General features: G+C 32.0%; 1 protein-coding gene across 1 annotated transcript; it reads left to right on the forward strand.

Annotated features, from left to right (window-relative positions):
* The first annotated feature begins 41,451 nt into the window (after positions 1–41,451).
* Positions 41,452–45,100, forward strand: LOC111617923. Its single transcript, XM_023359287.1, has 2 exons — positions 41,452–43,063; positions 44,412–45,100. The coding sequence occupies exons 1-2, from the start codon at positions 41,831–41,833 to the stop codon at positions 44,439–44,441; spliced, it is 1,263 nt and encodes a 420-aa protein (XP_023215055.1). The 5' UTR covers positions 41,452–41,830; the 3' UTR covers positions 44,442–45,100.
* The last annotated feature ends 18,390 nt before the right edge of the window (positions 45,101–63,490 follow it).

The following is a 63,490-nucleotide window of genomic DNA, read 5'->3' on the forward strand; positions in this document are numbered from 1 at the left end:
ATTTAAAAAAAAAAATTTATTTACGAAAAAAATTTTTTTATATTAAATTTATATACTAATTAATTTTTGTAATCCAAAATGTATCATTTCTATACTACTTACGTCTCACATTTTACTTTTTTACCTTTATAAAAAATAGTAATTATCTACGCAAAGAGATATAATAGATTTCAGATGTTATTTAGTTTTCTGCACATTACAATGTAATATAATTAAAAATAACCCAATAAATTTTTTTGAACCAATTACGAAAGAATTTTTTAAAACAAATCATCATGTAACTATAAAACTAACCAACGGTTTTGGTATCTGTTTTCTGGAACGTGTAAACTGTGCTTATTTGATTAACGTGCAACAAAGACACAGAAATCGCAGAAGTAACAGCAACCTTCACTAGAGATACGCTGGTGTTGACCTGCACAACGATTGATTATCGAAAAATTCTTATAATAATTAATTTGTTAAAATTATTTCGTAAAAGATGTTTTTATTTATAAAGAAACTTTAAATATTAAGTATAGTAGATAACTTTAAACGAAACGACTTGAAATGTAATTTTAGACATTTTTCGTATCACTCGAAAACTACATATAGAAGTCTACTGAATTTTCCCACTGATAAAAGTATTAAAATTTATAGCGAGTTTCATTTCTTTTAACAAACAATTGACGTCTTAATCACTACATAGTTATACAACAAATTAAAGTGAAGAAACGTTCACACACCCTTCAGATTTCCTTTGATGTAACATTAGAAACATTTGTTGCTTAACGATAAATTGCATATATCAAATACATTGGTTTTTTCAAAACAATTTGAGTGAATGCAAAGTTTAATAATTTCACGAAATTATTCATAATATCTAAAACTTAAATCAAAATCTAAATTTTAACTTTTATAAATTTACCATCGATCTACTGAGTGAGTAAATATGAATATGAGTGATATATTTCCACCATTCGCTTTCTAAGTGTTTTCCCTGTCTAATAATATAATCCCAATGAGGACCTTCTCCAAGAAGAGGCAGAAGAATAGCGAAGCCCAAAGCGAAGAATATTGGAAGTGTATATCTGCAAGACGAACAAAATATAATACACGAAGCAGTGACAGTAAGAGTTAAATATTTTACCTGATAACTCGCTTTAGTAAAAACATGACATAGTATTTCGCAGAGTTTCGTCCAGTTTTTTGTCTCAGATACATTACCATAAACCCGCTAGCCAAAAATGATATTCATTATTAATTTTAAACACAGAAGTATTTTTGCCAAAAATCTATAAATGTTAGTATTATTATTATAATAGCAAATGAAAATGTTTTTCGAAAATTGTATTTATATGTAACATTTAAATTAAAATGATCTTACCTGTAAAAAAAAAATGATTCCNTGCCAAAAATCTATAAATGTTAGTATTATTATTATAATAGCAAATGAAAATGTTTTTCGAAAATTGTATTTATATGTAACATTTAAATTAAAATGATCTTACCTGTAAAAAAAGAATGATTCCATCATAGTGAGGCCTTGGAGAATAATTTCGAATAAAAGAAGATCCACATTCTTGTATATATTAGTATATTTATCTTTAAAATATAAGTATTGTTATTTTTATAAAAAATTAATAATTATCTACGCAAAGAGATATAATAGATTTCAGATGTTATTTAGTTTTCTGCACATTACAATGTAATATAATTAAAAATAACCCAATAAATTTTTTTGAACCAATTACGAAAGAATTTTTTAAAACAAATCATCATGTAACTATAAAACCTACCAACGGTTTTGGTATCTGTTTTCTGGAACGTGTAAACTGTGCTTATTTGATTAACGTGCAACAAAGACACAGAAATCGCAGAAGTAACAGCAACCTTCACTAGAGATACGCTGGTGTTGACCTGCACTACGATTGATTATCGAAAAATTCTTATAATAATTAATTTGTTAAAATTATTTCGTAAAAGATGTTTTTATTTATAAAGAAACTTTAAATATTAAGTATAGTAGATAACTTTAAACGAAACGACTTGAAATGTAATTTTAGACATTTTTCGTATCACTCGAAAACTACATATAGAAGTCTACTGAATTTTCCCACTGATAAAAGTATTAAAATTTATAGCGAGTTTCATTTCTTTTAACAAACAATTGACGTCTTAATCACTACATAGTTATACAACAAATTAAAGTGAAGAAACGTTCACACACCCTTCAGATTTCCTTTGATGTAACATTAGAAACATTTGTTGCTTAACGATAAATTGCATATATCAAATACATTGGTTTTTTCAAAACAATTTGAGTGAATGCAAAGTTTAATAATTTCACGAAATTATTCATAATATCTAAAACTTAAATCAAAATCTAAATTTTAACTTTTATAAATTTACCATCGATCTACTGAGTGAGTAAATATGAATATGAGTGATATATTTCCACCATTCGCTTTCTAAGTGTTTTCCCTGTCTAATAATATAATCCCAATGAGGACCTTCTCCAAGAAGAGGCAGAAGAATAGCGAAGCCCAAAGCGAAGAATATTGGAAGTGTATATCTGCAAGACGAACAAAATATAATACACGAAGCAGTGACAGTAAGAGTTAAATATTTTACCTGATAACTCGCTTTAGTAAAAACATGACATAGTATTTCGCAGAGTTTCGTCCAGTTTTTTGTCTCAGATACATTACCATAAACCCGCTAGCCAAAAATGATATTCATTATTAATTTTAAACACAGAAGTATTTTTGCCAAAAATCTATAAATGTTAGTATTATTATTATAATAGCAAATGAAAATGTTTTTCGAAAATTGTATTTATATGTAACATTTAAATTAAAATGATCTTACCTGTAAAAAAAGAATGATTCCATCATAGTGAGGCCTTGGAGAATAATTTCGAATAAAAGAAGATCCACATTCTTGAAGATATTGGTATATTTATCTTTAAAATATAAGTATTGTTATTCTTATAAAAAAAAATATATATAAATAAATATTTTGTATGAAATATGTGTTTTATAAATCGAAGAAATAAACTGCGCGGCCTCGCCCGCGCAGTTTTCGCAATTTGATAGAAATTTTATACAAAAACTAACGGAATTGCACCGGATTAGGTAAACACGAGTGGATTTTTAGTCGATTGTTTCGAGTTTCTCAAAATCGAATTAAAACAGCATAACTGAATAAAGGCATTGTTTGATACTCGAATATATTCAGTTTTCCTTCGTAATCCTGAATGAATAATAACTTAAAACTAAGTTTAATTAATCAATTGCTCTACATATTTTCAAATAACGCAATTTCAATTCTCCTACCGAATAATTCTCCTGTCAGGAATCCGAAATGTTTAGTTTACAAATTTATGGAGTGTCACTCATGATTTCGTTTTGCAAATTCTTTTAGTATAAGACAGAATATGTATAAAAAACGAATAATTTGTTTCATTTTAAGAGTACATTCTTCTTTCTTATTTTTCTTTTTTCTTATAGATTTTTTTCATATAAATTTTGAACATTTGTCTCACTTTTCAACGTTTCGAGTCCATCCTGTTGTACTTCTGATCAAAGTTTTACCGGAAACTTCCTTAAATTACATATATTTTTGTATTGTGCAAATAGTGATTCCTATCAATATGATACTCAAAAAAAGTCTCTCAATAATAATTTGCTATTCGTAATTCATTGCTCTTATTTTTCCAAATTTTATCTGTTGCTTTTACATTCATTAATAATCTGCTTTTGCCAAGCAAATTATTAATTTTCTGAATCAACGATACAATTGATTTTCTGCCAGAAATGAGCAAAGTAAATTTTTATCAATTATCATAAATTAAGTGGAGAACTTTCTCAGTAAGGAAATTACGTCCTTGTATTCAGCTAAAAAAAGTGTTTTGGAAAAAGCAGAGAAGACCAAAAAAAAATAACTTAGATTATGTATCTTCAAAAGATTAATTTAGATATCTACTGTAATTCGTTATTAAATTTAATATAAAAGATTAACATGCTGTTAACAGTATTCGGTACTGTAGTTTTTCATGTGCTTCAGCTGAACACACATGTGTTTTTTTCAATATTAAATTTTAGTCCGTATCTTAGTTTCAGCAGTATACAAATTAAAACGTCGATCATATGGTCGACAGTGTCTACGTTTTCTGTAGAGCAAAAGCGAAAAGCAGTTTCTGCCCGGTTAAACATTGCCACGTAGCTTTTAAAATTATGCTCAGTAAGTAGTTGAGCAGTAGCAAATGTTAAATATCTAAGTGGTAACGAGAACCCGCATTCAACACTAGGAAAATAAAGTTATGTTATTTTACCAGTTTTACTGCACAACTACTTTTACCGATTTTACTTTTGTATAGCGTTGTCTTGGATATAATTCTTAAAGTTGCTACGTGAGAGAGGGATGCGAGTGTAGTCCAAATCAGTGTCCTTTGCAGCTGACTAAGTTTGAAAGTAGGCTTTTTCATTTCCTAGTATGCCAGTATAGCCAGGAACAAATATAAAAGTTATCTTATTTACAAGATTTTAATATTGTGCTGGATATATGCGATTTTATGGCTATTGCTATTGGGATTTAAGAAAGCTTTTAGGACAGACTAAGAATCGCTGTAAATGTTGGTAGACAGAGTTTTGTTTGGGAGTGAAGTGGCGCACTGAACAACTTGGTAGTCAGCATCTTCTTCAGCTCGATAGATGGATGTATGTGGGAAGTATTTGTAACTTCTAACATATTTTAGGCAAAATACGCCAGTTTAGAGCCGACACGAAGGTAGTTTTTAGACTCATGTGTGTAGATATTAATGTCTGCATGACTATCCATGGAAGAAGCGTATGATACCAAATAACCTTGTTTACAGGGTGATGATCACAAATAGTAGGGTAATTGCAATGCGGTAGCGTATGAACAGCCGTAGATAGGAGGAGAAACGGTTATTGATCCTTAATGTTTGTAGTTGTGATGTAGTTGTTTAAAACTGTCTCTACAATACATAGTGGCGAAGGAAGGAGCTCCGCTAGTATCAGAGGCATTAGTAGACACAATTATGAAGCACTTTAAAATTTTGACAGCAAACTGTCTTTGAAGAGATTAATTTACTTGCTACTAAATTTTTCTAGTTACACGACCACAGCCAGAGGCCGAGTAAAGTAGCATCAGTTGTATTGTTCCATTATAGAGTTTTACAGGCTTTATGATTTAGTCTCCTGGTACACCTAGCACATTTTAGCAGCATGTAGTTTATTTTTATGGCCATAGCCGAGATGTAATTAATATGGCAACGAAATTTGGTTTCTATTCGCTCTAGTTTTATTTTGTATGTCGTTTCTGTTTACACGTGCACTAGCTAGTCGATCTGGCAAAGTTTTTTTGTGTNTTCTTCCGTTTGTCTTGTTCTATAAGGGTGCTTCTGTGTAGCTAACCAAATTCTACTGTAGACAACTCCAGTAGAATTTGGTTAGATATTCTCGGCCTCCGACTTTGTCAACTTCATTGAAGTTGACAAAGGATATGAAATGCTGCAACACACACAGTTTCGGTCAAACGAAACAGGTCTGTAGTTTCTGGAACGTGTTTGGTCCTGGATCAAAGAGATGGTCGTCTTTATCACTATCGAGACAAATCGTTTCCTCAATCATTTTTCCTATTCCGATATTTTTTTATATCATTACAAGATTGCGATTTTCCGTTTGTCGGTGACTTTTTACAATTTGCCTTTTGTTGCTTTTTGTGTATAAATTCTGGTATTTTCAGAATTCACCAAGATTTTTGTCTTGTTTAGGTTTGGTGTTTTCCATCTTTAGTGCAGTGGGAATAACATCTCGATTAACGTAACGAAAGGTCGTGAGAATAGTTTTTGGAGATTAATGGCTTTTGAGATGGACTGATAGAGGGAAGGTTCGCGATTCGAGGAATTCGAAGTAGAGAGAGGGTCTTTAACAATGTTAGGATTAAGAGGAGAAAGTTGTATAGGTTTTAAACTATATCTAAGAGTTGTAGTCTATGTACTGTACAGGTGTGCTAAAAGGCAGAGAACAGAGATGGAACTTTTCTTATAATACTCTTGAACCAAACGATCATCGAAACATAAAATAAAAGGTCGTATTGTACGTAACCTTCGAAAATGCTAAAGACAATGATAAAGGCATCTTCTGTGATTACTTTCATACTGTTATTGAAACCTGTCATTACACGAACAGAAGGATAGTAAAAAATGTAAAATTTCCCGTTGCTTTAGTGAATTTCACCGTCGTTACGTTTTCACGCGCTTAACTAAGGTCATCATAAAGCCCGATACTGAGGTTGATGATGTCATAGTTGGTTTTAAAAACTGTTTATAATATATTCGAAAATAAGAGCATTCAAGATAATTTTCTTTAACTTTAGAATAATAATAGATACATTCTCATCTCTGATTAAGTTAAATGTATGTTTTTATAATCTTAAAGACTTACCTTTACTCGCCTTCAAAGGAATAATATGAAGTCTCATTAATATTTCTATTAACGTTGCCAATCCTACCCATGCAATAAATATGCCGAGAACAATTCTAAATGAAGGCAATTAATATTTTATTTTTACATCAATTTACTGAAATATAAATTCATATCATTTTATTAACAATAGCATAAGTAACTTTTTCATTTATGTGTACATAATAACTTAAGAGCTATATTAAACTTGCATTGTTTAGAAATGTCCTAAATACTTGCTTAATGAAGACTTTTCACTTGTGAAGCTTTAACTTTAGTTTAGTTTTGTTTATAGGTAGAAAGCTGTTGTGAGACGTATAGGAAAATATAAGAATATAATATATAGGACCATATAGGAAAATAAAAAAAAAAGAAAAAAGGAAGTAAAAAATGAAACTTTAAAGCTTGGAAGGGTGAGGAAAGGTAAGTTAATTGACCCGCATCACAATGATAAAAAATAATCTAGCTACAAATATACAGTACAGAGTGGCATTTTGGCTGATGGACAGTTATATACAGTATATAGAGATCGCATTTTGATGTATATACAACAATATATCACAGTAAAATTTAATAGTAGGGTGGCTTGCTGCTTGGTGGCTAGTGACTACGTTGTTGACCTAGAAGTTCGTCGTTGGCGGGTTGTTGCTTAGAGAGAGTAGGCCTCGGAAAATGTGAAGAGTGGTTTCAAGCTCCGACTCACTATCAAAATTTGTCTCACAGAAGTCCTAGATCTAAATGACCAAAAACCATTAAACAATTCCTATTTAAAGATACACAATGATGGAAATAGAAAAACATTTAAGTCTTATCGGTATACCGATAAGACTTAAATGTTAAATACGACCATATTAATATGTTGCTCTGGCAAAAATTACTCTAATTTTTTCAATTTTGTTATGTGTAAAGTCTAATGTGGCAGTTGTTTTGTGACTTTTTCTAAGTATATTTTACGGTATCATACCAGACAGTTCCGAGTCAAGTAAAAAAAGATTCAATTGAAAGAACAGAAAGTAAATTATCACTTATTTTATTCAGCAATTATATACAAAATGTAAAGGAATACTGGAAACCAACAGTAATAAAATAAAACTCAACGGTAAAATATTAAAAACAATACGTTTGCATAGATCTGGATGCAAAGAAGAGCTACAAGACGTTTTGAGAAACCTAATGATGCTCTAAAAACCAAATTTAACCTGAAAATAATGATTCGTTTAAGAGAAAATCGAAATAAATGCTAAAATAACACTAAAGAATAAACAATTAGACAGTGCGGACGATCAAGTGACAGAAGGTTTGAAAGATGTGTGAAGTCGGGAATTGCACAGTGAAAGAAGCCGTTATAAAAAGTGAAAAAGATGCTAATATCATAAACATGAATGTGAATGTAACAAAAAATCTCATACAATGACCTTGTTTGAATTCGAAAATTCATAATTTCGAACCAATTAAGGTAACATTTAAAGATTTTATAAAATTTTTTTTTATAACAGAAGAAAAAATTATACCAAACTACACGTATTTACAATGTGCTGGAAAAGAATGCGAAAGACTTTTTGGGCTAAAAGAATGGAAAGAAAAAAGAGTTTAGAACTCGAACTATAACTGAATATTGTGTTATAATAAAAAGCAAAACATATTACATTTTTCTGTTTACCAATTCTATGAATAAAGAAGAAAGAAGTACAAGCACAAACAGTTGATGATTTAAAGTACTTAAATCACAGAAATCAGGATAAACGATGCGCATTCAAATAGAAAATAAATTTCTCTTTAATATCATGTAACGTGCTTTAAAATAAAATAGATTCGATTTGCTATTTTCGTTGTTATATTTATTTTTGTCGTAAGATTATTGACTAAAATGGACTCTGATCAATTTATTCTTGCGCTTTTCACCAAAATTTTATTATTTATTTATATTTTCTATTGCATCGTTAATTTGCCTTAAGTAATTTCAAGTTATTTTCATACTTTTGATGTTCTATTTAATATAATTAGTTTAATAAATATGTACTTAATCGGCCCGGCAAGCAAGAGTTGCGAGTTCGAGTCCCGCTTCGAGCCAATTCATTTCTTTCAGTAATTCTAAAATTATTATTTAAATTATAATTATTAAATGTATAAAGAGATAGCGCTTAACGCCTAACACTAATGCCAAATTGTCTATTTATTATTTACGTTCAGACCCGAGTTAACTCGGGCAGCATACATAGCGTTACAAAAAACTCGGTCCTTTCGGCCCCGAAAATATTTTTTTATCTTTGGAATGTTTTTTGTTTCCAAATTTTTTCAAAAATTTTTTCCCGCGCGAAAAAATTTTACCGCGATTTTAGTCAACTTTTAATGACGCGCGATTAACGCTTAATTGTGTTTTGATGGGATTTTGATATTAAATTTCATTCATTGTTCTAAAGTTCACGGATTTTAATTTGGTAAAGTTATTTAAAGCTACTTTCTAATATCAAAAACAACTTCCATAATTTTTTAATTTTTTAATTAATAAATTTTATTATATACTAACTGCTAGGACCCGCTTCGCTGGCCAAAAAGTAAAGATTGTTACAATTAAGATAATTACATTATAGCCAATCTTAACCGTTTTCACAGAATGCAAGAATTAGGTTCCCCGTTTCCAGGCTAATTAGAAAATTTTTACGTAAGTCTAAAAATATGTTCGATTTCCCGCAAAAACGCACAAAAACCGCCTGTAAATTTTGCATGCCGCTTCATATTAACGCTTTCTTTGTTACTCAAAACTTCCATTGTTAACACTTCCACTGTTAACACTTCTATAGTTCACACTTCCATTGTTACACATCTTCGATGTCAACCAATTTCAACCTCATATTTCCCGCACCCTTATAGCTATCGACACGCAACCACCATAGTGCACGAATGGAGACTTGGGGCTACTACCACATACAAACACCATTCATGTGCGATGTGTAGTTTTGGCTAAAAAGTGAAATATAGGGACATACATGTCCATTTATATATATATATATAGATAGATAGATAGATAAATTTAATTAAGTCGGGGAAGTCGAAAATCGCAATGAAAATTCTAATTTTTTAAAAATATTCAAAAATATACGCCAAGCTAGTATTTACCCTACTTTAAACCCTTCTCCTTTCGAGATGTCTATGAAAACGTCCCAGAAATTCGACATCAGCTGTTCTCAAGGTCATCCAGCTGTGTGATCAATGACTCATTGGGTTAAATTTTGCAGAAAGGCCAGACAATAAAAAATAAAGTTTGAAGCTTATTCTTCAAAATTAACGCATTTCTTTCGTTTTTTCTGTTTTAAATATTTTTCATGTTTAATTAAAAATTCATTTAAAAAATTGTACGGCAAGTGGTTAAATTATTAGTATTATAGCCGTTTTTAGCCCGATAATTCGGCTTTGGTTGATGTAAACCTTTAAATGTATCGGGTGTAGTAAGGATGTTTTATTACTTCAATGAAAATATACTTACAACGATATCAATTGTCCGTTACTAAATTCAATGCGTTCATCTTTGATTTTGCAATATTCGACATTAAAGTCTACCGCTGTCCCGAATACTGAAAAATAGAATAATGAACGTAATTAAACACTTCTATAAATCAACTTTTCGGAATAAGAGTTTAATTTATGGTCTATCACATTTTCAATTTATCAGGTAAAATGACGTTCAAATGCATTTCTTTCCTGTCTTGGCTGTCTGAAGGACGGAGTTAGAAATATTGTGAAATGAAATTTAACTAACAAAAAGACAAGTATTTCAAGAAAAGAAAGCCGATCTTCCAATGCGGTGCTTTTTTACACCGAGAAGAATTTCAATAAAAAGTTTTTTCCTCTATTTACATCTGAAACATCTGACGAGAATCGTCAGTTTATTCTTTACAAATTATTAACAGAACCTGACATTTGTGGGCACTCCATCTATTACAGTAACTACTTTCTAATAAAAATAGTTATTTTTTTTTATTATACAATTGTTTCCTGTTAATTCGAATTCGTTGTAGTAAACATTTTATGATAACTTTTTTCTTTACCATAAGGTAAACAAAAAAGTTTTTTAAATTATCACATAGTAATCTTACTAAGTAGTAATTTTAACAATTTTTTTTTCTGAGTTAATTATTATGTCGACGTTAAACTACATAATATATAGGCATTAATTTTCCAAAGTTATTATGCTTTGTTAAAGTGATTTTGTTCTGTTTCGGCTGAATATAATAGACACAATTGTTTAAGTTTCAACGAACAGTTAATTAACGCATGATCGGATTTACAAGAGTAATTCATATAATTGTTTGCGTGAAAGACCGAAATCAGAGAATGCCGATATTCTCCAATAAATACACACGTACTGTACATAATCCGTCGGTGAAAAACCGAATATTTGGTTGTATTATTATACATTCGAACAATCGTCGGTGTATGTCGTCAAGCGCAGATAAAGTTTGGTGGAGGGCGAAACGACACCCGAGAAGCCGATGTCGACAGAGAGGCGACAGTCTGTCGCCAAATCCTTTGTGGGTAGCCGGAGGTAGGACAAGATCGTACCTCTTTTCCCAGCAACGGTTTGGTGGAAACCGTCCACTTTGTCACTGGATGGCGTTTTTGTTCTTTTGATCCCGGGAGGTGGGAATCGGTTTGTCAGGTCAAGAGGCAGAAGATGAAAAAAGTCGTCGGCAATGCTTCGGCGATATCCGAATAAAAAACACCATTAACAAGTCAGTTCGTAATCACATAATAACGTAATCAGTTCCTAATTTGTAAAGAAACGTACTTTTCATAGATGAGAAGGCTCAAGAAATATCGCCGAGAGGAACAGCTGCAGCTAATTCTAAAAGTGGCAGGGGCAAGGCACACGCTGTCATTGCAAAACAAAGTGTTTTACGAATAAATGCAGTTGAAAAAGTAAGAGACTCTTGTGCAATACAAAGTGCCATAACAGTTTACGTTGGTGCAATAAATAAGATCGAAAAACGTTAATCACATAATTTATGTGTAAGTTTATTATTGTATTATTTTATATTTGTTTAATGATTTACAGTGTACTGTTCGTTTAAGGTTTAACTGTTTATTTACTTGCGCTGTTACTTAAGCTTTCTCCTATTTTGACATATTAAAAAGTTGCATTTCTGTCTTAACGTAATAAATATATTTTTGCTTAACATTCATCAGCGCATGCTGAATGTCGACATTTGCCGATGTAAGTGAAAAATAATGATATTTAGCAAATATTTCTTACATACACGAAACGATTGTGTGAATGCTGACACTCACCAAAGAATCTCGACGTTCTTCACGTATCGGTCATTTACAATAACATTCACAATTCATAATTAAAAAATATCAAACGACTTACTCCAATTCCCAATCTGTTTTAAGTCTTTATTACTACATGTACTCGAAATGCACGCATCCAAACGTATTCTTATTCGTGTAGAGGCTAACTCTGTTCTCAATAAGTCGTCAAACTTCATTGGTTTCTAAAAAATTTATTTATTTGTTGTATAAATAAATTTAACCGACAAAATACACTAAACTGTATTAATTAATGCATCGAAAAAAGTTTTCTTTAAGGTTTAGTACTTACAATAATCTCTTTCGCTAGTTTAATCAACGAATTATTTTCGAACTTATGAATTGACTTTGCAATACGTTTCAGTAATTCTGGCATTCCAATTGTCAGGGCACAGTATTTGCTTCTAACCTGTTCCTTTCCTTTATCGGTAATCTCTTTTTTATTTTGAGGAATTTCTATTTCTAAACACTGGTCATAATCTCCCGAAATCCAGTGTGTCATTCCTAACATTCCTGCCGGTAGTTTTCCAAAATAATCAATCACTGAAAATAGCAAATACGTATAATTAAAGTTATCCTTATGTATCACATGTTTGAAAAAGTAAATCGAAACAAAAAAATTGTATTTTTCCGTGAAGACTCACAATACAGAGAACCTTCGATACATGCGATTAATCCATTTTTCAAAATATTTCTGTGGAAGAGTACAAGCGAAACCACATGTGGTTTCTAACAATAAACCGGATATTAATAAATTTAAAAATATGTGTGAGACCGTCACTTGTTAATTTAAATTCGTATGGGATAAGTGGAAATGATGATTAAGAAACATTAAAAAAAACTACAGTGTAAGTGCACAAGTAAGTGATCGTTAATCATTTTGAAGATTGATTGATGCAGTTTTCACTAACAACTGCAACAAACTGCGTAAATTTTCCGGCTGTTCTAAAAGGGTTTTATACGTTAATCATTATAAAACAGCAAAACGCTTGACTTAGAGGACAGTTATAAATTTTATAACTGATTTCAAATGCTAATAACGAGTTAAATATTTACATCCGGTTTCTGTCTATGTATGAGACGTAACCCGTATATTTCTTCACACCAGTATTAACCACATATCATGAATTTCATTTAATCTTTAATTTAGTATCATTATACCAAATTTCATTACAGGTAGGCCTCTTACAACGCGGTACGTTTACAACACGTTTTCGCTCCGACGCGATTGGAAAAATGCGAAAATTTTCTTAGAACACGGTACTTCTACAACGCGGTTTACGGTATTTAGAAACGAATTATCTTCACATAACAGAAAAATAGATACGGATTACGTGATACGAGCCGCAGTTCGGCATACAGAGCAGAAATTCTTTAAAAACAGCTGTTTGTAGACGTTGGCATGTTATTCCCTTGAAAGTTTCAGGGAAAGACTAGTTTCTAGAAGAATGTGCATCAGTTGCCATAAACACTGAAATATATCACTGAATTTTAGATCATTTATACACTTTCAATAAGTGGGGTCTGCAAAAATGGTCTAAATACAGTATAAACTTCTATTGGGTGTATATTTTTAACAACATAGTGAAAAGAAGTTATTTTTTGCGGTTTTTACTGTCCAAAAAACTGATTAAAAAATTTTTAGCCATAACAATGCCAAATGACAAGAAAGGACCGTCGTTAAAAGAGAAATTTATAACTCTTCAAACATGGATAAAAATTTTGCATCAAATTAAAAATCAAGAGCGTATAGCTGATATCGGTAAGCATTTTAATTTAAATGAGTCGACGATTCGGACAGAAGAAAACATCAGAAATTTGGTCGCATACGGATCATCTATTCTTGCGAATAATGTTGCTCATCCGAGAGCACCTATAATGGAAAAAAATGGAACGAGCGCTAATATATGGGTAGAAGATATGATCCAGAAACGGTTGCCTTTAAATAAAACTGCACTTAAACACAGAGCCTTAAAAATATTTGATTATTTAAAACAAATGGGACAGTCGTCAGCTGATGAAACCAGTGTTAACTTCGTGGCTAGCAATGGCTGATTTAGAAATTTCAAAAAACGCCACTCAAACGCCAAGTTTTTCTCTTTTTAAAACCGAAGCCCAGTTTTTGTATTAAGTTGGTTGTTCCTATAACGCGATTTCCCACTACGCGGTATTTTCAAGGAACGTATCTACCGCGTTGAAGGAGGCCTACCTGTACTTATTTTTATCTTCTCCTGAAATATAAAACGAAATATACGTCAACACACAAATATTCATACACGCGAAATTCCAAAAATACCAATTGAAATTAAACATTGATTATAGAAATTTATTTAAACAAATCTAGAGGAAAAACTTCCATCGATAAGAACCGATCAAAGATGAAATTCAGTTGCGCCAGTCGTATGAAACCGAGACGAGGAAAAAATTCTAATCTAAGATATGACGAAATAAATGTAAAGGAGATTTTCCAGTAGAGATGGACCTTTGACAAGGCGCTGTTTATACAAATATAGTAGCATCGATTAACCGAAACGTCAATTAACCGAAAGCTTTTCAGTATTGGCGGCTAATTACAGAACAATTTCGTAGCTGCAATTTTGGTTTTTAGCACGAGATGCCGCTAGTTTCGAAACGTTCAGGTAGCGTATACCTCGTACTGTACGGTGTGCTTGGAATTTTTTTATCGATATTTCAGCTTTAAAACCATACTTTATCATCGATAATTGGATTTGAAGTATTCCCGCTACGTTGCTAAGAAATATTTATGGAAAATATTGCGTCGAATATATCAGAGAATAATTGTTATTGCGATAAGAGCTTCTCCTGAAAACGAAATCTTACTAACAAGCGTAAGTTTAGTTAAAACATAAGCAAATCTGCTAAATGAGGATACAAAAAGTTCACTATAATTTACTGACGATGATAATTTGTTGGTGAATTTAAACTACCAATTCAAAAGAAGTTACACAAGATACACACAAGTCTTGGAATTCGCCGGAGTTAGGTTTTTTAAATCTCTCGTGAAAACCAAATAAGGATGTCTACAGAAAAAATTCAGTTTGATTTTGTGAATCATTTCGAAGATAAACGTTAATTGTAGAACAAAATATAGCAAATTTTCTAAGTTTATAACTTCTTTAGAGAAATTTTACGAAAACCAATACCTTTTCATTACCTGCAGTAAATTCTCACGCAGTGTGAGAGCGCTGTACTTACGCGATTGTAATGCGCAACAATTGAAATTTAATAAAATAACCATGTAACATATTTAATCTTTACGTCTTATTTAACCTTTCTATCCTTTTCTCCTGGTTTCAATGAAACACCGATCCCTAAACATTTCAAATAAGTAATTGCAGCTTTTTTTGATAACGCGATTTTCTGTCTTCGGTGTCTCGCGATCAGTTTTATGGTAAAAAATCTAATAGTTTCTATTTTGCAGCAGTTAAAATTTATGTTCATAACGTAGCAATACCATTTAGGAATTCTGGACAAACATTTATTTAATAATTTTATAAATATTTCTTAAAGTATTAAATATATAAATTATAGAATTCATTACTGTCAAATCTGAAACAAAACGTTTTCCTGAGTGCAAAAAAATAATTTGTTAGTAGTTCAACCCGTTACTGACAGAGAAATGAATTTTTGAAAATAAAGGTTTAACTAAATTAGCAGATTATTTATTGTACTTCACACTGAAAAACCGGCACAGTCTTTACTTACGCGGTAAAAACAAACAAAGCGTTACTATTCTAAATTTGAAAAATAATACGATCCTGTGTTGAAATTATTTATATCCAGTTGATTTTTCATCAGTTTACTTTTTGCATTTACACATCAAATTTCAGAAAATATAAAAAAATTTCGGTATTTCTTCTTAAGTATTTTATACCTTTAGATAGTAGAGAAAATGTACAAATCGAATATATAATCGTAGCCAAGAATATATATCAGTAAAAATATAAAAATTGCATTAAAATAACTCACTTTTTGAACGTCTCGGATGGAAAAGTAATTAAATCGAGTCCCGCCGCCATATTAATAAAGGCGCGATCGATTCTGAGCGCGTCGCGCTGCGTCAAATTAAATAATTTATAAAAATTAAAATAATAAACACCTATATAAAATAATTGATTATATCTGTTCGTAATGATATTGTAAACTACAAAGCACTTATAGTTTAGCATTTCCGATAATATTTAATTAATTTTAAAATTCTATTATATTTTATATATAAAAATCGAAGAAAAAACATAAATGCGTAAAACTTAATTAAAAAAAATATCTGGAACTTTTTATAACACATGAATATGAGGATCATCGAAAAAATAGTTAACAATAATTAAAATCGAAACTGTAACTGTAAATTAACTGTAAATAAGAGTACGTGTCCACTGAATTCGACCACAAACATATTAAGAAACTGGATTAACGTAAAACTATCGGTTTTTCGACGCTAAATTTTTATTAATTAATTTTTTAAATTGGTGCCGGATTGCCGATAAAAACTTACGCGATCTGACTACAGGGTATGCCCTCTGGAAGGTCTTTTTAAAAATAATTGGCCACTATTCACGTGTCGCAGATGTTAAAAAAACGGCTATTTTCGTTAATTATATTTAATAATAACGGTATGAATAAACTGTAAATACGAGTACGTGTCCATTGTAAACCTCAAAAGTTGCCGGATAGGTTTTTTAAAAAGTAAAGCGAAATTTCTCGAAGTGTAGCCCAAATTATTTTTGAAGTTGCCCAGAAAGTAGTAATTCACCCAAATATAGCATCCTAGAGCGCTACAAATAATTTTAAAGTGCTACTCCTAACCGAATGTTGCATTCTTGAAACCCAGCCGTATTTTACGAATAGAGAGATAAAAGGATAGTCTGTCGGCAAAGTAACACTCGAAAATGTGTTACTACAAAAACAATAAAATATTGACCAAGTTGACTTTTTCTCGATCTATTGTTCCCTTATAGCGTGAAGGCACTTCGATGTAAACGAAAGAGATAACGTACGTATATGACAGTTCGATCAGAATTTTCACTTCAAATTTCGATGTAACCTTATTTAAACAGTTTCTTACTTGTAAATCTATTTTTCCGGCAGGGACAGCAGTACAGTTACAAACTGAGGTAACTAACGGGTTTCGAGCTATCCGATTTTCTAATTAACAAAGATTTCCTGTATACAGAAATTCCTAAATGTTGTTTCTTTCAGCATTAGTAGTAGTGGTTTGGGTGGCACTAATCACAAACTTAATTTCAGATGTCGATAAAATTATAATTATGAATAATTTTTAAAATTGCAAATAAAAATTTTTTGAATAACATTATTTCAAATTATAAAATTAATTTTTCAATCACAAATCTTAATTTTATTTTAACAATAAGGCTGTATTAAGTATTAAATTTGTATTAAATTAATTTAATTTTAACAATAAGAAAAGTTTAATATATTCTAATTATTATAAAATTAATTTACAATAATAATTTTTACAATTTGTTCTAATATCCGAGTAAATTAAAACACAACTTAAAATAATGTTTTAACAATAAGACAAAGTAGAATAAAGAAATAGTTCGATATAATAATTATTTAAATTATATTTGTTACTTATTTATTAAATATCGCAAAGAGAACAATGATTTTTATAATATTTGTGGCAATAACGATTTTTTTTATTATTATCTGATGTTTGACACCGAAGAAGTTCGATGTCTAAATGACTGTAGCTCCAGTTTTTATAAAGATTTTTTTTCTATATATTATTTTTATTTAAAGGTGGATACCTTTAAATAAAATAATGTTTAATCCAACCAGTTATATCAGATGTTTTTTATCTAGAAAATTTAATCCGTGATTTTTTTTGATAGTAAAATTGACTTGCCATTTATCTTTCTATTATAATTAATACGTTATAACAGAATCTATATAAATGTCTATTACAGCTTCTATAAGACTGTGTAATGCTTTTATGGCCAACTGTCGGTAAATAATTTCACGCTTTTTCACTTCAAATGCTTCAAAATCTATTAGAATCGCATTCCGTAATTTTATATAAACAAAAATTTAGATTTACTATTATTTTATATTTAATAAAAAAATAACGAAAAGATTTCATACAAAAATATATTTTACTAACCATATTAAATGTTTATTGATATACCAAACCTCTTGTCTTCCTCTTTTTGATATTATAACACGATTATATTCAATAATTTCATTTATTTTATCAAATTGTTAATGTGAAATCTGTAAAAATATAATACTTAAAATTGATATTGTAATTGAATTAAAATCAAACTTATGTTTTAAAAAAAAAAAAAAAAAAATTAGTTACGCTCCCGGAACTCGCGGTCCCGGAACTCAGGGCGCGTTCGCACACGGAAGTTATTTTTTGTACTTGCGCTCGTCGATCTAAATGCCAAGAATTGTGATCCCGTCGGAGAAAACATCGAAGTCCAACTTAATTTCGACTTATCAATCAAGTTTATTAAAGTGTTTATCGCCGTGTGCAGGAATGTAAACTGTCGCTCTCTCATGGTTGAGGTTAGATTTAAATTGTACTTTTTCCGCCATATCCGTTAAAAATCTTATGCTGTGTAAAGCCTTATAAATTTTGTCAAGCTACATACAAACTATAACGCACAGTCGAACCCTTTATAACGTGGGTTCCTATAACGTAGCGAAAAATTGCCGCAGTATTCGTATAAAGGGACTCGTAAAACATCGTCGCCGACTCGTGTCGCAAAAAGATTGGTCAAATCTGGACCAATAGTGGATGAGCAGTTGAACTACTTTTCGCTGTCCAGCGCCATGCTACAGAGAGTTTAGGCGAGTAAGTTTACTATCGTCTGTACAGTATGTAAATTAGGTACTGTAAGTCTAATACAGCACTAATTTTATACATTTTTTGTGAAAGAAACATTTCTTATTCAACGGCCATAAAAATTATTTATATTGATGNAAATCGCAATGAAAATTCTAATTTTTTAAAAATATTCAAAAATATACGCCAAGCTAGTATTTACCCTACTTTAAACCCTTCTCCTTTCGAGATGTCTATGAAAACGTCCCAGAAATTCGACATCAGCTGTTCTCAAGGTCATCCAGCTGTGTGATCAATGACTCATTGGGTTAAATTTTGCAGAAAGGCCAGACAATAAAAAATAAAGTTTGAAGCTTATTCTTCAAAATTAACGCATTTCTTTCGTTTTTTCTGTTTTAAATATTTTTCATGTTTAATTAAAAATTCATTTAAAAAATTGTACGGCAAGTGGTTAAATTATTAGTATTATAGCCGTTTTTAGCCCGATAATTCGGCTTTGGTTGATGTAAACCTTTAAATGTATCGGGTGTAGTAAGGATGTTTTATTACTTCAATGAAAATATACTTACAACGATATCAATTGTCCGTTACTAAATTCAATGCGTTCATCTTTGATTTTGCAATATTCGACATTAAAGTCTACCGCTGTCCCGAATACTGAAAAATAGAATAATGAACGTAATTAAACACTTCTATAAATCAACTTTTCGGAATAAGAGTTTAATTTATGGTCTATCACATTTTCAATTTATCAGGTAAAATGACGTTCAAATGCATTTCTTTCCTGTCTTGGCTGTCTGAAGGACGGAGTTAGAAATATTGTGAAATGAAATTTAACTAACAAAAAGACAAGTATTTCAAGAAAAGAAAGCCGATCTTCCAATGCGGTGCTTTTTTAGACCGAGAAGAATTTCAATAAAAAGTTTTTTCCTCTATTTACATCTGAAACATCTGACGAGAATCGTCAGTTTATTCTTTACAAATTATTAACAGAACCCGACATTTGTGGGCACTCCATCTATTACAGTAACTACTTTCTAATAAAAATAGTTATTTTTTTTTATTATACAATTGTTTCCTGTTAATTCGAATTCGTTGTAGTAAACATTTTATGATAACTTTTTTCTTTACCATAAGGTAAACAAAAAAGTTTTTTAAATTATCACATAGTAATCTTACTAAGTAGTAATTTTAACAATTTTTTTTTCTGAGTTAATTATTATGTCGACGTTAAACTACATAATATATAGGCATTAATTTTCCAAAGTTATTATGCTTTGTTAAAGTGATTTTGTTCTGTTTCGGCTGAATATAATAGACACAATTGTTTAAGTTTCAACGAACAGTTAATTAACGCATGATCGGATTTACAAGAGTAATTCATATAATTGTTTGCGTGAAAGACCGAAATCAGAGAATGCCGATATTCTCCAATAAATACACACGTACTGTACATAATCCGTCGGTGAAAAACCGAATATTTGGTTGTATTATTATACATTCGAACAATCGTCGGTGTATGTCGTCAAGCGCAGATAAAGTTTGGTGGAGGGCGAAACGACACCCGAGAAGCCGATGTCGACAGAGAGGCGACAGTCTGTCGCCAAATCCTTTGTGGGTAGCCGGAGGTAGGACAAGATCGTACCTCTTTTCCCAGCAACGGTTTGGTGGAAACCGTCCACTTTGTCACTGGATGGCGTTTTTGTTCTTTTGATCCCGGGAGGTGGGAATCGGTTTGTCAGGTCAAGAGGCAGAAGATGAAAAAAGTCGTCGGCAATGCTTCGGCGATATCCGAATAAAAAACACCATTAACAAGTCAGTTCGTAATCACATAATAACGTAATCAGTTCCTAATTTGTAAAGAAACGTACTTTTCATAGATGAGAAGGCTCAAGAAATATCGCCGAGAGGAACAGCTGCAGCTAATTCTAAAAGTGGCAGGGGCAAGGCACACGCTGTCATTGCAAAACAAAGTGTTTTACGAATAAATGCAGTTGAAAAAGTAAGAGACTCTTGTGCAATACAAAGTGCCATAACAGTTTACGTTGGTGCAATAAATAAGATCGAAAAACGTTAATCACATAATTTATGTGTAAGTTTATTATTGTATTATTTTATATTTGTTTAATGATTTACAGTGTACTGTTCGTTTAAGGTTTAACTGTTTATTTACTTGCGCTGTTACTTAAGCTTTCTCCTATTTTGACATATTAAAAAGTTGCATTTCTGTCTTAACGTAATAAATATATTTTTGCTTAACATTCATCAGCGCATGCTGAATGTCGACATTTGCCGATGTAAGTGAAAAATAATGATATTTAGCAAATATTTCTTACATACACGAAACGATTGTGTGAATGCTGACACTCACCAAAGAATCTCGACGTTCTTCACGTATCGGTCATTTACAATAACATTCACAATTCATAATTAAAAAATATCAAACGACTTACTCCAATTCCCAATCTGTTTTAAGTCTTTATTACTACATGTACTCGAAATGCACGCATCCAAACGTATTCTTATTCGTGTAGAGGCTAACTCTGTTCTCAATAAGTCGTCAAACTTCATTGGTTTCTAAAAAATTTATTTATTTGTTGTATAAATAAATTTAACCGACAAAATACACTAAACTGTATTAATTAATGCATCGAAAAAAGTTTTCTTTAAGGTTTAGTACTTACAATAATCTCTTTCGCTAGTTTAATCAACGAATTATTTTCGAACTTATGAATTGACTTTGCAATACGTTTCAGTAATTCTGGCATTCCAATTGTCAGGGCACAGTATTTGCTTCTAACCTGTTCCTTTCCTTTATCGGTAATCTCTTTTTTATTTTGAGGAATTTCTATTTCTAAACACTGGTCATAATCTCCCGAAATCCAGTGTGTCATTCCTAACATTCCTGCCGGTAGTTTTCCAAAAGAATCAATCACTGAAAATAGCAAATACGTATAATTAAAGTTATCCTTATGTATCACATGTTTGAAAAAGTAAATCGAAACAAAAAATTGTATTTTTCCGTGAAGACTCACAATACAGAGAACCTTCGATACATGCGATTAATCCATTTTTCAAAATATTTCTGTGGAAGAGTACAAGCGAAACCACATGTGGTTTCTAACAATAAACCGGATATTAATAAATTTAAAAATATGTGTGAGACCGTCACTTGTTAATTTAAATTCGTATGGGATAAGTGGAAATGATGATTAAGAAACATTAAAAAAAACTACAGTGTAAGTGCACAAGTAAGTGATCGTTAATCATTTTGAAGATTGATTGATGCAGTTTTCACTAACAACTGCAACAAACTGCGTAAATTTTCCGGCTGTTCTAAAAGGGTTTTATACGTTAATCATTATAAAACAGCAAAACGCTTGACTTAGAGGACAGTTATAAATTTTATAACTGATTTCAAATGCTAATAACGAGTTAAATATTTACATCCGGTTTCTGTCTATGTATGAGACGTAACCCGTATATTTCTTCACACCAGTATTAACCACATATCATGAATTTCATTTAATCTTTAATTTAGTATCATTATACCAAATTTCATTACAGGTAGGCCTCTTACAACGCGGTACGTTTACAACACGTTTTCGCTCCGACGCGATTGGAAAAATGCGAAAATTTTCTTAGAACACGGTACTTCTACAACGCGGTTTACGGTATTTAGAAACGAATTATCTTCACATAACAGAAAAATAGATACGGATTACGTGATACGAGCCGCAGTTCGGCATACAGAGCAGAAATTCTTTAAAAACAGCTGTTTGTAGACGTTGGCATGTTATTCCCTTGAAAGTTTCAGGGAAAGACTAGTTTCTAGAAGAATGTGCATCAGTTGCCATAAACACTGAAATATATCACTGAATTTTAGATCATTTATACACTTTCAATAAGTGGGGTCTGCAAAAATGGTCTAAATACAGTATAAACTTCTATTGGGTGTATATTTTTAACAACATAGTGAAAAGAAGTTATTTTTTGCGATTTTTACTGTCCAAAAAACTGATTAAAAAATTTTTAGCCATAACAATGCCAAATGACAAGAAAGGACCGTCGTTAAAAGAGAAATTTATAACTCTTCAAACATGGATAAAAATTTTGCATCAAATTAAAAATCAAGAGCGTATAGCTGATATCGGTAAGCATTTTAATTTAAATGAGTCGACGATTCGGACAGAAGAAAACATCAGAAATTTGGTCGCATACGGATCATCTATTCTTGCGAATAATGTTGCTCATCCGAGAGCACCTATAATGGAAAAAAATGGAACGAGCGCTAATATTATGGGTAGAAGATATGATCCAGAAACGGTTGCCTTTAAATAAAACTGCACTTAAACACAGAGCCTTAAAAATATTTGATTATTTAAAACAAATGGGACAGTCGTCAGCTGATGAAACCAGTGTTAACTTCGTGGCTAGCAATGGCTGATTTAGAAATTTCAAAAAACGCCACTCAAACGCCAAGTTTTTCTCTTTTTAAAACCGAAGCCCAGTTTTTGTATTAAGTTGGTTGTTCCTATAACGCGATTTCCCACTACGCGGTATTTTCAAGGAACGTATCTACCGCGTTGAAGGAGGCCTACCTGTACTTATTTTTATCTTCTCCTGAAATATAAAACGAAATATACGTCAACACACAAATATTCATACACGCGAAATTCCAAAAATACCAATTGAAATTAAACATTGATTATAGAAATTTATTTAAACAAATCTAGAGGAAAAACTTCCATCGATAAGAACCGATCAAAGATGAAATTCAGTTGCGCCAGTCGTATGAAACCGAGACGAGGAAAAAATTCTAATCTAAGATATGACGAAATAAATGTAAAGGAGATTTTCCAGTAGAGATGGACCTTTGACAAGGCGCTGTTTATACAAATATAGTAGCATCGATTAACCGTAACGTCAATTAACCGAAAGCTTTTCAGTACTGGCGGCTAATTACAGAACAATTTCGTAGCTGCAATTTTGGTTTTTAGCACGAGATGCCGCTAGTTTCGAAACGTTCAGGTAGCGTATACCTCGTACTGTACGGTGTGCTTGGAATTTTTTTATCGATATTTCAGCTTTAAAACCATACTTTATCATCGATAATTGGATTTGAAGTATTCCCGCTACGTTGCTAAGAAATATTTATGGAAAATATTGCGTCGAATATATCAGAGAATAATTGTTATTGCGATAAGAGCTTCTCCTGAAAACGAAATCTTACTAACAAGCGTAAGTTTAGTTAAAACATAAGCAAATCTGCTAAATGAGGATACAAAAAGTTCACTATAATTTACTGACGATGATAATTTGTTGGTGAATTTAAACTACCAATTCAAAAGAAGTTACACAAGATACACACAAGTCTTGGAATTCGCCGGAGTTAGGTTTTTTAAATCTCTCGTGAAAACCAAATAAGGATGTCTACAGAAAAAATTCAGTTTGATTTTGTGAATCATTTCGAAGATAAACGTTAATTGTAGAACAAAATATAGCAAATTTTCTAAGTTTATAACTTCTTTAGAGAAATTTTACGAAAACCAATACCTTTTCATTACCTGCAGTAAATTCTCACGCAGTGTGAGAGCGCTGTACTTACGCGATTGTAATGCGCAACAATTGAAATTTAATAAAATAACCATGTAACATATTTAATCTTTACCTCTTATTTAACCTTTCTATCCTTTTCTCCTGGTTTCAATGACAACACCGATCCCTAAACATTTCAAATAAGTAATTGCAGCTTTTTTTGATAACGCGATTTTCTGTCTTCGGTGTCTCGCGATCAGTTTTATGGTAAAAAATCTAATAGTTTCTATTTTGCAGCAGTTAAAATTTATGTTCATAACGTAGCAATACCATTTAGGAATTCTGGACAAACATTTATTTAATAATTTTATAAATATTTCTTAAAGTATTAAATATATAAATTATAGAATTCATTACTGTCAAATCTGAAACAAAACGTTTTCCTGAGTGCAAAAAAATAATTTGTTAGTAGTTCAACCCGTTACTGACAGAGAAATGAATTTTTGAAAATAAAGGTTTAACTAAATTAGCAGATTATTTATTGTACTTCACACTGAAAAACCGGCACAGTCTTTACTTACGCGGTAAAAACAAACAAAGCGTTACTATTCTAAATTTGAAAAATAATACGATCCTGTGTTGAAATTATTTATATCCAGTTGATTTTTCATCAGTTTACTTTTTGCATTTACACATCAAATTTCAGAAAATATAAAAAAATTTCGGTATTTCTTCTTAAGTATTTTATACCTTTAGATAGTAGAGAAAATGTACAAATCGAATATATAATCGTAGCCAAGAATATATATCAGTAAAAATATAAAAATTGCATTAAAATAACTCACTTTTTGAACGTCTCGGATGGAAAAGTAATTAAATCGAGTCCCGCCGCCATATTAATAAAGGCGCGATCGATTCTGAGCGCGTCGCGCTGCGTCAAATTAAATAATTTATAAAAATTAAAATAATAAGTATGTTTACAAAATAATTGACTATATCTATTCGCAATAGTACTGTAAAACACATTGCACTTATAGTTTAGCATTTCTGATAATATTTAATTAATTTTTGAATTTTATTACATTTTATATATAAAAATCGAAGAAAAAACATAAATGCGTAAAACTTAATTAAAAAAAACATCTGGAACTTTTTATAACACATGAATATGAGGATCATCGAAAAAATAGTTAACAATAATTAAAATCGAAACTGTAACTGTAAATTAACTGTAAATAAGAGTACGTGTCCACTGAATTCGACCACAAACATATTAAGAAACTGGATTAACGTAAAACTATCGGTTTTTCGACGCTAAATTTTTATTAATTAATTTTTTAAATTGGTGCCGGATTGCCGATAAAAACTTAGGCGATCTGACTACAGGGTATGCCCTCTGGAAGGTCTTTTTAAAAATAATTGGCCACTATTCATGTGTCGCAGATGTTAAAAAAACGGCTATTTTCGTTAATTATATTTAATAATATCGGTATGAATAAACTGTAAATACGAGTACGTGTCCATTGTAAACCTCAAAAGTTGCCGGATAGGTTTTTTAAAAAGTAAAGCGAAATTTCTCGAAGTGTAGCCCAAATTATTTTTGAAGTTGCCCAGAAAGTAGTAATTCACCCAAATATAGCATCCTAGAGCGCTACAAATAATTTTAAAGTGCTACTCCTAACCGAATGTTGCATTCTTGAAACCCAGCCGTATTTTACGAATAGAGAGATAAAAGGATAGTCTGTCGGCAAAGTAACACTCGAAAATGTGTTACTACAAAAACAATAAAATATTGACCAAGTTGACTTTTTCTCGATCTATTGTTCCCTTATAGCGTGAAGGCACTTCGATGTAAACGAAAGAGATAACGTACGTATATGACAGTTCGATCAGAATTTTCACTTCAAATTTCGATGTAACCTTATTTAAACAGTTTCTTACTTGTAAATCTATTTTTCCGGCAGGGACAGCAGTACAGTTACAAACTGAGGTAACTAACGGGTTTCGAGCTATCCGATTTTCTAATTAACAAAGATTTCCTGTATACAGAAATTCCTAAATGTTGTTTCTTTCAGCATTAGTAGTAGTGGTTTGGGTGGCACTAATCACAAACTTAATTTCAGATGTCGATAAAATTATAATTATGAATAATTTTTAAAATTGCAAATAAAAATTTTTTGAATAACATTATTTCAAATTATAAAATTAATTTTTCAATCACAAATCTTAATTTTATTTTAACAATAAGGCTGTATTAAGTATTAAATTTGTATTAAATTAATTTAATTTTAACAATAAGAAAAGTTTAATATATTCTAATTATTATAAAATTAATTTACAATAATAATTTTTACAATTTGTTCTAATATCCGAGTAAATTAAAACACAACTTAAAATAATGTTTTAACAATAAGACAAAGTAGAATAAAGAAATAGTTCGATATAATAATTATTTAAATTATATTTGTTACTTATTTATTAAATATCGCAAAGAGAACAATGATTTTTATAATATTTGTGGCAATAACGATTTTTTTTATTATTATCTGATGTTTGACACCGAAGAAGTTCGATGTCTAAATGACTGTAGCTCCAGTTTTTATAAAGATTTTTTTTCTATATATTATTTTTATTTAAAGGTGGATACCTTTAAATAAAATAATGTTTAATCCAACCAGTTATATCAGATGTTTTTTATCTAGAAAATTTAATCCGTGATTTTTTTTGATAGTAAAATTGACTTGCCATTTATCTTTCTATTATAATTAATACGTTATAACAGAATCTATATAAATGTCTATTACAGCTTCTATAAGACTGTGTAATGCTTTTATGGCCAACTGTCGGTAAATAATTTCACGCTTTTTCACTTCAAATGCTTCAAAATCTATTAGAATCGCATTCCGTAATTTTATATAAACAAAAATTTAGATTTACTATTATTTTATATTTAATAAAAAAATAACGAAAAGATTTCATACAAAAATATATTTTACTAACCATATTAAATGTTTATTGATATACCAAACCTCTTGTCTTCCTCTTTTTGATATTATAACACGATTATATTCAATAATTTCATTTATTTTATCAAATTGTTAATGTGAAATCTGTAAAAATATAATACTTAAAATTGATATTGTAATTGAATTAAAATCAAACTTATGTTTTAAAAAAAAAAAAAAAAAAATTAGTTACGCTCCCGGAACTCGCGGTCCCGGAACTCAGGGCGCGTTCGCACACGGAAGTTATTTTTTGTACTTGCGCTCGTCGATCTAAATGCCAAGAATTGTGATCCCGTCGGAGAAAACATCGAAGTCCAACTTAATTTCGACTTATCAATCAAGTTTATTAAAGTGTTTATCGCCGTGTGCAGGAATGTAAACTGTCGCTCTCTCATGGTTGAGGTTAGATTTAAATTGTACTTTTTCCGCCATATCCGTTAAAAATCTTATGCTGTGTAAAGCCTTATAAATTTTGTCAAGCTACATACAAACTATAACGCACAGTCGAACCCTTTATAACGTGGGTTCCTATAACGTAGCGAAAAATTGCCGCAGTATTCGTATAAAGGGACTCGTAAAACATCGTCGCCGACTCGTGTCGCAAAAAGATTGGTCAAATCTGGACCAATAGTGGATGAGCAGTTGAACTACTTTTCGCTGTCCAGCGCCATGCTACAGAACGTTTAGGCAGATAAATTCAGTTTGCTATCGTCCGTACAGTATTATATTTAAATTATATATAAATTACGTACTGTACAAATAACTATATATTAATTAGGCCTATATATAAATTAAGTACTGTATATATAATTATATATTAACTTAATTTATTGAAACTTTATTATAATTATATATATACTTTCCGCCGTCTAGCGTCTCGCTACGGAGAGTTTAGGCGAGTAAGTTGAGTTTACTATCGTCTGTACAGTATGTAAATTAAATACCGTAAGTCTAATACAGCACTAATTTTATACATTTTTTGTGAAAGAAACATTTCTTATTCAACGGCCATAAAAATTATTTCTATTAATGATGTCTCCAAAGGTCAACGAATTTTTCGCAGAAAAATAATTTATCAGAAAACGCGGCCGCCGTTTGGTGCGCTGCTTTGTGACGAAAACAAGCGTAAGCAATAGCGTAGTCGAACGGTGCACACTCGGTAAGTACTCCTACAATTTTTTGTTTATAGCATAGTTTATACGGATTGTTCCCAAAAAATTATACGTGTTTTGGAAATGTTGAGTCGAATTAGTCTAGAATCGGTTAATTTTATATAAGAAAACTTTTCAAACAGCCTTAGTCCGTAAACTTCACACGTGTCGGGCTGTGATTGGCTCATGTATTTAAAAATTTCTACAACGTAAAATTCTTATAAAGTGGAACGTATCTAAGCTTTATAGGGGGGTCTACTGTAAATGGTACGCGTTATCCTACGTATATCTATATCAAAATGTATATAAATAAACGGGTATTATTCTTTTATTTAGTTGTAGTGTGCACTTCCTTCGAACACGCTGTCTCGGATGTCTTACCTTTGGAATCCGACCGCTTACACACGCTACCGCTCGCGCGTGAAACGAAACATTATCGTCATCGCGATTTCTGTGTTCTCCAAAACATGTAGTTAATCAACATTTTACATTTTCAATAAAATTTAACGTGGCCAACGGATATTTACGTTTAATAATAACACAACAAATATAAGTAGTCTACGACTTTTGAAAAAAAAATCGTCTCCGTGAGTTTTGTGATTTTTATAAACTGTTGACGGTGCAAACAACGAACAGAAAAGACTTAAGCAAATATTTTACTTTTGTTAAAAAGTTGTACTTATATTTATTGTGTTAAATATTAAATATAGTAGTATGTTTTGAAAGTTTAATTTGGTTTGTCTAATTAAATGAACTACTTTTAACTTTGTAAATAGTAAAGTAAATAATTAGGCAATAAAAATAAATCCTAATAAATTATATATATTTAAGTATATTGCATTTATCTTATATATTATAATTTCAAAATAAAAATAAATACGTTTTTAGTTTAATTAATTAAATATACAGTTTTACTCAAGATACATTATTAATATCACTTATTTGCACCATTCTTTGATCTTTTAGACTCTGAAATGCTATCCTTAGTTATAACCTGACAGTTATAACAGCCAAAATATAACGTAATTAACGCTACCACTTTTTAACTTTCCCTTCATTACTGTCGTCACAAAAAAGGTAAAATTGAATGACTGCATTTTTGTTTGTCATAATAAAATAAAGTATTGATATCGTGAGAAATTTGTCCGTTCTTTTTGTAAATCTCCACGTTCTCAGACTCTTAAAACCGATTTTGAAGAAACCTTCCTCCGCATTATACGAGGAATTCATGTGTATAGAAATCCTGGCTTAAGTTCTAATAATTTCATACAGTAAAGATTACTTACTTCGAAGAGGCCACTCTTTTAGTTTCATCAAGTCTTTCAGGAAGAGAACGGAAGACTTCGTGCAAGGCGAAGATACGTTCACTTCTTCGAAAATTCTCATCAGATAAGGAAGACTCGGCTTTAAGACAGACTTCAAAGCGGTTTTGATTCTCATCTCCGCATTTTCTAACATCATCGACGTTTGTCGGAAATCATCTTCGACGCTCTCCGGATTTGTATCGTTACATTTGGCGTAACACAAAAATATCGTCAAGAGTAAATAAGAATTAAAAAATTTTTCGTACTGCATTTTCGGAGCTTTCTCTGTCTCGATTAACAACTTGTAAGTGGCCTTGCGTTTACTCTCGTCACAGAGTTTATCGAAGTGTATTTTTTGGTTACAAAAAACACTTTTCAATGACAACTACTTTCCTGGAACTTATTTAAATTTTGGATGATATAATTATTTCTAGTTTTGAAGTGACTGGATTATAGTTTAAATATTAAAAAAAAAATTATAAACATCAATTTCATAATTTTTAAAATATAATTGTTTATTTCACTATCCAAGGCAAAGTGTTTGGCTGGCAAATGTCATGTGTCGAATTGCGTGACATAAATTCGTAATTAAAGTACTTCATACTCTGTATTATTTTAAAAATTATTTGCGAAAAATAAATGCGTATTTAACATTCTTTGTGCAGATAGTAAAATCTTGGAATTAAATAAGCAGATTTAGTTAATTTTACTTGAAATGGCGAGAGTTAAACTGTCAGTTTAATGCCTGGTGCGTAAATTCAAATTGAACTTCTTCAGTTTATCAAAAGAAAAAGTTTCGAGCATTGATTTTTTCTTACTTCTTACTTAAAAACTTCATTACCGATCAGATATGCATTTGGTTTAATAAATGAGTAAACATCGTGTAACCGGAGAGTCGACACCTCTTCGGTGCATGATCACGACTGACACGACCGTGTCTCGCACGACACGGAAGCTGCGGCAGCAATTGTTTTGGGTTAGAAAGTTTGTTACGCGAGCGGTCGCGTATGGCGCGATCGGATTTGGATGGAGGCAAGTGAGACAGCGTTAAATAGTAGGTTAACTAACGAAATACCCATTTATTTTTCATACCAGATCTATAGGCTAACGGTAGCGAGACAATTAGACATTGGATTTCAGAGTGTCATGGAGGCGTTCGCCAGAGAGCCTCCATGACACTCTGTCGAATGGAATGTCGCGTTGTTATAAATACATCGAATCTGGAGAGAGCCACTTGTATACGACTTGATCGTTCGAATGTTTTCAGAACGTTTTATACGCGATAGATCGGAACACACTGGGAACAGATCGAAAAAAGTGTATCAAGAACAAAAGTAGATAAATTCCTTGAGTGGCAGGCGTAACGCGGCGAACCGGAATAGATAATCAGTTATCGAGAGGAGATCGTATTCGGTGTTCCTATAGAAAGACACGGAGTTTTATATCCGGTCGTCGTCCGTTTCACCACGCAAAATTTCGACCAAAAAAGAAGAGTTATAGAATTCAAATTAGATAAACAATAACGTTTCCCGCCCAATACACACACTAATTTTTATATAAAATAACACCGAACTTTTCTTTTTTATTTCTCGATGCGTTAAAGACTGCCGAGTTCGTAATTATAAAAACTTTGACGAGGACGTTATCTGATCCATGTTCATTCTTTTCCGTTGTTCTATATGAACGCCGATAAAGTAAACAATAATATTTTATTGAAAATGAAAAAATAATAGTCTATTAATTATATAAAAATAAATATTATAAAGAACTACAGAAAGGTAATAATTGAAGAAGTAGCATCACAAATATAATTTTATTTATTGTTTTTCCGCCGTCTAGCGTCTCGCTACGGAGAGTTTAGGCGAGTAAGTTGAGTTTACTATCGTCTGTACAGTATGTAAATTATGTACCGTAAGNATAATAGTCTATTAATTATATAAAAATAAATATTATAAAGAACTACAGAAAGGTAATAATTGAAGAAGTAGCATCACAAATATAATTTTATTTATTGTTCAAATGTCTGAGATTTTAAAATTCGATAATAATTTACGTAACAGGTTTCAAAGCACAGTATTAATTCAAAACAGGTGTTTGTAATATACTTGTTTTTATCAACGACACTGTCTATGTGTCTACTACAAATTTTATCGTGTTTTCCTTATTTACGTCAATAAATTAGTTTTTATTTTTGCACCAGGTATACAGAGAAAAACTATGAAATCGGTAAAAAATGACATTTAAGATATATTCATTTTTGGACCTAGCACATGTTAATGTTGAGAAATGAAGAAAAATAAATTAAATTGGTGTTTTCTATATACGTGTACAAGAGAGGAACGATTTTCTTTACCTTTTTTAAAGCGTAATAGCTCCTGTTCCTTTTTTACCGATAATTTCTAAAATTTGACGTGGAGATTTATGTATTAAGGAAATTGATGTCATTAAATTTTAATAGTTAAAGGTGAAAAAGATGGGGAAATTTAGAGAGCCACTTATTACTTACGAGAGGGGTCGAATATCTTGAAGACATTTACTCGTTATTAGCTTTTGCGATTTTGTAAAAAGCTCGTCTCCACTCTGAAAATTAAACTTTTGCCCTTTTGTAAGTAAAAATAAAAAAATTTAGTAAAATATCGTAACAGACAGCGCCACACACAGATTTTACATTTTTGTTGAAAAAGTAGCGCGAATCGATGCTGTGTTTTTATATTTGACAGAAATTGTAAAATTGATTGTATTAGTAATTACGGGTTTAAGAATTTATTTTTCGAAAGATAAAAAGAAACAGGATTAATTTATCGAGGTTGAAGGAATCGTTAAAGAACGAACGAAATGGCAAGAAATATCTACAGAAAATTGTGTAGTGTCTGATTACATTATTACTTTCGACGCACTTTTCTTGACGATGAGTATAAGGATAGATTGATTTTAATATTCTTATTGATTTCGTCATAATTCTCGTCAACCTTCGTTTAAAGGAAAAGACGAAGCCATAAACTGAAATAATATTTGAAAATTGAACAACTGGATGCCCTTGACTACTAAATGTTTACGAAACACACAAGTCCACTCCCTTTATCGAATTTTATCTTTCGTCAGAAAAAATAAATATAATAGCAAGACTTAAATTCTACTTACAGTTAATTTATTTTTACACGTTTTAAAAAGAAATTATTTTTAATTTAATTTAATAAATTTCAGTAAGCGATTCGATAAAAATAACCTACTTCAGAAATATGTTTGTTTTAAATTTCACGTTATAATACGTTTTGTCTGAGGACATTTATTGCCAACACTCGATATCCTCCAACTACGGATTTAGAAACACGCTGCGTCACACCGGTTCGTGTTCAACGCTAATTAAAAACATAAAGGTTGAACATTGCAAGGACAACGACAAAAGAGAAATTCTATGTAATTTCCATAATTTATTATAAAGAAAAATTTAGTTTATCTTCTAGTTGATAATTTATATTAATAAAAAAATAATTATTCGAATTCACTCGAATATTTAACTACGCACTTTCTGTATTTTAAACGTTTCGACTTAAATACTTAACCATTTAGTTAGAATCACATTCGACGACCCTCGCCGACGAATGCTTTTTGTAATTACTTCGGATAATAAACTCGCTTAACGATTTGTTCGAGCGAGTAGCGACAATGGTTCCTCTTGTCGCTACTCGCTCGAAGACACGAAACATTGGTTTTTCTAACGAGGCAAATAACTTTTGAATATAAATAATATTAAAGTTAAACATTAAAATTCGTATTTTTGTAACGATGAGAAGAATGAAATTTCTACGTTCTTGTGTTTAATCAATCGAAAAATAGTAATTTCATTTTTATAAATTATCGAACCTGATAGAACCGGTTCAGTGAAATAATTTTTGAAATTTTGCGTTAAAGTTACAATTAATTTTGTGATTAATGTTTTTATTTCCTTGTGTTACTAATAAAATCCAGGTTATGGTAACGAGTTTACGTAAATTTTAGTTATAGCTACGATAACAATAGCTGACAATTGTCTTGCCGTTAGGAAGTTCGACGTTAGGTCGTAACGGCCGAACAACTTTTGTGTCTAAAACACAACTTCCACTTCAGAAATACGTAACATAAGAAGAATATAATTTATTACGTTTTTCTAGCGTTATGAACATTTCCTCGTTCAATTATCTATTACTTTATATAGGCAACAATCAGATAGTAATGCAATAGTTTATGTTAATTTTTACATTTTATTGTGCAACGTTGTAGTTAGAAATGCCTGAGTAATATGTTTTGTCTGAGAACTGAAGGATCTTTATTACCAACACTCGATCTCCTCCATTTACAGATTTAGAAACACGCTGCATCACACAGGTTCGTGTTTAATGCTAATTAAAAACGTAAAGGTTGAACATTGCAAATACAATAACGTCTTTTGTATATCTTCCTTATAATCTTGGTGCTCGTCTTTAATTTAAAAAATATATAAATAGATAATAACTTTGTTATAAACTTTGCCGCTGTTGAACAATTTCGGCGGTATACGAGGAGAGAATGCTCAAAGCCACCATCCGAATGCTTTCGGATGATTGCAACGTAAAGAAATTGACTCAGAAAGTATTCGGATAGTCTCGGGTGAAACAATTAAACCCGCTCAAAACGAACCTGTTTAAGACGGAAATTTATTCGGAACGAAGCCAATTCTTGTATTAAAAAAAACCCGTTCAGAATGGAAACCTGCTAAATCAGCACTGTTGTTTGGTACCGTGCCAATCTGGTTTACAGATGTTTAAATGTACAGTACACATTTAATTAATGTGTTAAATACATTTATATATTTTATGAATTTAACTTGATTTCTGTAATTAAATAGTAAGATATTTAACACTCTTTTATCCCATTAGAATATAAGAGCAGATAAGATCAAATCTCAAGATGTAATTTTTACAATAAATGAAATGTCAGGTGGACATCGTATGGTCATTATCCCCATTGTTCCTTTGTAGATCATCAGCTCCCCGATAAAAAATAATCCAATATTGGAAAGGTCGATGTTTAAAAACAAGTACAATAGTATTCTGCAACGCTATAGTCGTTCGATGCCACTTATCCCGTACGTCACATTAGAATCGTGTAAGAACAGGATTCTCGTCTTTTTTAAACTGGTAGCGGCCGAAAAAGACCGTCGAGGAGGCGACCGTTGAGTTTGAATTAGCAGCGAATTCGTCTCAGGTCAGAGACGGTTAGCAACGTATATATAAGGTTGAAGCGAGAGACCTAAGTTCGGTTAGTACTTCAGAATGATAGGAAGTTCGGCGAAGAACTTAAATTGCATTTTCACAATGACATTCAATAATATCACTTAAGATAACGTGACAACATACTTTAAGTAACGTGTTCTCTCCGAATGGTGGTATTCAATAATACAATTGTATGGGGCCCCGTTTTGGGGTCCCATACAATTGTATTAAATTGTATGGGACAATTGTATTAAATTGTATGGGACAATTGTATTAAATTGTATACAATTGTATAAGTTTACTATGTGGTCTTGGATACTCAACAACATTAAACATACCAAGAAAGGTACAGACGATCTTAAAAAGTATGCTGTTATAGGGTGTCTACCTAATCTTAGCAATGAATTCCTCAAGACATTGGTTCATCATCAAGAATTTACAAACACCCCTCTTATGGTCCATCCGACTAACAATCAAAGGATCATAATCACAAACATCAATGAAGATCCACAACCCACCCATCTAATCTTTACAGATGGATCAAAACAAGTGGATAAAGTGGGTGCGTCTTTCGTACATCAAATAAGAGGCAAGGAGACTTTTCATCATCATACTGGTTTTAAATTGGCTAGTTACTGCACGGTTCCAGAAGCGGAACTTTTTGCCATTCTCCGAGCGATCACATATATCCAAGAGTCAAAAACAATCATAGGAAATATTCGGATTTGCACGGACAGCCAAATTGCTCTTAAAAGGATTAATTCCTATCACACTAAATGCCACACTACTAGGACTATTCACGAAAAGATAAAGAGTTTAAATGGCGTCAACCTATCATTTGCCTGGGCCCGGGGACACAGCGGCACCCGGGGCAATGAGGAGGCAGATAGGATAGCCAAACTTTATGCAACATCCTCTGAAAATCAATACTACACGAACTTGACAAGAACAAACATCAATCAACTGGTAGAATATACGGCCATTCAACTTTGGCAAAGAGACTGGGAAACAGGTGATACTGGAAGACTGACTTTCAACTTTCTGCCAGACATTAGGGAACGACTTAATATGAAACACTTCGATACCAACTTATTTCTGTCACAAGTTTTAACTGGTCATGGCAACTTTTATCAATACCTACATAGGTTCGGCCGGAGTGACAGGAATACATGTGAGTGTGGCAATGTGTCGATCCAGGACGTGAAACACTTTATCTTCAACTGTAAGAAATTTGATCGTCAAAGGGACAGGCTTCTACAAAATGTTCTACACCAAGGTTTCAATTGGCCCTGCCTACTAAATAAACTGATTAATAACCACAAACTTTTCGAGGAGTTAACAAATTATGTCATTGAGACAAGAGCACTTGAGGTGGATTTTCACAGAAGCATCAACACGTAATCTGTCAACGTTGTGTCTAAACTACATGACACCTGAGACCTGTGTCATCCGAAGAAACTGCTTCGACTTTGCTGTGTCATCCGAAGAAACTGCTCTGTACTGTCGGCTCATGTGAAATCTGTTTAAATTAATCCGGTTATGGTGTTGTTCTCAAAAGGTACATTCTGGGGCTAATGCCCCGCTCATCATTGTCGGCTCTATCGTTTTCCCTAAGGATGAGTTATGTGTATTATTTATGTTCCTCTATGTATTACTCACGGGACTTACTTTAATTGTCGGGTCTTACACTTACGTTGGAAACTCTTTAATTATGCAATTGTTCAGCATTTGTTTTGGCAATGTAACATCAGTGTACCTATATGTTAACTCTAATACCCAAAGTCTGGGTAATATTTCATATTTATTACTGTTCTTCTATTTAATATTAACTGGTTTCATATTGTCCGGCTTTACACTTTTGTTAAAATCCTATCAAGTGTGTAACAGCAAGTAATATTCAGCATTTGCATCTGCAATGTAACATCATTGTTATCTTTCTGTAACTCTTTATTACTCCTTAAGCTAAGCAGTAAATTTGTACATATTGTATCATTTTGTAAAAACTACACTTTTTATTTTGAAAATAAAAGCCGACGCAGACACCATAAATCTCCCCTTTCACCACCTTTCCTATCTCACTTTTATTTCACCTTCATCTCTACTCTACTACTACTTTTCTTTAATCTTCACCCTCGGGCAATACCCATGGGTAGTTACGAGTCTTCATCCCCTTTCTGCTAAAATGTCACTAAAATGTATTTACCAATGTTACGTTATCACACTTCCAATCGAGGAACCACCCTGCTTCGTAATTTTCAGTTCTGGGCAGATATAACCATTGGAACATAAAATCATATCATTCACATTTTTAATAATAAATTTATATTTGCTGATTCCTTTTCATCGTCGGTAACTGTCTTCTCTATGCCATATGTACTCAAAACTTTCGATTTCGTTGTAATAATTTGAAAGAGTTAAATCCCAATCTTTTTCCATTATTAGTATAAAAATTTTTTAAATCTTGTTCCATATAAACTTTGCTTAGTTAAAATATTCCTTACTCTATATTTCACAGTCGAAGATTTTGTTAGATAAAATACTCTCAAGTATATTTTTAACAAACTGCTTCGTCTTATCCTCAACCACAGATTTGGCCTGACTGCCTATTATTTGTAATAACTTCTTGCCGGCTGTCTTAATTTCATCAATAATTATATTTTCACCATAATATTTTTTGCTTCAAACTAACAGTCTTTGTTTATTATAATTCATTTATTTAGTTTAATAATAAACGAAAAACAACTCTCTGTTTATTAAGGTCAATCAAATTATCATCCTGATCAGTTATCTACATTCGAATTCTATAAATATAGTAATCTCTATTGATGTCAACAAATATGGGGTTAATCTCTTCAATTTTTATCAAACTTCCAGGTGGATGAAACGGTGTAAAAGAATAAAGAATATCACTCGTGAAATCGTTGTACTCTACTCCGCTGATTACACCGCAATGATTATCATCGATTCCTTTTGATATATTTTTTTTCTGTTCTTCGTCTTCGTATAACTTTTGTTCGAAACCTAATATCTCATGGAGTTTACCTTTACTCAGATCAATTTTATATCCAGGTTTTAAATGAATTATAAATCTCGTTGTTGCAAAATGAATTTCAAACTTTATAGGAGGCTCGTTTATTCCAAAGAATTTTACTAAAACATTATTCAGTTGTCGAAGAGTGTAATTTCCGTTTTCTCTAGCATTATAATTCCTTATATGCTGTGTTCGTACTATTAAATAGTAACATATTTAACACTCTTTTATCCCATTAGAATATAAGCGCAGATGGGATCAAATCTCAAGATGTAATTTTTACAATAAACGAAATGTCAAGTGGACATCGTATGGTCATCTCCATTGTTCCTATCTAGATCATCAGTTCCCCGATAGAAAAATAATCTAATAGTGGAAAGGTCGATGTTAAAAAACCAGTACAATAATATTGTGCAACGCAATAGACGTTCGATGTTACTTATCCTGTACGTCAGAATAGAATCGTGTAAGAACAGGATTCTCGTCTTTTTTAAACTGGTAACGGCCTAGAAAGACCGTCGAGGAGGCCACCGTTGGTTTGAATTAGCAGCGAATTCGTTTCAGGTCAGAGACGGATAGCAACAATAAGTGAGGCAAAAATTACAAGTTGGAAAAATTATGTTACTTCGGAGTGTAATAAGAAATTTTGGGTTTACACTATAAGTTAATGCGTGATAAGGTTAAGGTAAAAGATATGGTTAATATTATTAGAAATACGGAAAGATTTTTAATGGATTGAGAAAAGTCGGTGAGATTTTTATTGGATTCGTTATTTGTGTCAGATGATGACTCATTAGATACGCCATATCAAATTAGTGTTCGGAGAGATAATGATAAAGTGTGTTTCAAATTTATACGGACACGAAAAAATTAAAGTGAAACCCAAATTTGCTGCATTAAGTGACAAATGTTTTATTAAAAATAACATGGATTTACTTTTTTCCACACTGAAAAATAATGATTTTAATTCAAACATTAACATTTTGTTACTGAAAATAATATTTTTTAAAATTTTGTACAAAAAAACTGTTACATATTTATCCGGACAGATTTCAAATTGCAAAGTTTTCTTACAATTTAATGGCCAATGTAACCACCATTTAACTTAATTACATTAAATACTCGATTAGGCATTGTTTCAATTAGATTCTGAAGTAATTCAATTTTAAGTTTATCCCAAGCATTTGAAATTGCTGCCTTCGAATCATGAATTGTGGGAAAACTGCTTTCCATTGGCATAAACTGTACGAACCATCATCACCCAAAGATTTTCCGTCGGATACAGGTCAGGGCTTCTAGCAGGCCATGTCATCAGATTAATATTTTTACGTTTAAACTAAATTTTTGTTGATTTAAAGGCAGGCACAGGATCATTGTCTTGTTGAAAGATCCAATTTGGTCCACAAATATTTAGTCCAGCTTTCAATAAATGATCTTCAAGCATGCCTTGATACTTCTCTGAATTCATTCTTTAAGTTATAAATGCTACATCCGTGGATCCATTGAATCCAAACGCACCCCACACCATTATTGATTTCCCACCCATTTGGCGTTTTGAAAATATTCGTTTTTCGGTTCTTAAATCGTGCCAATAATACTTTCAACTGTCTGGACTATCTAAGATGAATTGTTTTTTATCACTGAACAAAACTTCAATCCATTCTTTGGACTGTCATGTGTTTTTGTGCCCAATCAAGTCTGTCACTTTTGTGCTTTAATGAAAGTGGTGGCATTATAGCTTTTTTTCTGAATTTTAATGTTGGAGATTTATTTAAAACTCTCCACACTGTTGTGCAGCTACAAGGTAAGTCTAATTCTTGTTTTATTTTTCTTACTGATGTTTGTTTTGTGGAGCAAACCTTGATGATTTGTCTTCAATCTCGAGGTATGAGCTTGGGTTTTGAACCTGTCTTGAATTTTGGTACATCCTAGCCACGTCTTTTTGATAAATAATCACCAACAGTTGATTTTGGACGATTTATATATGCTGCAATTTCTCTTATTGACTTGCCTTGTGATTTATAGGCATCAATCTGCTCTTTTTCATAATCAGATAAATTCTTTGTTCTACCCATTTTAGAACGTTGAACAACATAAAGAATTTGTATTACAATTAGATATGTAAGCTGATTTGTATATTTCAATGCTTGAAACTAAACAATATTCTATTTAAGTCATGAAATGAGTGCCTGTCCGGATAAATATGTAACAGTTTTTTTGTACAAAATTTTCAAAAATATTATTTTCAGTGACAAAATGTTAATGTTTGATTAAAATTCTTATTTTGCAGTATGGAAACAAGTAAATCCATGTTATTTTTAATAAAACATTTGTCACTTAATGCAGCAAATTTGGGTTTCACTTTAATTTTTTCGTGTCCGTATAAATTTGAAACACACCTTAGGTATAAAACTGAAAAGACCCTAGATTTATTTACTAAACAGGAGGTTCTTAGAGTATTAAGGGATTCTAAAAGACGTAAAGCTCCGTGAATTGACGGTTTAACGTATAAGATACAAATGATGCTTTACCAATAATAGGAAAACATTTATTACAGTTATTTAATATATGTTTAATATATAAGATTTTTCCAAATAGATGGAAGGTATCACGTGTTATTATATGTTTAAAGGATAAGATCAGAGATAGATCTACTCTAAAATCTTATAGGCCAATCTACAAATAATCAAATTGATGAAACGAAAATTGGAGACGATCGATATTCTCGCCAAATTTGATTGGTCAACAGATTACTGTTTGATAAATGAAAAGATTTGTCATAACGAACATCTAAAAAATTTAACATATATTTTGAATTGGTGCAGGCGTAAAATTAGATGAAGTATTGCTGAAACATGAAAACTTATCTTACTTGCAAACAAAGAGAGCGATTTGGACGTTCCTCGCTTCATGATCCCTTTCGAGGTAGACATTTAATTCCCCAAATAACAGCTAGATAAAAGTACATTAACCACAAATAAACAGACGTCCCCGTCTTACCCCATGACCCCATCTTGCACCACCTTCCCCTAATTGCCGTGTCGAAATGATAACGTTCAACCTACCTGCAAACGATGCGCATCAATCGAATCGACATTGATGATTGTATACAGTAGAGTGGTAGCGAGAATAGGCTGTGTCATTTTATGCTCTCCACTTGAATCGCAATTTTGGAGGGAATTTTGGATACACTCTTACATCAGACACATCGTTCGAAAGAGCTAACAGAGGTGGTTCGTATACCATTTAAAATTTCGGCTAGGACAATTAGGGGAGGAGCTAGGGGGATTTGAAATTCGCGTTTTTCGGATAGATCTAACGGGTGGGTATAAATCAGAGGGGGACGGAAATTAGGAGTTTTATTTAGCTTATTAGTATTTATATCTGGTATAAATTTGGGGTTGCTGGGTTTATTTTTTGGGAAGATATTCCGGTTTAAAGTTTCATAATTGTTAGTTACAGATAAATTTAAACATAACGGTTTAACTGTCAACAGATTTTAACGGTCGCTTCTGTTTTAACGGTTTCTTTAACAATTGTTTATTCTCATAACGGTCGTTTTAAATTTATGTTTTTTTTTAGACGGACACTATTTCATTCACCTCAGAGTAGGGGTGACAGTTTTTAGGAGGGATTAATTTTAAATTTATTCTAATTTTAGTTAAAATTTTGGGTTTAACTTTAATTTATCGATTATTTAACTTAATTTAATTGGCTACTTGGGATATTTTTATAGTATAATCTTTTTAATATAATTATATACTGTAATTAATTTAATTTAACATACGTTTATTTTGTGGGTTTTGTTGGTAAAACTTCTTCTTAAGGTTTAGTATTGCATTTCACTTTCGAGGAGTATTTGAGGTCTAGTTTAAGTATTTCCATAGTTATAATTATTGTTTTATTGACTCGGTATTCATTGACGTTGGGTGTGTATTTTGATTACCTTATTGGGTTTATTATGGATACCACCATGGGAGAAACAAGGGTATTAAGAAATTTAATGGCAAAGGGCACACAACCGAGGATTTCCGATGAAACCTTAGTTAATGATACATCGCCCTGTACAATTGAGAGTAAAATCCTTAAAGATGCAAGAACTCAAATGAGACGTATTCTAGATCTCTTACCTGAATCGTGTCATAGAAACATTAAAACAAGAGAACGTAAAGAAATTAAGGACAAGGTGACGCAGCTTTTTGCGTCGGTGCATCAAATGTACGGAATTGTATCAGCATATCGTGTAGAAAGAGAGGAACAAAACAATATACTTCCTAACTTATTAGAAACAATGAATGAAATAAAGATCAAGAACTCTCAACCCAACCAATTTGCTGGGCACCTTACTTACGCTGAAGTAACAAAATCCAACTTGAAACCAAGCAATACGACGAAAACCATTAATAACAATGGTGAACAAGGAGGCAATAGCGCTGTACTGGTGTACCCAAGTGATGAAGAAGAAGGTGCGCGAACAGACATAAAAGAGATCACAGAGCAGATTTTTGATAAAATTCAGCCACACAAAATAAGGGTTAAAATCAAAGAAGTTAAATTAATAAGAGACAATGGTGTGTGCATAAGGGTCGGGAGTGAAGAAGATGGGAAGAAACTAAAAGAGGAAATAGGAAAGATTCAAGAAATAAAAGACAAGATTAAATGTAGAACATCGGGAGGCAAACGACCAAGGGTAATATTACTAAACGTCCCACAGTGTATCCCTGAAGAGGAGATAATAGAAGTAATGACCAGACAAAATGACATTTGGAGGGGTCTGGAAAAAGATAACATAGAAGAAAAATGTACCATTAACACAGTTATCAAAGGAAAGAAAACAAAGGAGAACTGTCATCACGTTGTAATCTCTGTAACTCCGAGCATAAGAAATATACTGATAGCTCACAAGACAATATCGATGGCTTGGACCACAATAAGAGTGGATGACTTTGTACCAGTGAGACGCTGCTACAGATGTTGTGGTTTCGGACATATGGCACGTGATTGTACCGAGCAGCAGAGGTGTAGTCACTGCTCAAGAGGTCATCGCTTCAAAGAATGTCAATTAACAAACACCATCCCATCTTGTCATAATTGCAAATTAACTAACAGGAACCTCCCGCCGGAAAAGAAACTACCGACGAATCACAACGCATTCAGTGCTGAATGCCCAGTGCTAATAAAACTGAAAACACAGATCATAAAAAGAATTGACTATGGAATATAGAAACAAACAAATAATCACTCGGTTACCCAAAGGCACTACTATGCAAAGAAATAAACAAAATAGTAACGACAATGCTTCTGATAATTCAACTCTGTCAATCNTGAACCGGCACTTCTATACGGTGTACAGATTTGGAGAGAAGCCTTAAATAATACACATCTGAAAAGAAAACTTTTATCTGTACAAAGAAAATCAGCCATCCGTATTTGCAAATCTTACTGCACAGCTCCAACAAACGCGCTTCTTGTGATGGCCAACTTGACACCTATTCATTTGGAGGCAAATAGAAGAATTTGGAAGTGGTTCCTAATGAATAAAAACTTTTCTGGTAGTTCTGAAATGGAAATCTCAACACTTCAAGACAAAGGGATACTACCACCAGAAAATATGAACTTTAAGTCACACATTGTCCACAACAATATCGACAATATACCAAATGAATTTAATTTTATGACTGACCCAAAAGCAACTCACCCATATGAAATTTCCTTAGACTTCAAAGAATCAACAGCAAATAATAATAAAAAAAACAATTGATAGCCTTTACTGATGGGTCAAAGGGAGAAAATGGTGTAGGATCAGGTGTGGTAGTCAAGAACAGTGAAGGAAGAACTTTATACCAGGCAACGTTCAACTTGCAGATCATTGCTCAATTACTCAAGCAGAATTATGGGGTATATTTAAAGCCCTCACTTACATCAGTCAGCTCTCTCACACAAACTATAAAGAACTAATTGTCTTTACCGATAGTAGAGCTGCTCTACATATACTAAGAAGAGAAAATAACAAATCAGCCCTAGCTAAAGAACTCATAAATTTGGCAACAAAATTAGGAAAACAACTAAAAATCTCCTTCAATTGGATTCCCGGTCACGCTGGCCATGCGGGAAACGAGTAAGCTGATAAATTGGCGAAAAAAGCCTCAATTGCACATACTAAAATAACGTACTGGCGTCTTCCTATCAGCTCAATAACTAAGTACATCAACCAACAAATTTGTGCTTTATGGCAAACAGAGTGGGAAGAATCACCCACTGGAAGGTTGTGCTTCAAATTCTTCCCATCCATCGAGGACAGACAGAAAAACAGGATATTCAAACCATCGTTCCAAACAACACAATGCCTGACAGGGCATGGATGTTTTAACTCATATTTGTACCGTTTCAAGAAGAGAGATTACAACCATTGCGACGCAGACACGAACAACGAAGATACCGTTCATCACTTCCTCTTCGAATGCACCAAATACACAACCCTCAGAGAAAATTTCGAGAGAATATGTATCACAGAAGGGAAAAACTGGCNACTGAAAACACAGATCATAAAAAGAATTGACTATGGAATATAGAAACAAACAAATAATCACTCGGTTACCCAAAGGCACTACTATGCAAAGAAATAAACAAAATAGTAACGACAATGCTTCTGATAATTCAACTCTGTCAATCAATAGTAACTACGATGTAAACTCTTCACATCTGCGTATTTTACAGATAAATATGCAACACAGTAAAGCGGCAAGCTCACTCGCAATAAAGACGGCCAATGACCTAGATGTAAACCTATTAATAATACAAGAACCTTATACTTTGAACAATAAAATAGTAAGCTTCGGAGGATGGAGTATTAACTACAAGAAACGGAGAAAAACCACAAAGTGGTATAATAGTCAGAGACAACAACCTAGATGCTGCTTTAACAGAGGCGGCATAAGGCGTGGGCGACGTGGGCCACCGCCTACGGCCTCGCGGTCCGAGGGGCCTCGCGCCTCGAAGGTTTACGCATTACTTAAAAAAGCTGTGAACGCAACGGAAAAATTTTACTCGTCATAAAACGATAAATATATTGACATAAGAGACCAAGAAAACGAAAGGCTAATTCGTGAATCTCAAAAACATTAGCACAATTTGTTTGAGAGATTAATTGATATCATTAATTTCTTATCCTCTCATAATCTGGCATTAAGAGGTCACAGAGAATCTCTCAAGACAGACGACGGCACTAGGAATTCTGGTANGGGAAAAACTGGCCGCCAAAAGAGAACGAACTTATAATGAATAACAAACTTTTTAAAGCATTTGAGAAGTTTATACAGGACAGTGGTGCATTAGTACCTCAGTTTGGTGACCTGAATTTAAATATACTCAACACAGATACAACAGAAACTAATGACAGTGATGACGACAATAACTACAATTCCTTCACAAGCGATGAAGATTAAAGAAAAATGTTAAAAATAAAGACTGTTATATGTATATAAATTCAATTGTGCTACGAATAACATAGTGTGATTATTAAGTTATAAGTTATCTTGTAAAAATTTCTTGTTAAAACTTTATGGATTTCGATCTGTATGATTACATCAAAAATTCTTTGTCAACTGATTACTAAATGTATTACTTTAAAATTATACCTGTTGTATATTTAATATTTCATTAATGTAATAAGTATTGCATCCCATTCTAAACTGTTATAACTGTAAATATGTATAAAATTATTCAACCAACCATTCGAATTCCTATTATGTAAGCAAAAATTTACTGTTTAATAATGTAACCAAAACTGTATTTATCCATTGTGTTCAATTATTATTTATTTATCCATTAATATGTTTGTATATACTTTGATGCAAAAGATATGCATCCTTCTGTTAATTGCATCTGTATGTAAAAATGTTACTGTTAACTATTTGTATTCCTCTGTAAATATTGTTTTAATAAAGGCGATGCGGGCGCCCATGGGGTCCTGTGGGGGCCTTATGGTTGCTTATTTCACACTTTCCTATCTTCCTTTATTTCCTCTTCTCTCTAACTCTTACTTTCTTTTACTCTTCCTTCCTATTCATACAGGGGTAAAGTCTGCACTAAATCGCAGATAGCCCCTCTTGTCTTTTATTAGAATAGAATAGAAATAAAAACCCAGCGAAGCGGGTCCTTGCAGCTAGTAAAATAAATAAAAATAAATCATTCTAAAAATATAAGAATATGATCATATTGTTTAATGTATCAACAATATTAATCTGTGCACACATGCTTAAAGTGGCACAACAAAAGAATTTTCCCACTATACAACCTATACAATTTCATTTATTTACTATATAATCACAATAATAATTCTTAATTATGAATATATTATTCCAATTACTGTAGCACTATTAACCTGCAATATTGTGCAGTTTTTCCTAATATGCATACATGCATAAGATAGAGATTTTCAAATGATTTTTCTCACTTAATTACGCTGCATATAATTATCATTCGTTGAATTTGACAATTCTGGAAAATCCTGTAATGTCTCTTCTTCACATGTACAAAATTTCAAATGTCATATATTGTTTAGTTTTTGAGATATTGTTTCGCTACAGAACAATGTCCTTTCAAGGACATTCTTTGGGAGCCATTGACACTTTGTGATACATGGTTTAATGCAAAATGAATTCAGCAGGAGATAAATGACAGACAGACTAAGGTGTTTCTCAGAAAACCCCAAAAATGATTTTCTTTATTTTTCACACACAAAATAAAGCCACAAAAACATTTAAATTGTTGAAAGTCATAGTGTCCTAGGCTATCTTAGATATTCAAATTATGAAAAAAGCCAAAATATATTCCATAAAATTTTCATTTTAAATAATTTCATTTACAAATAAGCAATAAGCATTAAAATATATAATAAAAATTTTCCAAAAACTTGTAAATAATCAAATACAATACCAACCAGTAGCATCAACTACAGATCCATCTTTTTCCTCTTGCTTTTCAGATACTTTAGAAGGTTCAAAAACTTCTGAATTATCTTCTACAACAAAATTAGATGGAAATACACCTTCTTTGCCTTTCAAAATACCTCTCCACCAGCCTTCTTCTACCTCTTCTATTACTCTAATAATATCATTTACTTGTAATTCTAATTCATCATCATTTGCAGGAGTATAACTATATAAAACTCGTGCTCTTCTCTGCCTTACAGTTTCTGAAATTGTGTAAAATAATTTATAATTCAATTCAAACTTTATAAAAAATAAAATCATGGTCTAAATTTCTCATTTCATTTTAAATTTCATTACTTTTTTAAAATGATATTTTATATTTTAAGAAAGTACAAAACTGCCTTAAAATGCAAATAAATCTAAATTAACGAGCAATTATTTTATTGTGACGTCATCACAATGCCAGACTGTAATTTTTAATCATATTTTTAATTTAATTTAATATACAGGTAACCCCCATATAACATGGCACTTCTATGGCAAGGATTCACTCTAACACGGTTCGAGAATTGGGAACATTCCCCGTATAACACAGTGCTTTTATAGCACGGGTTCACTCTAACACGGTTTGGGAATTGGTTAAAACCCTCGTACAACATAAAATGTAATAAAGGGTATGTTCTTTTTTATACCTCTGCGTAATTCCATGCGAGCATTCTAATTGTTTTCATGGCTACTTTGAATGCTCTTTCAACAAATAATCCATTTAATGGTTAAATTTTACAATTGGGACCCTTCTTTTGCCTCTAAAAGCTCATTTTAGAATTATAGATTCCTCCACACGATACTATCGATAGTGCGGGCACCACCATCTTTCTTTCACCATCGTTCCTAAATGCCTACAAACAGCAGCACACTCCCATTACAGAGCGACCACTATTAACGAACGCACCCACGAACTGTTACCAGTTGATGATGGTCATGCTGATCATAGAATATGAATAATCCTCTGGTAAAATATTTACTTAATAATAAATATTTTATCTATGAAAAAAACGAATAATAAATCCAATTTAAATAAGGATTTAACAACATGTTTTTTAATTTTTTGAACCTAAACCCCCTTTTCGCACAAGTTCTTTGTTTTGTATAACACGAATTCGCATAACACGGCAATTTTCCGGAATGTGACTCCCACGTCATACGAGAGTTACCTGTATTCTCCACTTCATACTTTTCTTGTTAGCAATAGGATTGTGCTGATCATCTAACTCCTTTCAGGGGAAAATTTTTGAATTGAAATAACACACCTTCTGATGCAAAACAGAAGTTCGTATATAGTTAATCAGGGCCTCGTGCCCCTAAGCTTCTGACATCTGGTTCTGGTTTTCATCTATCTAACTCCATTCTTGAGATTATTAATTAAGGAAGGACAGACAAACAACAGTGGAAATTTATAGGTTTACAATTTTTCAAATTGCAGTCCAATTAGTTAATTAAAAATGAATTTATTGATGATGTAAGTTAAAAAATTTTTTCCTAGACCAGACTGAACCGGAATTTATGAAATTTCAGCTTCTCTAAATTCATATTATTACAGTAGAACCTCCATTATCCGGATTTTCGATTATCCGGATTGTCCAAAATAAACAAAAATTTTACGAATTTGCTGATTTGCACTTGGCGAATTACGACACTATTTATGTACGTGATGGAATGCATAACTTTTTTGTTTCAACAACGTCTCACCCAGCACAGTGGTCGTAAACTCTTAAATATATTTTACGTCGTAATAAAAATATAACTTGACATACGTATTTATAAATAATTTATATTCAAATTACATCATTTCTATGACCAAGGGTGGCGTAAGGCATGGACGACGTGGGCCACCGCCTATGCCTCGCGGTCCAAGGGCCTCGCGTTTGAAGGTTTATGCATTACTTAAAAGCTGCGAACGCGACGAAAAAATTTTACTCGTCATAAAACGATAAATAGTTTGTCAAATTTTTATTCATAAAAATGCAGTTTCGACTGCTTTTTATTTTATAAAATCCATCTTCTTGCGCCACCAGAGGGCCTTTTAAACAATAAGTAGTCTGTTAGCGTTGGTCAGTAGTAGTCCAAATTCAATACGAACGTTTGTTTCTTAAAAATCTGATCACGATTTAAATACAGTATTTACTTTTAATATTACTGATATGTCATCGAAAAGAAAATGTGTTGTATTATCATTAAAAGACAAATTAAAGTATTTTTTTCGATTATCCGGATTTTTCCTTATCTGGACTACCTTCATCCCCAATTAGTCTGGATAATAGAGGTTCTATTGTAATATATTTTAACTCATAATAGAATCCAGTGATCACTCACCAGATGGGAGAGGGACCCTCCTTACTTGTTCCTCTCTTTAGCAATAACACATTAAAAAAATTTGTTTTGTCTTTTAAGTGTATGTGTTTAACATTAATTAGTCTGTAAGTTTACTCTGTTTTAAGTAGCTTTCCAGGTATTGGACATAAACTTCACTTCTCAGCTTACTTGAATCTAGTAGCAGCAAATAAGTAACTATATTAACATAAAGTAACTAACACATATTCTACCTTGGCCCCACTATTGGCCACAGTAAATAATAAGTAATTTTAAACTCCAAACAAATAGTAGAACTGGAAGAAGAAAAATACAGGCACACTGCTCCCCAAATAATGAGCACCTTTTAAGCCTTTGTCAATTTCACTTTACTATACTCTTCTTTTTCCATGGCAATTGGTTCCAGCACCTTTTCTTCTGCAATGCATTACTGACTTCCCATTCACATTGTAATGGTTTCTTCCCTTTGTTTTACTTACCAGAAGGTTATTAACACCGTACTGGTAGCTGACCCCTTTTTCTGGCATGCCAACAAGCTGCCCATGTGAAGTTTTACTGGTTCCTTCACATTCTCCTGAATAGGGGCCAGTTTCCCTTAAGTCCACACGGTACGCATTTACTGGCTTTGCTCATAGCAACACCAGTCCCCCTAAATTACTATTCTAAATTTGTTGGAGCTCTTTGTCATTGGATTCTCCATGACTGCCGCTTCACTTCATCAGTAGAACTGGAAAGTCCAAAAATTCAGTTTGGTTAGGTCAGGTTATCTTCTGACTAACACTTGACTTTTCTGTCAATCTTATTTTCTTCTTGGTACAATGGGAAAGGTAAGTATATAAGTACCAATATTATAAATAATACACACAATAAAGTTTACAGACCACACATAACATGTAATTTATGGGCCTTTCACAAAGGGACATTATGAGCCTCACATAGGACTAGTCAACAGTACAAGCTATCATACATAACATCCCTGGGCCTCTTAGTACTCTCGGAGAGAAAAGAGGCCTACTTCACAGAACTACAATCATGTGACCAAAAAAAAAACTCATAATAGAAAAGTTTGTGTTAATGACGTTATCCAGCATAACTTAAGGATAACTAAGTATTTATGGAAAGCATTATCCATGATTTTCCATAAACAGGAAGATAATTAGCCATGAATACTAGTAATTTTCATAAATTTTTAACAATAGACAAACCATAAAAATACATGACAGTCTGAAATAAATTCAAAACTGTTTCTTACTTTACAAAATCACTCAAATTACTGAACGGCAAGTGGTTAAATATGTTTGACCCTTTGGGCACTAAGAAAACACTTAAGTACATATTAGGAGCATATTACATAATTCTTGTACCACTAGAAATTAAGCATATGTTAAGGTAAATAAAATGAATATTTTACTAACTTTACATTAATATTTATGATACAAAACTAATTAAAAAAATATATATATATACATTGTTTTAATTAAGACATTTTTTAAATTTATATTAAAAAATAACAAAACAGTATAAATCCATAACGCTAATTTTTGCATGTGTGTGTGCATATATCAAATACAATGCTTTTACTGAAAAATAAAATATTGAAATTAATATATATCTTAATATGGGTTTACATAAAATTGTTACTATCTTATTATGTTAATAATTAAAAATGAAAAAAACAAATTTATTAAATATTTCTAAGTTGTTATAAATAAAAATATTAATATGAAAATTTAAATAAAACAAAATTAAAAGAAAGCTTAAATATTAAATTAAAAATAATGAAATAACTAATGATTCATTGAAATTTCTAAATTGTAATGAATTATTTAGTTATTTCATTAAAAGAAAAACATTCATTTCAAAATTAAACAAGATCATAAAAAATTACCTCTGCCAGCTGCATTTTGTTCTTCAGACATTGTTTTTGAAACTACAAAAAACCAAATTAATTTTAGAATAATTTTTGAAAACAAATTTAAATATTTCTAGCCTTAAAACAACAATAGAGACTACTTGAAGTTACCAAAAATTATGTACTATGAAATGTTTTCAGCCTTCAATTCAGGCAATCCTTAGACATATGTAAATGAATGAAGAAAAAAAAATCACGGGAAGTATAAAAAAGCAAATTAAATCTCATTCACTATGTCTTAGAATGATGATCATGTAAAAGAAAATATAAAGACACTCTTGCTAATCTAAACTATGCTTAATTCAAACTTTTCCTAACATATAAATACATTATTCAATAATTCATTTGAATTAGCAAGACTGAACTGTACATATGATGCACATTATGCATATATTGTACAATGACATGAGAGTAAACTGCAGTCAAAAACAAAACAGGTAAAAACAGTGCTATTGTTAGAGTAGATATAATAAATCACAATATGTTTTCTATGGAATGACAACCATTTGCTTACATACACCTTTGTCAACATCAATACTATCACTAGAATCAGTTCTAAAATCTATTTTTATCCCATTTTTGGTCAGATACTATTAGACTTTGAAGGCTCAAAGCACACAATACACAAGTTTGTCAAAATACACAAAATAATTTTATACATTTAATGGCATACAGAAAAAGAATGTACAGTGGTTCATTATACTTCAAAATGCTTCAGAGTTTGAACTGTGCATGCACTGAAAAAATGTGCTTGAACCATGAATCAAGTCATCTCTCACTATCGCGTTACACTCATATGTTTTCAGTGGTTTTTTTTTTTTTTTGCTTTGTTTTTCATATGTTTGATTATACCAGTATATATATATATACCAGCAGATTGAGCTCAGCATTGCCCGGGCAAAAATCAATAACAAAGATTAAGATTATTAGATTATGGCCATGTTTCTTTATGCAGCAAGAATGTACAGAAATGACGTCATGAGCAGTGTTGGCCAATTAGAAACCAGTTTCAGTGTGTTCACTGTAAAATGATTCTCAAGTGCTGCATAAAGAAATGCAGGATATTGTGTACTTCTAATCCTTCTATTCTAGTAGCCCAGGACGCCCCCTAGTGGGCATTCTAGCAGCAGTGGTGTCATTCCATGGTATAAATAATAAATTTCTATTACAAATAAAAATAATAATATACTGAATTTCTCATTACGTACCCTACTAAAACGCAGCCAAAAATGCAAAAAACTGCATCAAATAATAATATACTGAATTCATTGTTAATTTAAATAATAGCTAGGGGCACCCCTAGTGTCCATTTTTGGCACACCATGACAGAAGAAATCCAGATTTTCAGCTTTATATAGTAGATATATATCTATATATATAAAATTACACGTCCTGACTGACTGACTGACAGTGATTGATTCATCATTGCCCAGAGCAACCGCTGAACCTAAAGAGGTGAAATTTGGTACAGTTAGGGTATGTCATGAAAATGCACACTAAGAAGGTGTGCATTTTCATGACATACTAATTAAATTAAGTTGCTGACTGAGTTGAGCACATCGGATTCGATTGCAAAAATCACATGATTGAATTTGGTTGAATCTGCGGAAATTCCTGAGATGGCAAACTGTGCCTCTAGCAGCACAAACCATAACATCGGATTTGGCTTCCGAACGACAGAGGCTTTATAGCAACACGAGTTAAGTAAACGGCCATTGTGTCTGGGTGGTTGCTGAGCGGCATAGTGATTTTCAGAACAAAGGATGAGGGCATAGTAATCGATTAAATATAAAATGTACAAATTGTTTGGTAGCCAGGTGTACGAGTAAACAGAATTCCAATAAGCAAGAAAAAATGATATGCTTACCTAGCGTAGGCACGGGAAATTACTCAACTTTTGTTCTGTGGCCATGTAGTTGCCCAAAAAATATCACAAAATAAAATAAGCGGCAAATCCAGTTATGAAGAGGGGGAAAAAAAATCATTGAGATTGATGGTGTGAATATCCAGATGAAATTGGATCACGTTCGGCTCACCAATGTGGCAGTAATCGCTGACAAAAAGTTCAAAGTTTGCACTGGTTTAAAGTAGTCCACACACAAAGACGAGAAGTCGAAAAAAGTGAAGAGCACGTGACAAAAGGAGTGGTCTTTTATATCCTGCCGGACTCCCTCTGGTGGCGATCGGGTGAGCTCCGAAATTAGTCACCACAAAGGGATTTTTTGAAATCCCCCCACGGGGGAAAGGGAAATGATTAAGGCTTAACCTGAAGAACGGCTTCTACTGTACTATTTTAGATGAGATTCTTTGTTTTTAACTACATTTTAGTAGGGTACACAATGAAAATGCACACTAAAAAGGGATTTTTGGAAATTCCCCTGCAGGGGCAGAGGGAGAAGATTAAAGCTTAATAAGTCTTAGCCCCAAAAGGCAGTACCTCAAACATGGTTTACAAAGAAGTACTAGTGTAACAAACTCTATTTTTCTGTAATTATTTTTACTTTAGAAATTTTCAGATAATGTCATTTATGTTTCAAAAAAAACAAAAAATTAAATTAAATTCAGATTTATCATATTGCAAAATCCCATATTTGATATTTGAAACTTGAATTTATGTGCATTAGTAGTCTATAGTTTGAAACAAACAAAAATCAGTAATTTTACCAAATTAGTAACAACTAAGATTGAGAATCTTAGTGAAGCCGCAGGTAACAGCTATTATATGTGTATACATATATACAGGGTGGACCAAAAAGAATATACGTATTTCAAACTGATATATTTAATAAACTGTAAGACATACAACTATGGAACTTGGGACACATATTTATGAAACTCTCTAGTTTAGATTACAGGTGTTCAATATGTCCTCCACCAGCGACACGAACGGTCCGGGCGGGAGTTCCGTCCGGGTGTCCGGGAACCGGGGTCCGGGCGGGAGTTCGGTCCGGGCTTCATAACTAACCTGCGTCTCAAAACACGCCAAACTGTTGTTTTAGGCAGCTGCAATTCCCGACTGGCACGACGTGTTGATTTTGAAGGGCTACGTTGGTAAGCAGCTTGAATCCGTGCGACATTTTCTTCAGATACACGAGGTCGGCCAGGACTCTTTCCTTTACATACACAACCTGTGTCAACAAACTGACGGTACCATCTGCGAATGTTCCATCCATTCGGAGGATCAATTTCGTACCTCAACCGGAAACGTCTTTGCACTGTAATCACGGAATTACACTTCGCAAGCTCAAGAATACAAAAGCTTTTGTGCTGTGGCGTAGCCATTTTACAACAACTGTGAATACGTCATTGTAACCAAGCACAACTGACATCTGGGGACAAACTAGACAATGCACTCGTTCCTCCGATACCCGCAGCACACCGCTACTATCGATAGTTTAATAAATATATCAGTTTGAAATACGTATATTCTTTTTGGTCCACCCTGTATACTAGCTGTTACCCGCGGCTTTGCCAGCGTGGATTTTGCAATTTGCTAGAAATAACCCTCCCTTGGTACTTCACTAAGATTCTCAATCGTTAGTTGTTACTAATTTGGTTTTTCGTCAATTTTTAAGAATTTCTTCCTTACAAAACTTCCTTGCAATTTTTCTTCGTTGACATCTGAAAGCCATGTACTGTATACTGTTTATCCATTAGTTCAAAATTTTCAAAAAGAACTTTTTAAAACACACATATTTGAAGCTTAGGAGAGTCTTCCCCATACAAATTATTTCCCTTCTTTTACTGTTTGTACAGCTTATATCCTTTCCAAAATTCATAAAGAGTACATGCCGGATATGTTTTTTTATCTAAAAACATTTCAATTTGATTTTATTCAAACAAAAATGAAGTAAAAAGTTTAAAGTAAGCTTCTAACCAAAGAATACAATCTCTCATTAGTAACAGTGTGTTAAATTTCAACGACTGTTACAATTAAACCACACAAATACGTTAAATAACAACAGATATTAAAACTATTACATAAACTTTCCATTCAGCCCAATGTAATCTTTACTTATTAACCATAGCATCCAAGAAGTGTGTAGAGGCAAAATATCAAAAAGGAAGATTGTATTTTTGATAACTAAAATGTGAAAGTGGTACACTTGTGGCAGATATGGTGGCCATGTTTAAGATGTTGAAGTCAACAGTGTGCAATCAGCAAATGCAATTTTCATTTTATTATACAGTATTTATGTATTTTATTTATTGTTTTACATCTTAATTTATTATTAGGGCATTTAATTGTGTTATTTTTACGTTAAATTATGTGTATTTGCAGTTTTAAGTTTATCAAATTGAGTATTTTTTAGGATCAGGAAACGAATTAATTCACTTTCCATTATTTCTTATTGGAAAAATTACTTCAGACTTTGAATGATTTAGAGTTCAAATAACCTGCTGGAATGAATTAAGTTTGAAGTACAAGGCACCACTATACACAATTTCATTATGTATAAACTTTGAGCTATTTTGAACCTGGATTTTAAACATTTTATGTAATTATCTGGCAACCATGCTTGCATCAAACAGTAAATTCAAACAAGGATTTATCAATTCATGAATAATATTGTTAAGTTTTCAGTGAGTTTTAGTACAGTATTAGTAGATCTGTGGTTTTGTTTGAGGAAATCATAAAATATATTTTTTTCTACATAACAAAACTGATGAAGTGTACTACATAAGACAAACATTTAAAATAAATAAATACTGTATGATCCTAATTCACTATATATTGCAGAATATCGTTAAACAAATATGGATTATTGAAAGAAAAGCTATATACAAGTATTATTTGCATTTCTATTTAAGAAGTTTCCTACTGAAGAAGTTTTTTTTAGATGATTGCTGGAAAAACTTAATCGTTCTACTACATCTGTGGTTTTGTTTGAGGAAATCATAAAATATATTTTTTTCTACATAACAAAACTGATGAAGTGTACTACATAAGACAAACATTTAAAATAAATAAATACTGTATGATCCTAATTCACTATATATTGCAGAATATCGTTAAACAAATATGGATTATTGAAAGAAAAGCTATATACAAGTATTATTTGCATTTCTATTTAAGAAGTTTCCTACTGAAGAAGTTTTTTTTAGATGATTGCTGGAAAAACTTAATCGTTCTACTACATAAAGTTTAAAAATTATTTTTATACTATCATCTTCAAATAATCATGATCTAAAAATTATACTAGGAAAAGAAAGGGAATACTGTATTTTCCAGCGTATAAGACAATTTTTTAACCCAGGAAAATCTTCTCAAAACTCGGGGGTCATCTTATAAGCTGGATGTTGTCATATATGGCGAGTATATCCCAAACTCTATATTTTAACTGTAAAAGTTGGGGGTCGTCTTATACTCCGAAAAGTACAGTATTTTCAGTATCATCAAATAATAATCAAAAATATTGTAACTATCAAAAATGACTTTTAAATCAAAATGATGATACATGTAAGTTAATAAAGCATAAAAACAAAATTGATAAAAAAAATCAAATACTTAATTACAAATATACTTACTTTAAATAATTTTCATTAAAAATTAAAATTCCTGCACAATCTGCTAACTCTGTTTTTACTTTTGTCTTCAAAATGTATTATTTATCTACTGATTGATAAATTTCTTTTTATATGAAGTTCATATGATGATAATTATACAAATATACTTTTATCAAAGTTTTGAATATCTAGATAAAAAGAAAATAATAAAATAAATACAAGATTTAAAAAGCTTTGAAAATAATTATGTAAAAGCTTCATTTAAAAATTCCATAATAAAAATAAGTTTATTTAATTTTTTCATTATTTTTCATATCAAACATCACAAAGCCCAATATGTATAAAGAAACATAACCAAACAATCACCTTAAATAATCAAGCTATAACTCAGCTAATTTGAAGATTAATACTAAGTAATTTGCTACTAGAGGTAGATGTTAATTGCCATCTCTTATTAAAATTATAATTATTAATTTAGTTAATTTATTAAATAATTTAGAATCATCTGGAGTTGTACTTAAGCCATGGCGTAGGAGTCATCTCCAACTGGCGCCGTGATTAACCACAAAAGGTTATATCTAAATTTAAATACATCTGGAAGCGAAGGCTTGCTTGGGGTCCAGGTGGCGCAACTGGCAAGCAGAGGTTGTGGGTTCAGCCCTGCCCTGGGCCAGCTTTTCTTCCAAATGTTTCTAAATTATTTAATTAATTATTAGAATTATAATTATTAATTTAGTTAAGAGATGGCACCTGACATCTACCTCTAGTAGCAAATTACTTAGTATTAATCTTTAAATTAGCGGATTTATAGACCAATTATTTAAGGCAATCATTTGGTTGTGTTTTTCATTTTTATTACAGTATTGAAGATTCTACTCATTTGAACTATTTCGTCTAAAAATAATTAATTAAAATTTTAGATAACAATAAACCCTACAAATTCAATTGTAAAATTGATTATGATTCATACACACTTTTTTCATAATACACTACCATTTGTGAAAATTGCAACACCTTGAAGGAATGATGATATTAGCTTTAAACTTACAGAATATGAAAGTCAGAATATGGTATGCATATGATCAAAAATCAAAATTATGACCAAAATTACAAAGTGATTGCATATGTCTAGGCTCAGTAGCATCCTCTCAGCTGTCAAGTTAAAGGTATAAATACAGGGCTGTTTAGGAGCCACACAAGTAGTNGCAATCATTTGGTTGTGTTTTTCATTTTTATTACAGTATTGAAGATTCTACTCATTTGAACTATTTCGTCTAAAAATAATTAATTAAAATTTTAGATAACAATAAACCCTACAAATTCAATTGTAAAATTGATTATGATTCATACACACTTTTTTCATAATACACTACCATTTGTGAAAATTGCAACACCTTGAAGGAATGATGATATTAGCTTGAAACTTACAGAATATGAAAGTCAGAATATGGTATGCATATGATCAAAAATCAAAATTATGACCAAAATTACAAAGTGATTGCATATGTCTAGGCTCAGTAGCATCCTCTCAGCTGTCAAGTTAAAGGTATAAATACAGGGCTGTTTAGGAGCCACACAAGTAGTGCACTGCAGATAGCAAGCTGTGAAAATATTTTTAGGATTATAATGTCTCATTACAACAAAAAACACAATACTAACAAGCAATTATTTACTGTGAGATCGTCACAATGCTGGGCAATAGGGATTGTATACCGGTTTACCGATAAATTGACAAAAAACATTCGGTAAATTTACCGGTAATTCGGTAAATGAAAAATCCATACTAGAAATTTCTTTGTAGAAAATATTGTGTTTATAGATATTTAAATGGGCTAAAGGGACATTGAAAAAAAAAAAACAGGTAAGTGTAAGCAACAATATACCTAATTATTAATTTTATGTGAGATAGTTTTTGTTTAATTTTAATTTAATGATCATTCGTCCAAATTCGTCCAACAAGTGTTAAATCAGAAAGGGTATTATCGGGATCTGGATTATTTTGTACAAAAATTAGATCAAAATTAGGAGATAAGACTATAAATAATTTAAGTTTCTTGAGAAGTTAATTTTAAAAAATGGTAATCAATAAAATGGTATTAGGTACTATATATTATTTCTGTTGTATTTTTATTTTTCTGTATTATTTTATTTCTGTTTATTTTTATATTTATTATTATAGTTTGTTTAGAATAACACTTTAATTTTTATATTTTTTATATTTGATATCTTTGAAATAAAAATGTGAAATGGAAATCATAATGACTTATATTTTTATCACCTTAATTTTATTTTTCAAGAAAATTACCGGTTTACCGGTAATACCGGTTCTCCGGTAAACCAGTATTTTAATTTTCATTTACTGAATTACCAGTAAATGAAAAAGTCGGTAAATTTACAATCCCTACTGGGCAACAATTTTTAATCATATTTTTAATTTATTTCATTTAAAATATATGCTCTCCACCTCAAGTTATTAGTATCTTGCCCTATACATCATTCCTTTAACAATAGAGATGTGCCAATCATCTATTAACTGCTTTCAGGGGAAACGTTTTGAATTGAAATAATGTGACTTCCGGTGCAATCCAGAAGTCACATTATTTCAATTCAAAACGTTTGACCAAACTTCTGTTCAAACGTTGCACCAAACTTCTGGTGCAAACCAGAAGTTCATATATAGTCAATCGGGGCCTCCTACCCCTAAGGTTTCCTTATCTCATCTCAAATTTCATCTAATTTTGTTCTTGAGATTAAGGAAAGACAGATGAAGTGAGAATTTATAAGTCTACAATTTTTTTAAAATTGCCACCCAACAAACAACAAAGTTTGAGTATAAACACGCGACTGGTATGTATGAAGGTGGATTTTCATACTGCAACACTGCTGCTCATACAAGGCATAACACCATGATAGTGGTATGAACTATGAGCAGAAGGATTGCAGGAAATAAGCTTAAAAAATAAACACAATAGTAGAAGTATTAGAGTATTAGAAAAGTTTATATCACAAAGGAATGATATGGAATGGATTAGTTTCTTCAGGTATTCTATATCAAAGAGGTGCAAAGCTGTTATTAAGTATTATGATCCAGCCCATTCAATATGAAATAACTATTCATCAGTGGCGTGCCGTGACATTTAATGATAGGGAAGCTGTGTTTCTGTAGACCTTAGAAGACCAGCACGACACATCGGAAGGTCGTGATCAAGCCCACGCAAGGCCGCAAAGGGGTTGTCCCTATAACTTAAGACGGCGTCAGGTTGATTACGTCGCGCTGAGTCGTGGGTACTATGTGTGACAAATGGTATTTTGTAAGGGGTTTCCCCTATTTTTTTTCTTTTTTTTTGGGTGGCATATGTGTGGTTGTAGCTTTCCGCCTCATACGTATTCGTATATTTTTTTTTTGGCTATTTTTCAGCCGTGTGAAATAAGGGGGTTGGCAACCTGGAGAAGGGGGAAAGGTATTTAAGACGGACATTTACCGGTTAGGGGACACTCTCGTGCCGAGTGATATAGAGGAGTTGGTGAATGCGAAAGTGCTCCTTCTATTGTGGATTGGTTTTTCTTTGTTTGTTCCCAAAGCGGATTGGATTACAAGGAGTGAAACATCTAGGACTATGATATTGTAACGATCAGAACATTTTACGTGTGTACCATTGTATCCAGTGGACCTTAGTGTAATTGTACGAATATATATATATAAATTTATAAAAGAACAAAAAAACTGTTTCTTGGCATCCTTTCCCACGTGGTAATTCACCTACACTTACAATTAGTGAGACCCCTAAGTCTTACGATTTTCCACAAGCTACTGTGGCTGTACAGCATGTGTTTGTATATAGTTTATATTTTATTTTTAAATAGTTTTATTTTTCTTTCCATGTTCTTTTCTTTCCCCTTTTCCTTTTCTTTGTTCTATTGTATACCCTCTCTGGAACGTCCCTTCCCCGAAATTCCTTTCCAGATATGGCTATCGAAAATACCCTAGAACAAAGGGAAGGGTGCGCAACCCCAGAAGGCACAAACAGGAAAGTAAAGACAGAAGTAATTTGGACTCAAGAGAGGAAGGTAGTGAGTGAAGCTTCTGGTGTGTTTTGGCAGCGTACAGGAGACAAAGACAGAATCTCAGAGACAGACAAACAGATCTCTGTGATAGATTCAAGGAATTAACAGCAAATTATCACATCTTAACCATTGACAATTGATCGATTTGAAAGAAAAAGGGAATCTCCTTTCTTCTTTATGTAAGACCCTCACAAAGGACATTGCGAAGAAAAACAATCTTCGAAGGCCTCACAGACTAGCACTAGGTACCCCTTTCCGATTTCTTACATTTCCTTACCTGTTCCTTATTTTCTTATCTTAATTTAATATTAGTATTAAGTTTTGTTTGTTATTAATATTTAAGATAGTTTTATATTAGCGTAAGATGAGTTTTAATAATAGTTCCTATGTCACATACTATAATTCAGGATTTTGTCTGTATAACATTGTTTGCTCATCCAGTTATTTCTAACTGTCGGGATATAAAAATTACACTGGCATCCTAAACAGCCTGTAGCTAAGATTCTAGCCTTAATTAAAGTTTTCTTTCTATATTTTTGGTTCCACATGTCTTCCTTAAAAAAGAAAAACACCTATCTTCACACTACACAAGATAATGGCAATAACCACGGCTATTCAATCTGGCAATGTATCAAAAGCACATAGACTGATATTCCCCAAAGCTTTTCTATAGTTGTAACAGCTGGTAATGTCTGGTTTGCTACCTATTGTAAGATCATTGATCAGACTTTCTACCAGGTACAAATCTAGGCCAAGGAAGAATGAACATGGTGGCTATTCATGACTTGTTAGACATTGTGCACTGTCATCTTGGTATATAGTATGGGAGAAGCCCTGAAGGTAAGGTTGTGGCTGTATGCCATCTTTTTGTATATATATATATTTTAGATTAAATAGTTTTAATAACTCGCTAACCTTCTTAATCCTTCTTTCTAACTTTCTTTGTTTATTGTTCTGACTTCTGGGAACAAGGGCTCTCCCCCTTCCCACCCACTAGGGGATTGGGTGGGACAATGCACTTTGAAGAAGATAGTGAGCAGAAAACAGAGTATCTAATGGTCATTCTTGGGTTGGACATAGAAAGGCACGGACATAGATCAGACGGATGAGATGGAATTCGATGAGAGCAGAACTGTGAGCCGTGAAGTGGAGATCCAGACGATAGAATTGGAGAGACCATAAAAGCTATTAAGGAAAGGACATTCAACATATGAAAGAAGAGCCCAGAGCTGCTTAGAACAAAGACACAAGTTGACATTGAAGTTCATCGAGTATTGGGTACCACACTATCCTATTCATTCTTTTCACTTCCCTATCTCTAGATTTTCTATCTTTAGGATTAATTAGTGATTATTGTCTTTCATTATTATTGTCGGGTAAGTAGTTACCATAGAAGCGAGCTACTTGGTTTGTTGTTGCCAACAGGCAGTGAAGGAAATTGGTATTGTGAGAGACCAAGGGAATCCAAAAGAACTTTTCTGTATATAATCATTCATCACGAGATTAAATTTGTTTTAATCAAATTCACGTGTTTGTGTATTCTTATCATGTTTCACTTTTACAAGGTTACCTATAGACTCCAATACTTCATTGATATAATGCTGCTGGACAAAGTACCAATAATGCATATAAGATGCAAGCAAGCATGAATTCCAATGGCACCCCATATCATAACATCCAGCGCAGGACCAGTATGGCACTGCATAATGTATGCCTCATCAACATTTCAAGACCTTGATTTGCCCACTGATAAAGTGTTGTATACTGAAATGGAATACATCTAAAAAAATAATACAATTTACTAAAACTACATATTTTGCACACTTCCAGTACAGAAAAAGTTTATCATCATTACAAATGTTTTCAGTCTCTTTCAGGGGGCCTCCTCAGGTTACAAGCACCATTTTTTTAACACTAGATGAGCATTTTAATTTTAGAATATTCTATTTCAAAATTAAAATTCTCACCTAAAATTAAAATTAGATATTTGGTTATAAAGATTCAGGCTTAGTTACAACATAACTAGAAATAAAATTAATAAAAGTACAGAACTCATCTCATGGAAAATAATTAACTATTTATTATACTTTAATCATCTCCTCATTTATACCATACTATATTCATTTAATCATATAAAAATCTAGAAATATTATGTATAATTTTATATCTTCAGGGTGTCAAAAAAATGTACACACATTTTAAGAAAGGAAAAAGCAATTAAAATTGTAATACTTAATACATATAAATACCAATAACAAAAAGATGAATACAAAACACATTTGACTTCTGCAATTACTAGAAGTACACAAAGTGGTTACCATCAGCATATTAACACTTCTGATTACAGCAAACTACTGCTTGAGCAACATTAACCAACATGTGCCTGCTGTTTCAATTTCTTCCCAAAGTAAAATCAGTAGTCAGTTTTCTAAAGTACATCAAATCCTTTAAGGTCTTCCATAGGTAGAAGTCAAGGGGTATTAAGTCATGAGTACATGGGGAAACTCAACTGTACTCTTTCATCTTAAGCATTGTCCTGGCAAATTCTCATTGAGGTAAGCTCTCACATCTCAGTGAAAGTGAAGTGATTAATGTCATCTTTTGAAGATCTTCATACTACACATTAGAGAGGTTGAGGCGCACGTTTTAAACGTGTAAATGTGTACGTGTGACGTTCGGCACCGCTTTTCCGTAAGTCTAAAAGTTTGACGATGGTGTTTGGAATGTCGAGCGTGATTCCACCGACTATCCAAACACCATTGTCAAACTTTTAGGCTTACGGGAAAGTGGCGCCGAACGTCACATGTACACGTTTAAAACGTGAAAACGTGCG

Source organism: Centruroides sculpturatus, unplaced genomic scaffold (genome assembly GCF_000671375.1).
Source record: "Centruroides sculpturatus isolate CEXI.00-Female unplaced genomic scaffold, Cexi_2.0 scaffold57, whole genome shotgun sequence".
Classification (NCBI taxonomy): domain Eukaryota; kingdom Metazoa; phylum Arthropoda; class Arachnida; order Scorpiones; family Buthidae; genus Centruroides; species Centruroides sculpturatus.

Coding starts and splice junctions, on each gene's coding strand:
- LOC111617923 (XM_023359287.1), top strand. CDS start 41,831: ATGGATACCACCATGGGAGAAACAAGGGTATTAAGAAATTTAATGGCA. Junction 43,064..44,411: donor TAATAAAACTGAAAACACAG/ATCATAAAAAGA, acceptor CTGAAAACACAG/ATCATAAAAAGAATTGACTA.